A 71923-nucleotide genomic window follows, 5' to 3' on the forward strand; every position below is an offset into this window, starting at 1 on the left:
GGGGTTCTCAACCAGTGGTCCGGGGACCACCAGTGGTCCTTGTGGGGGGTTCCAGTTGTTCCCCAGCTAAATGATGGAGAGTTGGTAACAAAAAGGACCCTTTTATAGATCTTTAACTCTATTTAGCCCCTTTTCGACTGCAGTTTTAGCACCACACCACACCACACTACACCACACCACACCGCACCACATAAAAATATATACATTTTCCATTTAAAAAAAGTACCCCTATCGATAAGAAACAAATTGACCCTTTTAACTGTCATTATAATACAATATAAATTTGTATTACAACTATCCTAATTTTAATGCACTGTAATGGATTATAACTGTGATTATAATACATTATAAAGTATTAATGTATTACTATGATAATTAAAATACACTATAATAGATTATAATAGTGGTTATAACACAATAGAATCTATTATCATGTATTACAACTATATCCTGGTGGTCTAAATGAAAAGTCAGTGAGTGATCAGTCATTATGAAGTGTTTGACCCTGTTTGGCCTAGCTCAGACCTACTCTAGAGTGGATACTTTTTAGTACCTTGTTTAGTACCACTTTCACACCACTCTACCCAGGTCCTTGTAGTGGAAAACCTGGCACAAGTGGGCGGTGTGGTGTGGAGTGGTGTGGAGTTGGGCCAGTGGAAAATGGGCTATAAGCAGTGATACAAATGGAACCAAATGAACCCTAACAGGTTCATTTGGTTCCATTTGTGATTTTGTACACTGCCAGAGTTAAGGGGGGGACCTCGAAAAGTCTGAGAAACAAGTTTAGGGTCAGTTTCAGTCACATCAGAAACCATTGTGTTTAACGTGCGGGCCAATAGGGGCCGCCAGATCCCCATCCTTTTTTCCAGAGCCCCCTGGCCCCTCCCCCCCGCAGGCATCGACGTATGACGGCGCGTCCGGTGAAGAAACGCTTCATATCCACATCCAGGCCCGAGCGGTCCTACAGCAACAACACTCTGCACCGACCAAGGAACAACCTTCGGCAGATACAATCGCCGTCCATCCTCCGAAGAAACAGCAAATCGTGGAAATACATCACTGCCACTGACCTGAAGACGATTTAAACAGCATAATCGGTGAGTTAGGGACGCGCGCGGCGGGCTCTTTTAGCTGCCTTTTCGCCCTTATTCTCTCCTCTCGGCTGCCCAGTTTTATTGTTGCTTTGTTCTGGGGAGGGGGGGCAGCAGCCATTTTTAATCGTCTTGTCCTATATATTTTTTTTCCATCGGCTCCGTCTTCTTCCCCGAGCTAACATAACGCTATGATAAAACAACGGTTGTAAATGTGTGTTGTTTTTATTTGTACACGGGGCATGGTTATTGTAATATACTCGGCACCACGTTTTAAAAACGGGACAACAAATGTTAAACATTGACACTTTATTCGTGCTCTGCTTTTAAGGCCTGTTTTGTGGCTTTAGTTTTCGTAATTTGCCAGCCCAGGAACTTGGTAGTGTCGGTGTAGTTTTGCCAAGCAAGCTAAACCCGTTTTCCGTTGTGTTCATAGGGGGTTTAAACCTAAACAAAACCCAAGAGTAGATGTTACCTCGTCCATTTTTAAAGTCACCCAATGCGTTCTGGCCCTCCTAAATGCTGGTTTTATTTCTATAAACAGCCCGTAAGTGTTTACATAGCCATTTTTGCTAGTTCTTTTTTTTGTTTAGCTAGTTCGGCTCTGGCTTGCTAACATCAACGGACCTTGTTCTCGCCTTTAGTTATTGTATTATACTCGGGCACCACGTTTAAAATGGACAAACAAAATGTCAAATTCACATTTTATTCGTACTCTGCTTGAAAGCCCGTTTGAGGGGTTATTTTTCTGGGTTTTCCAGCTCAGGAACTTGTAGTGTTACTGTGGTTTAGCGAGCAGCTAAAGGCTTCGTTAGCAACCGTGTTCTGTGGTGTTCATATTAAGGGGTTTTATACCTAAATAAAACCAGAAGAATTGATGTTACATCATGATTTTAAAAAACCCATTGAGACCCTAGATCGATTCTAAAAAAATCAAAGTCTTCTAAAATCAGTTTTCTGAAAAGGCTGTTTCTACGATCATTGGTGCTCAAACATTTTCACGTCAAGGACCTCCAGAATATATAAGTATTTGGCCACGGAAAATGTAAAGTGGTTGAATGTATTTGTAAGTGTAGCCATTTTTTGCTAGTATAGCTAGTTCGGCTGGCTTGCTAACATCAAAGGACCTTGTTATCGCCTTAATTAAGCCATGACAACTTTGGTGAGGTTGACAACTCTGCTTAGGTTAATCAAATTGTCTCGCCTTAACGTGATTTATAAAGTAGTTGCTTCCTATTAGCATACAATACATAATTTGCCCCCCTTTCTTGTATTACATGTAGCATTTATCGTTGGAGGGGGCGGACAGTGGGTACGTAACAGCTAGCTGGGTCTAGACTGGCGAGATCAAAATGTTCTGATGCTGCTCCAGAAATAGTAAAATTAATGCACAGAGCAGTGGTTTTCACCCCTTTTCATATCAAGGCCATTATTTATTCGGCATTTGAGCCACGGACCACCATTTGATTAGATTTAGCATCTCAGACCCAAGACTGAATATTTCGTTGTGGTTGGATATGACTTGTCCACAATTCCATGCTGTACTGATGTGTTAGGAGAGATGACAGCAAACGTTGATCAAAATATCAATTATTCTACATTCTCTAATTGTGTAGATTTCTTGTAAGTTAAGTAATGCAGATGTTTAATGATAATCTTAACTCTTGAGAGTGTAAAATGATAGTTAGATAGTTAGATTGTTAGCTAACATTTCACACAAATGATCTGATACTTGACCAACTTATTTACTATGGTGGTGCATGGTTGAGCATGACCCTTATTCATTTGGGCCACACCTCCAAAGTGTGGTATTTTCATCTGTTATATTTTCCATGGCTATCACATACATCTGTAGCCTTGGACCAAGACTGCCATATAGATTCGGTGATCCTGATATTGGTTTATGTTAATCTTAGACATAATCACCCCCAATTGTATATGTTTAATGGTCCATAGATATACAACTTCTTCGCCTTAAAAACGTCCCAGTGGCCTTGTTTTTAGAGTGTCCACTTTGTGATTCATTGGGAGGTCAAACCAGGGTTAGACCAGGTCCAGACATGGTCAAGAAGATGGCCTTATACAAGCCGTCACCATCATAGGCTACCACAGAGTTCTGGCAGTTATGGAATTTTGGTCTGTGTTCGTGCTAGTGAATCTAATTTGAAATGGCACCACCTAATACTTGTTATACTTCAAATCTGGGATTAAGCCCACATGGACCGGATTTGATATGTAACATATTTGAGGTTCACAAATGTCAACATTCAACAGAGCTGTGGTTTGCCGGAATGTAATGGCAATGTTTTTCTTGTGTGACCACTGACCAGGTTCACTGTACGATATTCATGTGTTAAATCACTATGCGCATGAGGGAGAAATTGATGGCACAATTTGACCGGATGGTCCCTCATCGAAACCATTTCCCAGGGTCTGCACCTGCAGTTCTATGTCCACGCCAACTCTGCTGCGATATATGAATTATTCAGCTGCTGTTTTTCACTGTGGCAAATCACACAAACTATAACACCATGACGAGACCTTCAAGCTGTTAAGTGTATCAAACTAGACAGGCGCTGAGTGAGAGGCGGGTGTTTGTGTAGCCTGTGATATCCGAGTGAGGGGGGGAAAAAATCATTGTTTTCATAGAAGGCAGAGTTGGTATCGATATTGCAGCAAATGAGTATTGAAAAATTGTTTCAAATATTCTGTTTATGTATAGGGGGGTGATGGGTGACTAGATGTTTGTTGGAAGGTTTGTGGAGGCAAAGCAATCTCAATCTATTGGTCGGACAAATGCAAGAAGTAGTGAAAATGGCAGATCTATAAGCTCAAAACATGTCGCATATGTTTGACTGTGCACTGTAGATCGTCTATTTTCTCTAGTTGGGGTGTCGAGCTGAAACGTTTGGGAACCACTGGTCCAGATAGAGCTCCGCTGCTCTGGGTGGCTCAGGGCAGCATCAGATTCTTGTGGGTGAATATGTTCAAACTGAAAAGTTATTGGACCAAAACACTCCGGCATTTGGCTCCTTTTGTATTATTAAAATATTGCTGTTTGTGGCTGTGCATCACTAGACGCCACTGGCAGTCTGCCTGGGGTTTCATACTCCCACATGAATGGAAGGGCAGTCTTTTGCATAATAGCTCTAATTGATCTTAATTTGAAGTCTGTAGAAGAAATGATATCTTGACTGATGGTTCATTAGTCATTGCGCTCGGTGTTTTACACATGGTTGGCTGCATTATATTTTCCGTTAAATGACTTGGGAGTGATTGTTTTGAGTCCTCAAATGTTGTCTTTTTTGTCTCAGGTATTTTATATTACTTGCTGTAGCTGAATAAGCAAATATCTGTAATCTCGCTCGTAATATAGCAGAAACAGTATCTCGCTCGTAATATTGAAAGAACAGGTTTTTGGTTGAAATATCATGGGTGTGTTTTTGTGTTTGTTTGCTGTTGCATCATGCTTGATTTGGTTTTCTTCTCATTCGACAGAACCAGAAAGCACTTGGAAAGCGGCGCAAAAAGAAAATTCCATACTAGATGACATTACATCGCAATGTCCGATCGTTTGGGGCAAATAACCAAGTCCAAGGATGGGAAAAGCAAGTATTCCTCACTCAGCCTATTTGACAAGTACAAGGGAAAGTCAATAGAAACTCAGAAAACCACAGGTAAGATGCTGTCTATTGATAATCACTATTACTTGCTGTTGCCACACACGTGTTTTCTTTAATGAAATGCATTCCGTATTGACAAGCTGGTTGAAATTGCCAGATATTTAATAATACAGTAATACAGTCACACACACACAGTCACACGCTCTTGTTAATACCTTTCAAAAAGAGGAAAAATGACAGATCTACAAGCTCACGATGCAACACGTAAGCTTATAGATCGGCTAATGTACCGGTAGCTGCTTTTGCACAATGCTCTTGTATTCATTTACAAAAATATTAAATATGGATTGGAGATACACAAGGTTTCTGCCTGGCGGCAACGATGAAATCTACGCTTTGTTATTCTGCAACAACAAAATGATGTAATTAATAGAACATGTGGACAGGCTCTCATACTGTGTACCGCTCCATTTCTCCTTCCCATATCCCTTGTTCTGTCCATTTGACCCCAGTAGTTCCGCGACATGGCTTACAGAGTCTTGGCAAAGTGGCTGCAGCCCGCCGCATGCCCCCACCTGCTCACCTGCCGAGCCTGAAGTCTGAAAACAAAGGAAACGATCCCAACGTGTTTATTGTGCCCAAAGACGGAACAGGATGGGCACAGAAGCAGGAACAACCAGATCAAAAGAGGTGAGGAGTAGAGCCCAACCTATTCCATGTTTTTGGGCCCGGACCCCATATTGGTGATAATTGCCATTACCAACCGCCAAAAAAGGCAAATAATGTCCGATATGTCGGCCAGACTGATATGGCGATCTGATTTTTTTTATGACGTCAGATTGTCCTTGTTTAGAGACTCAACATCTTTATAGGTGGTTTATCCCATAGTAGGTAACATTAAGACACTCACCTAAAGAAGCTGGTATGGTTCCTAGTAAGTAAACATGTTTGGCAGTTACTAAGAACCACCGGTTTAGAAGGCATTTGTAGAATCGGCCCTGTGTTGAACCGTAACGTTTGCTCACAAACGATTAACCCAGGAACATTTATTCTGATGTCAATATGTATTGCCTCTTAAGTTGGAATACAAATCCTACAGCGCAGCTGCTCTTACTGGATGGATCATAATGTTTGGGTTCATTGGGTTTAGAGATGTCACCGCCATAACTTCCTCAAAGTGAAACTGAATGCGTTCCGTGACCACTGCACATCCGCTGTGATTCAGGCCTTTGACATTATTGGCTTTGTGAAAGAGAGCAGTGCCACTATCACAGCCATATCTGTCATATCACAGCATGATCATGAATTCAATATATCGTTCAGCCCTAATGTGCTGATGTTCTGACGGCGTTGTTTTCCCCCCCCCTTCTCTCCCCAGTACTATTGCATCAACAGCACAGCTGCCGGAGTTGCAGCCGCAGCTGGCTTTACAGAAATCTGTCTCCAATCTTCAGAAGCCCACAGCGGTAGCCAGCCAGGAGGTATGTGGGTGTGAAGGGCTTTATTGAACTTCACTGACATTGTAATTAATCAGGGATGGAATGAGCTTGGTTTTTGGTGCAGTTGAGAAACTACAGTACATCTATTCTTTCCACTGGCATAAATATGTAGGTAAATATAAATAATGACTGGCTTGAAACGGTTCTGTAATTTTGGGATACATGTTTGCAACTCAAATCCTACAGTGAAGCTGTTGGCTTTAAAGGATTCAAGCCTACACAAGTGTTCCTTTGTAAAACACTCTTGGTCATTTATTTGTGCACAACAGAGAGAAGGAATTAAAGCTCTTATGAGAACACATTTTTTGAGAACACATTTTTTGGTATAATTGCCAGTGAGTACTTAAACTCTATTCACAGAGCTTAGAGAAAACAATTTGCTCTGCAGCTAGATGTGAACAAGTTGGTTGCATAGGTTGATTAAAGCCTCACTATAGTACTTGGTGCGCACATTTTTTCCCTCTTCACCAAAATAGCAGCTAGATCTGTACACGATGTTAGCATGAGTTAAGCTACCTCTAGCCTGGGATCACTACCAATTTCTGGCTTTTGACCCGGCCAGGAGCGGAAACGGCCTACGTCATTTTGTAGTCTTAGACGGACTACACTTTTGCCGGAACTACCAAACCGAAAACGGGTTTAACCTAAAACAATTCCCTGTGCTCAAGGACATCATTTTAGGACCAATCCCTTTTAGGACCAATCCCTTGGCATAGTTTTGCTTATTTCTTTGAAAAGTTAGTTTGGTATATCTATCTTTTAGTCCAACGTTGGACTGAGAAAATAGGGATTGGGGAAACAAACAGGGGGGACCGAAACAAAGCGACGCCGCTTCTTCGGCTTTTTTCCAGTTTAGGCCATGCCTAGATAGACCTGGCTTTATGTGCTTACATTTGTGCTGCTGCTGGCTTTTTAGAAATCGTGTATAGGACTTTGTTGCTAGACATTAGTATCACGTCAGATCGTAGAGATGCTGATGTGGCCAGGCTAAATGGCAAGCTAGCTAGTCAAAGTGACATATGTGAACTATGAACGGGTTGCTCATATCACTAACACTGTTTGTTCCACATTGAGGGTGGTGTAGAGGTTAGTCAGCCAAATGGGGCTTAAAACCACAAGATTATGATTTAAATCACACTGTTGCTTTTTGTAACCGTGTCCTCTTTGATTTCCACAGAGCACAAACACAGGTGGACCAAAGCAATGGGCCCAGCTAAATGGAAGGGCACTCGAGCAAGGTGGTGAGTCATCTTAATTCATTCATAGTGTTCTGACGCACTGAAACAGAAATTACATTGATATTTAATCTGATTAAATAGTTTGTAGTCCCAAAACATGGGACACCTACACGCTCACAATGTGTAGCATCAGCTTGTAAATTTGTTATTTTCATGATCTTCTCGCCTATAAAGATATGGCCAAAATGTATTGATTATTAATTGATTATCTTTAAGCTATTATCAATTACTTTTATAATCGACTAAATCTATTCGTTTCATTAATTGTTAAACCCCTACTGTGCCTACACTCTTGTGGTCCCTGACCTTGATGATGCTTGCAACACTGCGTCTGTTTACTTGCGTCAGCCTGACATTTTGTTTTTTTTCCCTTCGATGCCTGTTGCCATGGCAACTGCAGGTTCAAGGGCCTCAAACCGACTTCAGCCCTTCTCTCACGAGGAATTTCCCACGCTGAAGGCAGCTGGGGAACAGGACAAGGCTGTCAAGGAAAAAAGCGCCTTCGATCCGTCGTATGGGCCCGGACCAAGCCTCCGCCCCCAGAGTAGGTTTTGACAAGACAATGGGGGGAAATATTGTTGATTTATCGTTTCATAGAAGGGCTGACCTACCTAGATGCTTGAATGCTTTGGTATCGTAGAATCGTGCTCATTTTAGCACAACTTTTACTGTTTTTCATCACTTGTGATGGAAGTCAAATGGGCTCTGATTACCTGATTCTGGCCATAGGTGACATCATGGGCTAGAGTCTAGCTGCTAGACTTTTTCACAGCCACTCTGTCACGCTGGGAAGTAAATGTCAGTCGATGGTCATAGACAACTGCCAGGGACGTGCTGGCCATTGGGAAAAGCGGGACAACTCCAGAACGGCCGGTTCATTCCCGGCCGGTCCAGGCCGGCCATTAGGAAAAAGTTAAACTGTTTGCACAAAAGTAAAAATTAAACTGTTTGCACGAAAGTAGTGAAAACAGCAGATCTACAAGCACACAACGCCTCGCGGTGCGAGGCGTTGTGTGCTTGTAGATCGGCTGTTTTCACTAGTTTAAATCATTTTTAAAATGATAAATACAAAACAAACGGTTTTGGACAAAAGGTTTCCACCCGACAACAACAAAATATAACTCATGTAATTGGCCCACTGGCTTGTCACTTGTCATGATCTGAAATGGCACAATCTTTGAGTAGCAGCAGTGCTATAGAGAGAGATCTCTCTCCATAGCGTGCAATGAGGGCCTCCAACTCTTTTTCCCAGGCTGAATCAGGGGCCCAGCAGCCAGCACGTCCCTGACAACTGCCGTCATAGACTGTCCACATGACGTCTGAGATCGATGGGAAGCGTTTATTGAACCCAGTCTTGTTCTATTTTTGCCCAACATCATTCATTATGCATCAGCAGTAATTGGCCCTTCTCTACAACTACAACAGCTTGTAGGTCTACTTTAAAGAATCGAGAAAGCTTTCGTCTATAATGACATGCCCAAAATAGGGAAGTGCTTGAACAAAATTTTAAGAATCGAGAAAGCTTTCGTCTATAATGACATGCCCAAAATAGTCTAGTGCTTGAACAAAAATTTTAAGTTACAAAAAAAAAGTGTAATTAGTTTTTATTCTAAGTCTAAATGTCCACTGTTGCTTCCCTCTCCCAGATGTGACCAGCTGGAGGGAGGGGGGTGGGAGGAACCTCCAACCTTCGTCCCTGCCACTCGGCCTGCCCTCCGACCCCGAGGGCAAGCTCAGTGCCATGGCTGAGACCGCCGCCACGCCTCCACCCTCATCTCACCCTGCCTCTGCCACCGGCGCCGCCGGCCCTGGCACCAGCACCAGCACCTCCTCCTCCAGCGCGGTCACAGCCCAGTCCCCGCTCCCAGAACCCAAGGAGATCAGCCTGCGACCGGCCCAGCCTGTCCGCAGGACCACCATACCCACTCCCCTGCAGAACCAGCTCCACCGCACCCCCACGGCCGTCTACCACGACATGCTGCCTGCATTTGTAAGTACTATAGTTTAGACCGGTAGTTCTCAAACTTTTGAAATGTCAAGGTCTCCCCTTAAAGGACAACTCCGCCCTAAATCACTTCTAGGCTCATTTTCCTACTTATATCTATACTATAATTTTGCGAATGTCTGAGTGAGTGTCTGTCTGTCTGTCTGTCACAGCGTTTCTCCTCAGTGGCTGGAGCAATTGATCTGAAATCGCATCACCATAAGCATATGAACACACCTGACATAACTGTGAAGCCCGTTTGTCACTTTCACAAATCGTATGCTGTATATTAGCATTTTTATGGTGTATCTACTATCTATTCTGCATCTAGCATGAGGCACATCTATTCTGCATCTAGCTTGAGGCAAAATGTTTAACTGTGTGTGTGTGTGTGTGTGTGTGTGTGTGTGTGGGGGGGGGGGGACAGTATCTCTGTAGCCATTAAACGAAACTGGTTTCTTACATTGATGCTCCTACATCATGCAAGCACCAGTTAAAGTTACTTTCCATCCCTCATATACTGTGTGCACAGTGCACATCCCATAACCCACACACTGCACATCATTTTGGAGCTCATATCTTTGAACGGGTAAGGGCTAGTTGATCCAAAATTACCGTCTATGGGGTTTATTAGGCAAAATGCTCCTGTTGTCCAGTTTCCCCAGCAGCTCTCATAGCATGGAGTGGAGACTATAAGCCTATTGCTTTTACACTATTTGTTGTGGTCAAAAGTGTTTTCATTTTTCATGAATGTGTTACTAGTTGTCATTACAAACACATCCATGTCATTGTTGTCCCACACAAGCCATCACACTCTGCTAAATAGATGTTATGGGTTTTGCCAAGTCCCGGAAAAGATGCCCTGTGATAGGCCAGTGCAGTCACTTTGATTGGCACTTATGCCAAATGCTCACCCCAAAACATTATTTATGAGATTGTGATGGCTTGTGTGGGACAACCAAGGCATGGATGTGTTTGTAATGACAACTAGTAACACATTCATGAAAAAAGAAAATCACTTTTGAACACAACAAATAGTGTAAAAGCGATAGGCTTATAAACTCAACTCTATGCTATGAGAGCTGCTGGGTTCTGCTGGGGAAACTGGACAACAGGGGCATTTGTGCCTAATAGACCCCATGGACAGTCTTTTGGGATCAATATAAGTAGGAAAATTAGCCTAGAAGTGATTTAGGGCGGAGTTGTCCTTTAACTGGTCCATTTGGTTCCATACTGTCAGAGTTGCATACTTGTAAGGGTCAATTTAGACCTCCCAAAAGGAACCCAGAGAGTCCCTGGACCCCACTTTGAGGACCACTGGTTTAAACTGTTCCTCACCCCCAGAGAAGCATTTTCAATTTATGTTGAAACACCTATTATTGGAAAATGGCTGATCTACAACCTCACCAACTAGTCGTATTGCGATGAGAGCTTGTAGATGTGCTATTTTCTGTGAATGCCCTCCCCCCTCTCCGGAATAGGAATGCTAGGCTTAAAGTAAATCATTGCTACGTTATGATCAACTGATGTTCATCAGGCGTTGGGTGACGGTCGGTTGACTGCAACGTTGAGTTAATATTACATTTCTACGTAAAGGCAGTTAGCAGGAGTACTCTTTTAATGATGGCATTGTGAAGGCTGTTGAGACTATTAATATAGATGTAATGAATAAATGAGTGTCTGCTCTGTCTTCCGTCAGATGTGCTCCAAAGACACCCGTGAGGCCCCAGGAACCAACGACCATGTCCCCCATGTCCCCACCACCGTGGTGGCCCCAGCCCGCTTTGACAACAGACCCAGCTTCAGGCAGAACGTAACCAACCCAGAGTCTGTCAAGTAAGTTCCGTTAACAGCCACTGGTGCCAAAATGTATTTGTTTTTTATAATTGACTAAAGCCGGTTAGTCTGCTTAACCATTGACCTATTCTGTACTTTGTCGTACAATGGTGTGATCTAAACTGATCTAAAATCTCAAGCAGATCTTCTTCCAGTTCATTCACCTGTTCCCCCTCACCTTTTTGTTTTTAGCGGTGAAGTAAGGAGAGAGAATCGCCTCGGCCGGGCCTCGCCGCGCCTCGGTTCTCAGTCTCAACCCATCCGCCGTCCGGCTGAGCGACCTTCACGGCCAGCCATCGTCAACCCGGAAGACCTGAAGGATCTGGATGAGCTTGATGTTGACACTGAGGACGGATGGGCCGGTAAGGACAATATGGAACATTTTGATTTGGCAGCAGCAATTTTTAAAAAGTTCTTAATTCTTTGACTTATCTTCTGAAATGGACAGTTAAGAGATTGACAAATTCGTAATGCTCTGGAAGCCTTTCTACAGTTAAATATGAAATTAAATGCAGATTCTGTTTATTGTGACTTCCATACAATACCGTTCTGCCAAATTTGTTTATTCAGAGATTAGGTAAGTTTACCAAGTGGATCTTATTCCACTCCATGTGTATGCACAGCCTTGAGTATGAGAAATGTGGTGGACGGGTGGATTATAACATGGGTATCTTTTTAGTCTCATTATTTGAATTGTTCAGCATTTTAAAATGATCTGTTTTCTTGTTCCAGGGATTCATGAAGAAGTTGACTACGGCGAGAAACTCAAATTCAGTGACGATGAAGACGAACACGGTGAAAAGAATAAGATGTGGTGAGATTGCTTATCTCTAAAGGGTTTGAAAAGACCGCCGCCCGGCCTTTGTGTGTGTGCTGATCAAAGGAATGTGGGAACACTTTGGAACAAAAGGTCCTCATGTTTAAATTGTTTGTGTGTGTTTGTTTGCAGGGCGGAGTGGGAGAGGGCGAGAGAGAACCAGCGTGAGCGCCAGCCCTCCCCAGGTGAGGGGCTGTATCCCCAGGAGACCCCCGAGGAGGAGCCCTACACCTATCATCCACACCACCGTGCTGGTGTTGATCCCATCCGGAAGCCAAGTGTCAGATATCCCCCCGCAGAGACCCAGGTAATTCAAATGGAGCTCAAATGATATAGGTTTGGGGTATGTTAGAGAATATGTGTCATCACTTTTGGCTGGTAAATTCACTGCTGCCTACACTTACAATTTACAAATTTGGCATTTATCCAGACTGCTCTTATTGAGAGCAACTTAATCCATGTATGGTTGAGTGCAGAAAGAACAGTGCAGTGCCTCACCCCAAGATGCTAGGTTCATCGTTTAGCTGGTATGTCACATGCTTTCTCAGTCTAGGAAACGCCAATCTATTCAACTGAAACATAACATACCTCTGTTCTGTTCTGTCCTCAGACCCAGCAGAAGAGCTCGGGGTCCGGCCCGGCCCACCAGGGCGAGCTCTCGGACGACCAGGACAATCACCAGCGCCAGGCACAGGCACAGGCACAGGCTCCCCCCAGGGCCAAGTTTGTGTCGGCCGAGCTGTCGGAGGCCGTGGAGCGGGCCCGCCGGCGCCGCGAGGAGGAGGAGCGCCGTGCCCGCGAGGAGAGGCTGGCGGCCTGCGCCGAGAAGCTCAAGAAGCTGGACGAGAAGTTTGGGAAGCCCGAGCGGCAGACGTCAAAGACGGACGAGTGCCCGAAGGACTCGGAGAACGAAGACCCCTCGCTGTCGCCCAACCGAGAGCCAAGCAAGCCCCAGCGGGAGAGCTGGCAGTACACTGCAAAAGGTGAGAAGCCTTAGAATAGATGACTGTTATATATAAATGTATATAATGGATGATCTACAAGCTCACTAGGTGTCACGATGGGCTCACAAACTTGTAGCTCAGCTTGCATGGCTTTCTAAATGCTCACGGCGTGTCTCATCGCAACACGTGATCTTGTAGAAAAATATATACAGATTCATCTAAAAATATATATATTTAAAAGAATATTACAATATTACCTTAGACCACTCAAAACAAGGATTCAGAAATGCAGAAACGATACAGAAATGTCAACCTTCTGAAGTCTGAGTTGTGAAGTCAGTGTGAATTTGTCAGTGTTTTGTGGTGCTATGGCATTTTCTACTTTTATACACAATTTTTTTTTTTTTTAAAAGATGGATCTTGTATGGTTGAATTGTTTAATATAAACCAAAACATCTTGAATTGTACATTGGCCTATTTATGTCATTAATAAATGAAGAATGCACAGCTGTTAACGGTCCAACGATGTCCCTCCTTCCAGATCCCAACGAGGGCACCCACTCGCCACTCCCAGACTACCGGGAGGAGCCCGTCTTCTCTGCCTATCGCAGCAGCGAGGAGGACGGACAGGAGCCCGGTTCACCGCTGGGCGACGGCAGCGGGCATCAGCCTTCTAAGCCCGCCACACCCCGCTTTCAGAAGCAGCCACAGCAGCAGCACCACCACCAGCAGCAGGTGAGGGCCTGGTGACACCCCTTCAAAACCCCTCCCCAATGTCCTAATGACAATCTAATGCCTACAAACCCCTGCACAACACCCATACCAATATCCTAATGACAATCTAATGCCTACAACCTCTGCACAAACACCCACCCCAATGTCCTAATGACAATCTAATGCCTACAACCTCTGCACAAACACCCACCTTAAATGTTTTAATTTTTTTTTATTGTTGAATTGGAGACGGTTAAACTATATAGGTGGATGCATGTACCTAGTTGTGTCTTATAGGGCTGCAACTATCTGTTACTTTCTTTATTATTCTATCGATTCACTTTTTTCAGATGAATTGAATAATCAAGAAGCACATTTTTAAGTTTTTTTTTAATATTTAAATTGTGAAAGACTTGAAAGGCATGTCATTTTTCTATAATGCTATGCTTCACTTCGATTAGTCCCTTAACGGTTGCAGCCCTATTTGACTTGGCGGTCCAATTATGCTACTGTATTCAAAGGAAATTGCATTTTTTTCCTTCTATCAATCACTCACCCCGTATAGCCGTGAATGCATGGAGAATTTTTGTTGCGAATCCTATATCGAAAGATTTTACCCTTGCATGCAAAGCTGAAGTGACATGCAAATGAAACTGTTTCTTCAGAAGCCAATGATGTTATCTAAAGTGATTGTGAAACAAATCTTTTTTTAAATCTTTTTATTATTTTATTTAAATCGATTTTTCTTTTTAATTGTTCGATAACTGTTGCAGACCTAATGTCTTCATATTTGTATGCATACATATATTAATGTCTTTGAATGTATGGATGAATGTTGTTTCCTTGTTTTTTGTTGTTTTTTCTGTTTATTTGCATCACTGCGTGTATGCCATCTTTTTTCTTTTTTTTACAATAATTGCAAGGAGATTAAATTAAACTGGACAATGTGGTTGTAATGACCTTTTTAAATTGCAAATAAAAGTGATAAAACAATTACAATGTAATTCCTTAGGGGTTAAGGGGCCATTCTGTAAGGGAAGATGACCAAGAGTTGAAGGGAGCAATGGGCTTCTGCTTGATGTTGGTTAGCAGAACTTGGCACATAAGCGCAAAGTCTGATTAATGGCTGATAGCAAAAAGATCACCAAATGGATAGGAGAGCTAAACACCATTTTAAAAACATTTTATGAGGTGGGGTGTTTGTTGTGGGCCCCTAAACTTTTAAAATGACAATACACTTGGGGTGTGTCTGTCTCAGGAGAGACGACACAGGCGTGGCCTGTATAGGGTTTAGTGGTTAAATGCATCTTGACATCAATTGGCCTCAATTTCTTTTAGCCAATGCAGTCCAATCTGAACTTTTATTCTCATCAGAACATCAGTCAGAACCTTAAAGGTCTTAAATTTACATTCTTGTACAAGCTCCCAACATTATTCGGTTTCAAGATGAGTTCTCAAGGTGAAAGTTGAGGAAAGAAGGATGGGGAAACACAAGTCTGACAAGAAGTCACAGTGCCGACAAGGTGCATGGTCAAAATATAAATGAAATGAGTTGGGAATGCTTCTTTGCAAGCAAGTAGGGACAACACATTTTCATGACTCTGGTGCGCTGACAGCACAAACATGACTGCCATGTTTTAGTGTAGATAGACGACCTACTGCAGAATGGCTCCCTTGGTGTGGGACTGCACATGCCAATCAGACCGATAAACTTTCAGTGAGATTACAATTGGTTTTATTGGGTAATTTAAGGTACAGCTGCAGCTATGGATTACATTCTTGGTGAATAGTCATACTTTGTTTTTTGTTTTTTTTAATCCAATCACCCTTTTTTTATTTTTATATAATGAATCAATCTAAAATGATTTCCTAATTTTAGCCCTATTTATGAAGCATGGGGTGTTTTTATGTGAGTGTTCAGGGTTTATACTGTGTATTCAATTGAATGTCACATCTGTAGCTATCACAAGCCCGGTAATGATTAATGATCAGACGCACAAATAATAAATCCCCCATAAGTTTAATAATGGACTCAACTGGGCGTGAAGCTAGCTGAAGTGACATGCACCTGCTTCTCCTCAACAATGATGGTTGTGTTTATAATAAGCTTAGAATTCATCTCACACATCATGGTTGAAGTTTTGTTTGCTCATGTTTTTCGCTGGCGTTACAATTGTGTAACGGCCATGACATTAAAAAGACCTTTAGATCTTTAGTTCCATAGCAGAATATAATTTCTGTCAAGTGGAAACCTCATGTCTGAAACAAATTCAAATGGTAGTAAAAAAAACTGCAAAAGTAGCAGATCTACAGGCTTGTGGATCTGCTACTTTTGATGCTTCTGTGTGACGCTGTAGTATGAAAGTCATCCATACAATACTTTACGACAAAACACAAAGCTAAAATATGGAGATGGGAGGTTTCCCGCCCCGACAGCAACTATAGCATCCATCTTGTCGCGTGGTGGAGGTAGCGTTTCCAACGGAGAACCCCAGGCGTGCCTCTCTCTCCCTGGCCACGTTGGCCAGCTCTGAACGGGGGATCCCGAGGCGTTCCCAGAACGGCTTGGAGAGATATATCATCTGGTCTTCCTAGCCGGCAGTGCCTGTGCCATGTCTCCCTGGGGAGGCAGGCAGGAACCACCTCAACCTTTCTACACAAGCAGTCTCTCCCGTCGTCCCCAGAGGAGATGCCAGCCACCGTCTGCGCAAAACCCAGTGATGCGGCTTGTATCCGTGGTGTTATTCTTGCAGTCGCAACGCACATTTCATGACCATATGTGAAACTAGGAATAGAAGGTTGACCGGTAGCCTGAGTCTCCTGGCTCGCCTCTCTTTTTGTCACAACGGTGCGGTGCAGCGAACACGCCGCTCCTCTGATTCCGAGAACATTGTGAATGAAGTGTCAGTCTGTTGACATTGCAGTGCTAGAACACAATGTTCACTATTTGTAATATGAACTTGTTTGACTATGTTTATTGACCAGTATATATTTTAGTTGAACATACTCTTTTTTGCAGAATGTTCATCCTTTTCTCCCCTTTTTTTCCTTTTTTGCAGAATGTTTGCCTATGTTTTATTTTTACAATATGTATTGCAATGATTCCCTGATAGCAATTCATGTTGAAGCTGACCGTTTACATCTTTGCAATGGTTTCCTTTATCTTTTTCTTTTTGTATACACCCAGTGTTATACATACAATAAAAAATGCAGTAGGCATTAGGCAACACACTTTTACAACCAAAAATAACTACTAATACTAGATGGTTCACCTATTTGTGGCATGCCCAGAATATGGTCGCTGGGAGTTCATGTGGTTAATAACGAGGTTTCTACCCATTCTGTTCCCCTTCTTCAGGAACAAGCGTACAAGATGCAGCACTGGCAGCAGCAGCCGGGTCACCCCTCCGCCCCCACCGGCTCCAGCCACCCCCAGCGGGGCTACTACCCCCCACACGTGCTGGGGTTTGACCCCCGCTGGATGATGATGCCCCCCTTCATGGATCCGCGCATGGCCCAGGGCCGGTCTCCTGTGGACTACTATCCCAACGCTGTGCACTCGTCAGGTGAGCACTGGCCTAACCCATTAAAGACTGATTGAGGACTGATTTTGACAAAGGCCTTCTAAACCCAGGACTTCTCAAACTTGACAAAGTCGTATTCCTTCCCATTCCCAAGATGCACCGTGATCTTTCATGAGCACATGTGACTTATGGGGGCTAGTATTGGATATACGGTAATGAAGAAATCGCCAGCTTATTTTCTAAAAAAACATATTTAACCACTTGGAATCAATCGCTAAAATGGCTAAAACAATAGGAACCCCTTTTGTAAAGAAGAAAAAAAATCCTTTATGTGCTCTGTAGTTTAATTTGATTTGATCATCAGTTTTGTACATTTTGCTCAAAGTGTAAAGAAATAAACGTGTGTTTTGTGCACAGGAATGATGAAGCCCGTGCTGCACCAGGAGCACCTCAGCAGCCCTGGCTCTGATGAAGGCTGCCACCCTGGCCTCCACCAGGAGAGAAGGGCCCCCTCCACTGAGCCTTACCCCGTGTGGAGCCAGGATGGCTACCCCCTCCGCAGCTTCACCCCACCCTACCAGAGACAGCATGAGAGCCCGGACACCAGCGGCCAGCCAGACGACAGGTAGTTCACAAACTAAACATGCCGTGAAAGAATCTGTGAACCACTTAAAAGAGCTGGAGACTGGGAGACCCCTGTTGGTGAACGAACTGTTTATAGCAATGTTTGCTATCAGAATATAGAGCTTAAACCTTTTAACAAAAAAGTACATTTTTTTTATTTTGTACAAAAATCACACCTAGTGTGAAGTGAGCAGTGCCTTGAGCCAAGATGTAGGCCACACTTCAGAGCCCGGACGAAGCCAGATGTGGGAGCTTAGCTGTTTCCTGGAGCACCACTCAAAAACTGAATAATAATGATAGTCACTTACAGCGCCCAGTTTAATCTCTGTTTTCACCTGTTTTCTTTCCCCAGAGGTGACCTGGGCTGCTCCCAGCGGGAGTCTTATGAAGAGAGGGCCACTGAGTGCCTGGACCACCCCTCGGAGGAGCAGGGCTACCAGCAGAACCGCGGCCCTGACAGGGACCACCACCACCACGAACAAGGCCTGCTCACCACCGTTCAGAGCCACCCCCAGCAGCAGCACGCCGAAGGCGACTACCACAAGCAGGACCCCAGAGACAAGCACCTGAAAGACGGGCCCGAGCCTCGCAACGAGGCCTTCGATGGCTCCACAGACAATTGGAGAAGGGACGGAAGCCAGAAAAAAGACGGGGGACTCGGTGGAGTCCAAGGCCAGTGGTCCGAGCCCGTCTCTAGTTCCAGCAGCAGTGTCAGCCAGCCGTCTGAGACTGGCGGGCGCACGCTGATCCGCAGGACTGGGCCCATTAAAAAGCCAGTGCTCAAAGCGCTCAAAGTGGAGGACAAGGAGAACGAGAAACCCAAGCCTGAGCCAGAGGAGAAGCCGGTTCCTTACCGCCTGGAGAAGGAAGTCCTCACCAACGTGTACGACTTGAAGAAAGACAACCAACCGATCGGCAACAGGCGGTCGGCCTCGCCTGCCGTTGTCGAGAAGCAGCCTGAAGAGAAGCCCGTTCAGCCACTGCCGCCGCCGGCTCCAGCCAAACCAGAGAGGCCCGTCAGCACGCAGAGCGAGGACTCCCACAAAGACAGCGGCTGGGACAGCAGCAAGAGCCAGTCGTCCAGGGACAGCCAGGGAGACAGCCGGGAGACCCAGGCGCCCCGTCGCAACAACTGGATCTTCATCGACGAGGAGCAGGCCTTCGCCGGGGCCCGGGGAGCGGGCAGAGGAGGGCGTTCCAGGGGCGGCTTCCGAGAGTTCAGCTCCAGGGGAGGAGGTCGGGGTGGCAGAGGCGGAGACAACTTCCGCGGGGGTTATAACAACAACAACAACAGCAGCAGCGGGGGCCAGAGGGTGGGGAGAGGAGGCAGAGGGCCGATCAGGGAATTTGTCAAGGTGGAGGACCTCCAGAGGGGGAAGCCACGGAGGCGGAACGTCAGCGAAACCATGAGCGAGACCTCGGAGTACGAGGAGCTGCCGAAGAGGCGCCGCCAGAAAGGCTCAGAAAACGGAGAGGGCTACGCCGAGGCTGGAGAGGTCCGCAAGGCGGACAGGGACTCTTGGAGGTCCAACAAAGTCTACACAGATGACCAGGCAGCCATTGATGCCAGAGACCAGGCCAAGACCCACAGTAGGGGCTTTGGAGGACGCACGTTGCCTCCCAGACTGAACACCACGAACACCACCGGGGGCTACAGTCGAGGCTTCGGGGGCCCGAGGGACATCTCCACCTGGAGGGGCAGAGGGACCCAGTTCAGCAGTAGTGGAAGCGGTCCATTGCAAGAGAACGGTTACGGCCCCGGAGCGGAGACCGCTTACTCCCGCAGAGCGCCCCCCGCCGAGCAAGAGCCCTTGAAGTACACCCCCAAGTTCAACAGCCCCTTCATGGAGAATGGCACGGAGGAGCGCGGGGGAGGAGAGTACTACCTGGAGAGCGATAACAACCCCGACAGGCAGGCCCTGAGGAGGCGGCGGCCGCCCCGCCAAGACAAGCCCCCCCGCTTCCGCCGCCTGCGGCAGGAGGCCGAGCCCGGCTCGGGCCACTGGACCAGCGACGAGTACATCAACGGAGGCGACTTCACCAACCCCTGGCCGGGGCGCTCCAAAGCCGCCGGAGAGGAGGGCTGGCCGAGCGGTCAGTACGCGGGCGGGCGCTCCTCCGGCCAACACGGCCAGGCCGAGGACTGGGACACCGGCTCGGAAAACAGCGACTTGGGAGACTGGAGGGAGAAGCGAGGCGGCCAGCAGCAGCAGCAGCAGGGACACGGGGACATTCCCTCGGACTCTGGGGGACACGGCGGCGAGCCGAACTCCGGGGAGAAGAGGGAGCTTTCCAAAAGGAGCTTTTCCAGCCAGCGGCCCCTGGTGGAGCGGCAGAACAGGAAGGGAGAGCCCCCCCTGCTGGAGGGGAGCAGGATGACGCGGGCAGATAATAACCCGCGCGACAGCTGGCAGAATGGTGGAGCTCCTTGCAGAAGGTTGGTTGAATGGAGTTCCCTTTCTTTTCATTTTTTACCCGTAGGCTGTTTTTAACCTGCCGTTTGTATGAGTCATTAGACGGAAGCATGATCAAACTTGAACGGTGCAATTCTGGGAAATTGCAAGTGGTTGCACCGATGTGACGAATCCTCTGGGCAATGAATTCTGTCTATAATGTACGTATGTTGTGATGTCAAGCAAAGCATGACCAATCCTGTCTGATTGGACATTATGTTGTCCAAGACATCCGGCCCTACAACCCGGCTAACATCAGTCAAAAGGTTAACAAAATACAGGTTCACTTTACTGGCAAATAATTCTCAGATCAAGAACCATAGTGTTGCCTATAGCAACTACACTAATAATGTATTGTCTGTCTCAGTTCTGCTGTTTATATTGGCTAGTTTAGAAATCAGCATGTCATTCATCATTAATCCTCCTTGCACTAGGATACTAGGATACTAGGATACTAGGATGTTGGATAACATCAGTCAAAAGGTTAACAAAATACAGGTTCACTTTACTGGCAAATAATTCTCAGATCAAGAACCATAGTGTTGCCTATAGCAACCACACTAATAATGTATTGTCTGTCTCAGTTCTGCTGTTTATATTGGCTAGTTTAGAAATCAGCATGTCATTCATCATTAATCCTCCTTGCACTAGGATACTAGGATACTAGGATACTAGGATGTTGGATAACATCAGTCAAAAGGTTAACAAAATACAGGTTCACTTTACTGGCAAATCATTCTCAGATCAAGAACCATAGTGTTGCCTATAGCAACCACACTAATAATGTATTGTCTGTCTCAGTTCTGCTGTTTATATTGGCTAGTTTAGAAATCAGCATGTCATTCATCATTAATCCTCCTTGCACTAGTTGGCAAACACGCCTTTCCTCTTGATATGGACTTGAGACATTTATTTCTAGAATGTAACTGTCCAATCTATATCAACAGTTAAATAGTTGCAGACTCAGTGAGAGTCTAATGTCTGCATTATACTGGGATATGTGCCATCATGTGGTGCACAAAACGTTGCGGTGCGTTGTGAGCTTGTAGATCTGCTATTTTATTTCAATACACAATAGTAAAGGAGGCCTTAGTCGTTAACCTAGGTTTTCAGAACACATGCCTCTGTGATTTCCGTATGTGACCAGAACCAAGGCTTGTCTACCGTTCACAACGTTTTTTTACAGGACAATTACGGATGGGAAAGTAATCTTACCGTTATTATCTCCCCAAAAGGTGGTCCAGGTGTTTTTTTCCCCCATAACAGACAATCTTGTCCATTCTCCCTACCCGACCACGGCTCCAAACAGGAGCGATTGGTTATATTGTTAATGCGCTTATTTCTCCGCTCGGAAATCTATTTTATTAGTAAATGCCTGTCGTACATAATGCCTCTTGTCACTAAACAGTCTATTCCCACCGGGCGCCGCCGTTATCGCAAGACGTCTGGGTGCTATTGACCCCACTGCGCACCGGAAGTGTTGTGATCCGAGATTTCAAATGTGAGTTCTCCAATACAGTGAAAACTGTGGCTCCCAGACTCAAAGCATTGTTTTGGTCTCTTGTCTCCAAACAGGTCCCCAGACGAGTCGAGTTGTGTGTACAGCGTCGAGCAGTCTGAGGAGCGAGAGCCCATGGAACCCTCTGGAAAGAAGCTGGACAAGGACCTGAAGCCAGTCTCTGTCAAGTCTGACATGGCTGAGCCACTGTCCCAGTACGACCTCAACAGCTACCCAAGTAAGCCAGCAAACCTGTTCAATAACTTGGTACCCCTTAACCCATTTAGACCTGAGGCCGAAAAAAACACCTAGCAGTTTTCTGAAAAACGTCTATTTATTTATTTATTTATTGTCTCTGTCGAGGGGGAAACCAAACATTTTCCTTTTCAGGTTTCTAATTCAAAAGCATCAAAAGTACCAGATCTAGAAGCACAAAATGCGTCCCTTTCTTTCAAGTTTGTAGATCTGCTACTTTTGATGCTTTTGTGTGATGCTGTAGTCTGATCAAGTTGGGTCGTTAATTTACAAAAAGTGGACATGAGGTTTCTGCCCGACTGCAACGATATTTAGTTTACATAAGCAAAATCTAAAATGACACGGATGCTTTCCCGTATTGAATGGGGTAATGCCACTTGTTTTACATCCCCAGTTGAATCACTATTATTTAGGGGTGTTTTGATTCATCGGCTAGTTCCAAAGTTAAACTCATGCATGTCGAATATAAACCTTTTGCTAACTGACTTTCTGCTTGTGTTTTGTGCAGTCGAGGGGGACGCGGGGGGTGGAGTTCCCAGTCCGGACGGCTTCGCAGACTCTCTGTCCAAGAAGCAGAGACGACCACAGGACGAGGAGAGGAGGAGGAAGGAACAGGGAGCCAGCGTAAGAAAAAACCTTTGGATATTTAACTCCTCGATTAACCTTTTTAACCACTTGAATCCATGTTCTGAGGCTATCGTTCTGTGAAAATAGACCACCTACAAGTACAAGGTCACAACGTGTTGTGCTGCGAAACCGTTATGAACTTGTAGACGTGTCAGGAGGCCTAGCACAGAGGCCTTTGGAATACAGTCAACTCAAATTATACCGACGTGTAACCTTTTCAGTCCATATACCAGTTCCAAAAACTGGTATATTATTTTTCACAATAACCATTCCATATTAATGTGTTTACTACTCCAAACAACATTTATTTTGGCGCCTGACATCCGTGTTTCTGAAAACATTTTTGTGTTTCAAAATAACCCTGGCGGTGTTTCCAATAAGACTGCTACAGTTGAAATTCCACAGTGGGACTTTTAAGTAGTTAAATGTATTGATTGAGTACTTTATTAGTCAGAAATGTAAACAGCACATGGTACAGTCAGACTGTAGGGGCCTGTATCTAGTAAGATATGGTTTGGAATTAAATTGTACCATAATACCATTCTATGCTACACTGCCTGTCTTTGGGCATTGCACATAGGATTAAGAAACTCATTATTGCGCTGAATGAGTTGTTATATATTGCCTGGAAATTGGGTTAAATATTCTGGAAAAGTTTTGGAAAATTATTGGTAAAATGTGTGGGAAGACTGGGGACCCTGTGTGTACATGCTGTTTATGTTGTCGTTGCCTGTATATTATTAGGTGCCAGTGAAGAGCAGGACCATTGCCTCCAAGATGCCACCGCGGTTTGCCAAGAAACAGGGCAGCATGAGTATGGAGCAACCAGAGGATCCTCTGTCCTCCAACAACCTTGGCACTGAGATCTGGGAGACCAACAGTTCAGGTAGGCCCGGCTATTTGAGATAATCGCAATTATTTGTCCATAATTGTCCTAACCATTTCCACGTTGAAGCGATATTTTCTCTGAATACAGGAAATGTCCGTCAAATAGCGGAAATACACTGCTATTTATTATAATAATAAGCTATATTATGTTATTTCCACTATTTAAAAAAAAAGTAAATATTTCTGTCATTTATTTGTATATTACAATTATTTGTCATAACTGCCCTGTGACATTTTGGTTTATGAACCCTAAAAAAACACAGAAATGCAATATTTATAGGCACCGTTCAATGCCAAAAACACAATTAAATTGTTGATCGCAATTATTTGTGTGACAATTAATCGTCAAGTAAAAAGTCGTGATGGTGACAGCCCTGAGCACAGAAAACACTTTGTTCTTTAGTATTCCCCAGGAGTAACTTTTAACTCAAATTGTGGGGTATTTGCTGGCAAAGACGGAGTGTCTAGAACTAGATTTATATGGTGCTCCTTGTGTGAGCACGAATAGACCTCAGTCTAATAAAAACAACAACAACAACAAAAGATTTGTGGTCTGTAGTGTGAGGTTCTTGATTTGAGAATCGAGATGAGCATTAATGTGTACTTTCAGTGCCCTCTGCTGGACAAACTGACAGACAGGCCTCATTGCAGTTACATGTTAACTGTATTAAACTTGTTCCATTTTCCTCCTCAGCTCTGTCAGTTCAGTCTTCAGGAGGAGACTCGTGGACTAAACAAGTGTCATACACTGGCAGTGAGCCCAACTCTGAGGTACAGTCATGCATATCTGCATACTTATGCATTATTTTTGTATTAGGTTTTTACACTTTTTGTTGTGGCCTCAAATCTGACCAATCTGGCATTTATGTAACATTAAAACTATAAATTACAATCTCCAGTAGAGCCATACCAACTGTATGCATAATGTGTAGATTAGTTAGGGGGGGATTATTGCATGTAGATGTATTCACAACTTTGCCTCTTAACACATTTAACTGCCACATAAAAATGTGTCTGTGACCCACACGTGGGTCCCGACCCAGTGTTTGTGAACCACTGATCCTTCTAAGGTTTTTTGAAAAACCTATGTTTCTATGTCAGCAATCTGTCAAAGTAAAGGTCCTTTTCACTTAGCTGGAGCTCAGTTAGTCTGTTCTTGAGAGACTACTATGTCAGTGGTTCTCAAACTTTTTCATGTGAAGGACCCCCAAAATGATATGTATTTGGCCACTGACCCCCATCTCAAAATATTGTATCAGGGACCCCCCCAGGAGCAAATATTTGAGTTACAAATGTTCGCTTTAAAAAAAGATATAATCAAAGACCTGCACAAATCGTCATGATTTTTCAAAAATAGCAGATCTACAAGCTCGCAGCCGCGCTGTGAGCTTGTATATCTGCTGTTTTTCGATCCTTCTAAGGTTTTTTGAAAAACCTATGTTTCTATGTCAGCAATCTGTCAAAGTAAAGGTCCTTTTCACTTAGCTGGAGCTCAGTTAGTCTGTTCTTGAGAGACTACTATGTCAGTGGTTCTCAAACTTTTTCATGTGAAGGACCCCCAAAATGATATGTATTTGGCCACTGACCCCCATCTCAAAATATTGTATCAGGGACCCCCCCAGGAGCAAATATTTGAGTTACAAATGTTCGCTTTAAAAAAAGATATAATCAAAGACCTGCACAAATCGTCATGATCTTTCAAAAATAGCAGATCTACAAGCTCGCAGCCGCGCTGTGAGCTTGTATATCTGCTGTTTTTCAATAGTTAAAGCATTCAACAATCCCAGGCCTAGATGGGTTTTAATCATAGATTATGACAATAGATTAACATCTTTACATGACCTATCAGGACTCTGACGCCGGTCCCGAGCAGCAGCCCAAGGAGCAGCACATCAAGCCGGGCCCCATCGGCAACGAGCGCTCCCTGAAGCACCGCAAGGGCCCGGAGGGCGAGGGGAGCGGCGGCGGAAACATGAACGCGGCCAACGTCAACGGCGTGGTGGACCTGCACGTGGACACGGGCCTGGGCGCCGGCGTGCCCCCCATCGAGTTCGGCGTCAGCGCCAAGGACTCGGACTTCAGCCTGCAGCCGCCGGGCTCCGCCCCCGTCCCTGTGGTGTCCAACCCGGTCACCAAGCAGCTGCAGGACGCGCTCGCTACCAATGTAAGTTGTCGTCAGAGAGAGAGGGAGAATGTTGGGAATTCACATCAAAGTCCATTATTTATTCAGCATTTGAGCCACGGACCACCGTTTGATGAGCTGTAGCCTCTCCGAGCCAACATTTGGAATATTTAGTTATCGTTGGATAAATATTTTGTCCACAATTCCATGCTGTACTGATGTGTTGGGCAATAATTTAAGTCTTGGCGTAAAATGAAACCAAACATTTGGTTTCGTTTTACAAGATAATTTAGCTGGGGACCACCTGGAGCCCCCTCAAGGAACACTGGTAGGTCCCCAGACCACTGGTTGAAAACCACTGCCCTACTTGATCATGCTCTGCTACAGCGGCGCTCAAAAGTAGCAGGTCTGCATGCTCGTTTTGAGCTTGTCGATCTGCTGCTTTTAAATTTGAATCATAAAAAAGTATAGAGTTTTTGGACATGTGAGGTTTCCTCTGACAGAGACAAAGTAGTGTAGAAATGGAGTTCACCGCTTGAACCCCTAGCATCTCTGTTTCTGTCATTCATTGGGATTCATTTGTCGAAATTGTATTTAGTTTTTTAGCCATATTTTTGCCATCTGAAATATTTAGTCTAGTTTTAGTCGACTAAATATCATAAGATTTTAGTCCAAATGTTTTTTGGCAGGCTTTGATGACATCGTAAAGCTTGATTTTATGCGAGCTTGTAGCTTGTGGACTTTCAGAGCACATCCGAGCACAACCAAACATAAAGTGACTTGCCTTTTAGCTCAAAATTTTATTCTAGTTTATATTATATATTTTAGTCATCATACCTTCGTTTCTATTTCGTTTTTATTTTGATTTCATCATAGGTCATAATCAATGCTAGTATTTAGTTGAGGGAACAAACAGTGAACTCAAGGTGTGTGTACGTTATGTATTAACAGCCCACTCTCAACCAGAGCATCCCCATGCTGCGATCCAACCACCTGCAGCCCGGCATCAACCTCAACCCCATCTCCTTCCCCAGCGCCGACCTCACCCTCAAGGTACACATTCATTATTACCATTCATTATTACTGTTTTAAAAGTTAACACGCTCCCACTTCTGTGGGATACTTAACTCACATAGCAATGGTTCTCAAACATACGTTCTTCTTTTGGTCAAGGACACCCAAATATGTGTGTTGATAAAGAATTTGCTAAATTATCAAAAGACAAAATCTATGTATATCAATTTATGTATTTTTTATATTTTCAAAAATGGCAGAGCTGCCAGCTGTAGATTTATACTTAGCTGAATGCCGAAAATAGCAGATCCACAAGCTCACAACGTGTCATGAGCTTGTGGATCAACTATTTTCGGAACATGACACCTGTGTGCAACCAAGCATAAAACGACTTACCTTTTAGTTCTACCGGATCTCTTCTCCACTAGTCCCTCCCTGACATTTTAGCCTAGTTTTCATTTGTTGACGGAATTGTCAATATAGTTTGTCTTAGTTTTAGTCTGCACAGCTTAGTTTTTATTTAGTTTTCGTCAGTGAAAAAAGGTAGTCGACGAACGTTTTCAGTCATAGTTCCAGTTGATTAAATAAAACACTGTGTGTCCTCTCTCTCTCTGTGCAGATGGAGTCGGCGCGTAAGGCCTGGGAGAACTCCCAGTCTCTCCCGGAGCAGGGCTCCCCCGGTGGTGCGGGGGGGAACAGCAGCCAGCCTCCGTGCAGCGTGGGCTCCACCAGTGGCGTCAGCTACAGCTCCTTCGGAGGCGTCTCCATGCCCCCCATGCCTGTGGCCTCCGTGGCCCCCTCCATGTCCATGCAGGGTAATAATACACCTCCTACATGGTTTATTTGACCTCGCACTGTCTGACTGATATCAGGGATAGCAGTGGCTCAGGGGTAGAGTGGCCGGTAGAGCGTTTGGATGGAGAACCGCAAGGTTCCCAGTTTGATCCCAGCCAGGCTCCCCAGAGTTAGTGCCAAAGTGTCAAGACTCCGACCCCCTGAACTGCTCCCGATGTGCCTTGCATGGTTTCCTCTGCCATCGGTGCGTGAATGAGTGTATGAATGTGTGTGTGAATGTAATGCACAATTTATGTATTTAATAAAATCCACAATACTTCCATTATCTTTTATTGATATTATAAACAAATGGAAGCAAGTCGTTATAGTAAAAGATATATAACACATCTTATAACTTATAACATAAAGGCTCCTCAGTACTTCTGCTAACAAACCAAAATCTGTCTGCTGCTCTGTGTATAACAAAAACAAACTACCATCAAACTAAAACATTAAGCATTATGATTATCGATTTTTGACATTTGTGAATTCATTCATAATCGTCCATGTTCGCATCCCGTGAATAATCTATGAATGGATGATATGTTCCACCCCCAGTGGCTTCCCACTAAACCTTGCTGTTTGTCCTTGCAGGGAACCATATTCCTCCTCTGTACCTGGACGGCCATGTGTTTCCCAGCCAGCCTCGCCTGGTCCCACCAACCATGAGCCAGCAGCAGAGCTACCAGCAGGTACCAAGCCTCTAAAGATACACTACATATTCTAGCTGCTTTTGATGATGTTTGAAATCTTTTTTTTATATTATTTTTGATATTTTTTGGCATTGTTCGTTCTTCCTTTTCTCTTTGTATCACCACGTAAGCCCTATACTTCTTTTTAAGATGACCAGTCAAATTTGCCAAATTTACAAGTTCACAGTGAGTTTGTCGATTTCCCATTGTTCAATGCCAAAAGCAATTCTTTTGTATGACAGTAATCGTCAGCTAAAATATCATGATTGTGACAGCGCACGTGTAACTGTGCCTTAACACAGAGTGGTTCCCAAACTTTTCAGGTCGAGACACAAAAGAGAGATTTGCCCGGGACCTAAACTAGTGAGAATAGCAGATCTACAAGCCCACAACGTGTCGCTTCGCCCCATTTTGCGAGCTTGTAGATCGGCTATTTTCACTACTCCTTAATTATTGTACATATTTTTAAACTGCCTTAACATGTCCATGTTCCATGTGTGTGTCCTCCAGGCGGCAGCCGCCCAGCAGATCCCCATCTCCTTGCACACGTCCCTGCAGGCCCAGGCTCAGCTGGGCCTGAGAGGAGGCCTCCCCGTCTCCCAGTCCCAGGACATGTTCAACTCCATGCCCCCCTTCAGGTAACACACCACAGTCAGTCATATCTGGAAACACTCCCAGAAAACTGCATCTCTGCTACAACAAATATTATTGTTTTCTTTTTATAGTTTTCTTAAATTAACATCCTACTTGATCATACTACAGCTTCACACAAAAGCATTGGAAGTAGCAGATCCACAAGTTCGAATCGCAGCGCGAAGCTTGTACATCTGCTACCTTTGCTATTTTTGTATTTGAATTCTGAAAAGTAATGGTTTTGAACATAATGAGGTTTCCACCTTATTTTTATTTATTTTTTCCCCCAGAAAGCTTAGGTAGGATTTAGAAGGTGTTTTTAGAATGGGCCTCGGGTCTAAATTGGTTAAATCACAGCTCAAAACTGATACCAAATGCATGACTTCTAGTAAATTGTAGCGTTATGCCTATAATTCCTATGTTTTCCCCCCACAGGTCCCAGGTTTACATGCATCCCAATCTGTCCCAGCCCAGCCCCATGGTGCTTTCAGGAGGAGCGCAGCTCAAAGGGCCCTACTCTGCCTTCCCGGGCATGCAGCCCTCTGACATGGTCAAGTCCCAGTCGGGCTCCCACTACCAGCCCATGAACGGCAGCCAGCCGCTGGTCTACGACGGCCAGATGAACCAGGGCCCCGGCATGAGCTCCTCCCAGCTCATGGACTCCCAGCTCATACAGGTACATAGACTTTAGATCTAGCAGCGGATTTTTGGCTGTCGGCCAGAAACCTCTTCTCTCCATTTTTAAACTTTTTTCTCCTTCTGTAAATGAATGCCCTACTTGATAATACTAACTACGGTGTCACACAAAAGTATCAAAAATATCTGATCTACAAACTCTAAATGAAGCGATTTGCAGACAGGCACGATTATTCACACGGAAAAAACGGAAGATTTCATTTTTTTAAAGAATACAATGATTCTGTATGACCACATGCACACCGGCTCTGAATTTGCTGTGCGACCAGTGGCTGCGGCAGTGCGTTCTTTTCCCGATCGAACCCAGTTCGATTTGTGCGTCTTTTCGCATGCGATAAAAACTCATTGGTAAGCGGAAAAAAACACAACGTTCCTGTGTGCAAAGCCCTTGAGCCAGCTCATCTGTAAATTGTAAAACCAAATTACATCAATACCTTGACTAGTACAGCTGCAATGTTTATTTGCCATTATGCAGTTTTATTTTTAACATATCTGCAGGGGAACTGGACTTTTGATGTCAATTTCTATAAGCAGGGGAAGGGGGTATTCAGAAATCAGTATAAGGGATACTGCAGCCCCGTATGCAGCCAGAACCACTGTCTTATATCATTGTCTCACCACCTGAACGCTCTTCCCTCCAGGTGACCATGCCGCTGCCGGGCTCCCAGCTGCGCTACGGCTCTGCGCAGCAGCACCTCATCCTGCCCCAGTCCATCCAGCTGCAGCAGGGCCAGAACCTGTCGGTGGGAGCGCCGCCGCGCCGCATGCTGCCGCCCGGCTCCCAGCAACAGGTCATGAGCGGCAGCCGAGAGGTGAGATCCACGCACGGGTCACAACAGCAACAACACGGCAACGGCAGCAACATTATGGGTTTGCAGCAGCAGCACCATAGCGAGCAAATGTCCCACCGTCAGCCGGAGCCTCTGTATGTCCAACAGAACCGTTCCTTGTTCAATATTTATAAGACCCACAGGCACACTTAAAGAGCCGCACTATGTAACTTTGGTCCCATCCTAATTTACAGTACACTTTTAAGACATAATAAGACATAATAAAGCCATATTAAGAAATAATGTGTTGGTAATTAGAACTAATATGTTTTATTAGACAGAAACAAAGACAGAATAGCAGTAAGAGCGAATACATCCTCTGGCACCGGCACGGGTACCACCGCACGACCGTCAGTTCGACTGTCAGTCGTGCTGCATCACCGGCGATAGGCGGCCACCGGCCCTACTGCTGGGACTGCCGGTCGAACTGCTGGTCCTATCGCCGGCGGTGCAGTGCGACTACCGGTCAAACTGCCGGTCGTGCGGCGGTGCCTGCCGGGGCAGTTCCCCGGCAGGTGCAGGTGCCAGAGAATGTATTCGCTCTTTCTGCTATTCTGTCATTGTTTCTGTCTAATAAAACATATTAGTTCTAATTACCAACACATTATTTCTTAATATGGCTTTATTATGTCTTATTCTGTCTTAAAGTGTACTGTAAAATAGAATGGGACCGTAACTTTTACCCTCTTCTTCTACCGCCGGACTTTTACCATTGAGCCGGCCTGCTTGCTCGGGGGGGGGGGGATAAATTGAAGGTCTTGACCGTCGGGTCAAAGATCGTGTCAGATCCTGTGTCTAGGTGAGACACAACCTTTGACGCTTGATCGAAACGTCTCGATAGAAAGAGCAGGGAGACAAAATACAAGCAACCCTCCCCCGGTTTGTATAAGTTATATTGTATTAACGTACTCTACCGTACAGATTAGACAAAATTACGTTTTATTCGTTAAGAAAAATAAGTTACATAGTGCCGCTTGAACCACTTTTTTGGGTGGTGAAAATGGCTCCTCATCCAATCAGAAGAGAGAAAACCTGACTTTTATAGTGTTCCCGTTCCAGTGTTTTTTCAGCTCAGTTTTGTTTTGTTTAACCCATTCAGGCCTAGAATTATTGAATGCTTTAACCAGTGAAAATAAGCAGATATACAAGCTCGCAGCGCGGCACTTCTTGAAAATTAGAATTTGACCCGATTCTATAAGTGTCTTTTGAATCCTTCTAAGGTTTTTTTTGAAAAACCTATGTTTCTATGTCAGCAATCTGGCCAGCCATCGTCAAAGAAAAGGTCCTTTACACTAAACTGGAGCTCAGTTAGTCTGTTCTTGAGAGACTGCTATGTCAGTGGTTCTCAAACTTTTTCATGTGAAGGACCCCCAAACTGATATGTATTTGGCCACGGACCCCCATCTCAAAATATCTAGTTCCAGGGACCACCCAGAAGCAAAATTTGAGTTACAAACGTTCGCTTTAAAAATACATATATTCAAAGACTCGGTGCCGCACTGTGAGCTTGTATATCTGCTATTTTTTTAATAGTTAAAGCATCCAATAATTTTAGGCCTAAATGGGTTAATCATGTTTTTTTTTTTTTTACCTCCCTTTCAGTAGGTATTCTTACATACAGTACGTACACCTATATGTGTACAGATACAGGTGTGTATGTGTGTATGTATGTAAGAATACATATTGAAAGGGAGGTAAAAAAAAATCCTATCCTTGCCGATCGAGCTCTGCTTTGTTCTGTTCATCCATTGTTTCTTCTTCTGTATAATTGATCCATTGCCGGAAATTGTTCCTCCAACTGTTTGTTCTGATGTATAATATATGAAGATACGTTGAAATATTGTTTTCTTTTGTTTTGCTCTTTAGTCACTTTTATTTTCTTCTTTTTTTTTTCTTCTTCTCTGGTGTATTAAATATTTCAAATATTAATAGCTGGGCACAGTGAGCTTCGGCTTTAAGCCCATGCCTTTTTCGGCCAATCATTATTTTTGCTGCTTCCATTGTATGCACAACTGTTATGTTAAAATTGTGACCGAAATGAATAAACTAACTAAAATCACTTCCAATTTCACTTGTTTATCCTGTATATCTTACATGAGTTCTCTCTCCTGACTTTAATAAAATTGGTATCCCGTATCCTGCATTTTCTGTGAGAGCTGGAGAGAGGGGGAGAAGACCCCTGTTACTGAACAAACACTTTATAGCAGCGATTACTGTTTGGAACATAGAGCTGCTTAACACTTATTTTAGTATAAACAATAAAAAGATCTGTTACAATATCTTTAAGTAATTCTAGAGCACGTTACTTTTCAATCTTCAGAAATGCTGTGTGTACGCCGGAGTACTTCTCCGGGGTCCTCGAGAGGCGTTTACGGGAGGTCCTCTGCAAAATCACTTTTGCAACACAGCAGTTTTTTTTGCACAAATGTAATATCGTATGGCGGTGCCAGAAATAGCAGATCTACATGCTCACAACGCCTCGCAACGCGAGGCGTTGTGATCATGTAGATCTGCTATTTCTGGACAATATCCTTTCTGATGAGGGGGTCCGCGGACCACGACAGAAGCACGTGTGTAACTGTAACTTGGCATGAAGTAGAGTAGAGGTCACTGTGTAACGCTGTTCCCTCCTCACTCCCAGGGCTCACAGATGGAAATGAAAGGCTTCCAGTTCTCAGACAAGCCCAATCATTCCCCAGGCTTACAGGGCTCTTACAGGTAGGAGAACAAGTCTACTCTCAATTCATTTCAAAGTCCTACTTTTCAACCTAGTGGTTGCCCAAAATGTGACAAAATTGTAGATCTACGAGCATGCAACGTGAAACGCTGTGAGCTTGGCGCGCTGTCCCTATTTTCGTATATACTGAGAAGTGAGACCACCTCCCCCCTTTTCTTACCACCCACCCCCACTTAATGTAGTTTTATTTTGTAAATGCAACGAATGTTATTATGTTATTGTCGCTATGTTGAAATTTGAGTGCCTAGGACTTCGACATAAAAAAGACTGTAAAAGGCCTTATTCGGGATGTTCTTGTTGGGAAGGATGTTCTAACTGTACCTGTGCCGTGGCGCATCGTAAATGTGTACTGTACTTTTAATGTTGTTCATTGTGACTAATAAAATATTCAATCAATCAAAGAGCTTTATAGAGCTTTTTAGGTATGCATTTTTTTTACTAAATTATTACTAAATTATGGCATTCATTTTGCCTCGGAGATAAACCGATAAAGTCTAACCAGGATTAGCCACATGAACCCTAACATCCCTTGGGGGAACGTCGAATATAGCAGATGTACACCTACATGCTCAGCTTGTAGATCTGCCAATTTTGATAAATTCATCCATCTTGCCTTATCCCTTAATGCCTAAACATATTGGCCATATTTTACTGACATTTCAACTTGACGTGAGCTTTTTGAACGGCTATTTGAACAGTTTTAAAAAGTTTTGGGGGCAGTGGTTTCATGGGATGGTTCCATGGGGTCTTCTTTTTTTAATTTTTTTTATGCAGCATTCTATTCCTGTTTTTGACAAATATTCAACATTTTCCAAACATTTCATTTTTGTCTAACATCTCTTCTGGGGGTCTCTGGCACAAAACATTTCGGGGGGTCCATGACACAAAAACTTGTAGAACTACTGGTGTAGAGATGGGGTTAGGGGGGACAGCCGACCCAAGTCCAGAGCCAACCCTGTTCAACTAATAGTTTCTAGTTGCCAAGTGTTGTGGATTTAAGCCATGTTTTTCCCTGTTTGCAGGCCAGGCTCTGCCAGCCCCAGTGGGAAGCCCTCTGGTCCAGGAGTCCCTGGGGGACTGCCTACACATTACACTCAGCAGGTACTAGACTCTACTAGTCACTGTACCCTAAAACTCATTAGTCACTGTACCCTAAAACTCATCACACTGCTCTACTAGTCTCTGTACCCTAAAACACTTTACACTGGTCTACTAGTCACTGTACCCTAAAACACTTTACACTGGTCTACTAGTCACTGTACCCTAAAACACAACATTCAGCAGGTAGCTGGTCTACTAATGTAGTCATGGTGTATTATTTATGTTTGATAATTAGCACTGTCAGTCATTAATTGTGTATTTCAGTGATAGACTTTGTATATTTTAAGTGATTTGTTATACATTCCTTGAGTACTTTTTTATTTAACAAATCCTCCAATGTTCAATGCTCCCCCCAAAAGATTTAGTCAACTTCCATTGACTAGAACTTAATCTCAGTTATTTGTATGACAATGAATGGTCAACTATAAAATGTTGTGTTTATGATGATAGCCCTGCAGTACATCAGATATTATCGTCACTGTCGGGCAGAAACCTTGTATCTCTAAGATTAAAATTTGAATGTTTCTTTTTCATAAAGTAAAGCCCTGCTTCATCATACAAGACAAGTCGCACAAAACTAGTGAAAACAGCCGATCTACAAGCACACAACGCCTCGCACCGCGAGGCGTTGTGTGCTTGTAGATCGGCTGTTTTCACTAGCTAGCTCATATTTAAAACGATAAACTCAAACAACGTACAAGGTTTCCACCCGACAACGGCGCTGTGCAAAGTGCAAATAAAAGACCGTTATTGAAGCATCCTTTATACATCCAGATATGGATGTATAATAGTGTCCCTCTGCTGCCCCCTGCAGGTGCCACCTCCCCAGGGCAGCATGGTGATGCACATGCGTCCCCCCACCACTGGCCCCTTCCCCACCCCCATCCAGAGGCCTGTCATGCAGGTCAACAAGACAGTCATCATCCGCTCCCCCCCCTACCCCCCCGGCCCCGGGGGGCCCCACTCCACCCCTCCCTCTGCCCCCGAGCAGGCCCCCGGCAAGGGCCCAGAGGATGGCATGAAGGTGAGCCACCCACTGTAAATTTAGGTAATTTTCATTTTCTTAAATCCATTTTTCCACCCCTTTTTCCCCCATTTGAGCCAATGAAATGAAAATGTTGAATGCATATTAAATGTTGCTTAGTTGTGGTTTGGGGGGGGGGGGGGGGGTAATTAGCCAGTAGCTATGCCCCTCCCAAAAAGCTTTTGTCCAATGCTAGCTTAGAAAAACTTCCTGCTTGCCAAGGTTTGCCTTGGCAACAGCCTTGGCAAGCTGCCGGTTGCTAAGCTAGCATTGGACAAGGAGGGGCATAGCTACTGGCTAATTGTCTAGAACTATAATACTGTCAGGCGGAAACCTCGTATCTCCCAAAGCTGTTGCATTGTTTTATTTTGAATGTTTCAAAAGTAGCAAAATAAAAATGGTGTACAAGCTCACAATGCGTTGCATCGCTACCGGTTGTGAGCTTGTAGATATGCCATTTCTGAAAACAAAATAACAATAAATAAATAAAATATGGAGATACAAGGTTTTTGCCCGACATAGACAATAGACAATATAGGCTACTGTTACATTGTAGGTTTTATAATAGCTTGGTTTGAGGCCTTGCTCAGATAACGATAATTCTGCATACGGCCACAGCATAAATTATGTATTGAACACTTTTAACTGTATGTAAAGTAATAAAGGGCCCAAATCTTATCATTTTAATATTGATATGATATGTTGTATGTTTGTCGAGCTGTTTTTAGAGTAAAAAGTTAAAAACATTTTATCATAAAGATATAATATCGATGTATCACCCAGCCTTATTCAGTGTTATTTATGGAGATGTATAGCAACATTGTGTCTATGTGTGTACGTAATTCAGTGTTGGCGACATTAGTAACTCTAGTCCCCTCTTCTCGGCACAGAATAAAAACCTGCGGGACGTGCGCAAGGCGGTGGGCGAGGGAGCGGCGCCGCCCGGGGGCATGACCAGCAAACTCCAGGAGCCCCCCAACATGCCCCCCTCCTCCTCGGGACAAGCCAAACCAGCACGCACTGGAGCCATCAAACCTCAGGCTGTCAGAGTGGAGGAGGGCCAGGCGTAGCAGCAACACAGACCTTTTTAAAAGCCTCCTCTCGCCACCACCACCACCACCACCACCAGAACCACCACCACCAGAACGCCCCCGACCCCCCCACCTCCTCCGCCTGACCGACCGGTGTCTAAAAGGCTCCTTTCCCCACTTACAAGAAACTCAAGTGAAACCGTGCCGTTGAAAAGCATCGTTTCAGAAGTTCTGGATTAGTTTTCCCAACGTGCAACGGCTCGGTCTTCAGATGAAGGTTCCTCGGAAAAACCTAATTTGGGGCCCCGTGCTCAAGGAGGTGGTACTTAACCCTGAATTATCCTGGGAAACCCAGAACTTATCATTTTACGAAATGTTCCTAAAAATGGCAAATATAGGCAGATCTATACGTTTTTTTGATCTGTGATTTTATTTAACTTTATTATTATTATTATGACGTACCTCCGCATCAGGGGTTGGTTCTGATGATAACGGAAACGTAGACACAAAAGAAAAACAAAAACACGTTGTAGAACTTAAAGAGTTCTGGTAGGTTCTGGGTTACCTTTCGTAGTTGGAAAGAGTTAATTAAGCCTCCTGCAAGCCACCTCATCAACAGGCCGCCCCCTTCTCAAAGGCAAAGGGCCACACATACATGCACAGAGGCATGCCGTACTGTCTCCTCTGAACTGTCTGAACTGGACACCTTATTCTCTCACAACACGTATAGAGAAATATATAAATATATATATAAATATATACATAGACACAATAGACACTTCTTCTAAAGCAAGATCTCTTCAAGGTCCCACTTTTATTTATTAATGTTTAAATGTCCTTTTTTTTAAGAGAACAATGCTAAGGGGGAGAAAATATATATTCCTGGTTTTTGTGTTTCTCGCTCTCCGAAAGTGAGGAAAAGGAAAACCGGCAAACACAACAGATGGTTCATTTTTTCAGACTTTTTATTTTTATTTTATTTTTTCTGCCAAACTGTATGTCTGCCCCGTTTATGGGACTAGCGTCCTTTAAAACCAGGCACACGTTGATCCGTTACCGTGAGAAAGAGATGTCTGCGATGCGTTTTCAACCAGGGAAAACGCTAGAAGGTCATTTTTCATACAAGTTTTTTGCTGGTAGTTGTGGAGCTGAAACTTTTTCTAAGTTATTGTCACATATTTACTCAATTACTAAAGGACTGCTTTTATTCAATCATAAAATAAATAAATACAAAATAAAAATATTTTAACTCGAATTTTGAGGATGTTGTGTTAACATGGAAAGAGTGAAGTGAGTTGTTCTGGCGGTATACTTCACGGCTTGTGATCTGTGACAAAAAAAAAAAAACGCTTAGATTGGCATAGAGTTCATTTTTTATGGTGATGTTCCTTGCTTTCTTTTTTGTTTTTACGTTTTTAGCTCGCTCTCTTTATGTAAACTGAAGCAAAAGGTCGGACATTGTTTTTGGGCAGAATTGTCATTTCTTCCTCGCCGGGGTGTGCGTGTGTGTGTGTGCGTGCATGTGATGATGAGCCTACAGGACTCCCGCCTGGGAACTTGGTGACATTTAAAAAAAAAAAACACCTTCAGTACCTGAAGTCAGTGGAACATCCTGGATGCTGCCACAGTGTGTGGATTTTGATCAACAAAGTTGGCAAAATGTTGGAGTTTTGGGAAAGGGTGCTGCGTTCATTAATTACTGTAAATCAGTGGTTCTCAAAAGTGGGGGTCTTCGAGGGACCCCCACTTTGTAACTCAAAGAGTGTAGAAATGCATTTGTACACTCTTGAGTTACTGTGGGTGTCTGTGGCCTAATAATGCACACCAAACGGGGTGGGTCCTTGAAATCATAGGTTTGGAGAACCCCTGCTGTAAGATTACACCTCTAAACGTATTATGAGACGTTTACTGTATGTTGCTTCACTCTGGTTGTAAAAGAATTGAGATGTTTGTTAGGTGGCTAATATGTGATAAGTGATTTTTATATCCCCTTGGCTTAGTGTGTGTTTGTTTTTTTCTTTCCTTCACGTTTTCTCCCACAGGGCTCCTGAAAAAGACCATTTTCTCTGCAATTCCGTTTGAAATCCAGCTTTATGTGAAACGTGGGGGCGGGAAAATGTGAAGAAACAAACCACCGATCGGATTATTATTCCGCTTCTGGTCATCCCGAGGTGGCACTAGCAATAAATGCAGCCTAAAACTATAATCACAATCAGGGTCCAAATGATTACTTTTGCGTTAGACGTCGTCGATCATCACAAAGAGAGAGAGGCTTTTGGCTTTTGCTTGTTGAATAAATGTATGAACTTTTTAGCTTAAGCTTTTTCTTTCCTGTGAGCACTTGCAGTTCCAATGGACTACGAAGGACTTGTGTTTGTTCCGTTTGAGAAAAAAAAGAAAATGTGAAGCTGTCGAAACCATCATCGATTTCTTTGTAATGGACACTCGTTTTGAGACTTCACTATGCCAATGTCATAACTGGTTATAAATGTTACTTGCTTACTAAAAAAAACGCTCCATGACACTACAACGTGTTCCGATGTATCTTTACGACAGTGTTTCACTGGTATATATGTATATGCATACTTAACTGTACAGTCAAACTTTGTCAGTGGGGGGGGGGGGGGGGGGAGGCTACGATCATGCTTCATTTTCGATATTGTATCAACTAATTAAAAAATAAATAACTATGTTTAAAAGGTCACCATGATGTTTTTTGGAGTGGACTGCTTACGATTGTTGGTAGGATTATTATGGGCTTCGGGTGTTTTTGTTTTGCCTCTTGAATCCCATGAGGATCCGGATAACAACTCCTCATACTCCTTCCTGCACAGAAGTGTTGCCCTCTTTTCTTTCTTTTTTTGTACTTTTACGATGCATAATTTAATTTTGTCGGAAGGACCAGTGCTTTCTAGAGCTGATCCAGCAGTCTGTTTATCCTACCTGATCTTTCTCCTTTCAAATGTGTGGTCATTATTCGCCCTTTCCTTGTTTAAAAAAAGAAAGAAAAAAAGAGCTTATTGAGAGAATAAATAAAGCAGTTGTGATTTCTCAAAAATCTAACCTTTTGTACTTATTCTCTGTATTATGGCCTTGTTTAACTACATCAACCCTATCATTCCTAATGCTGGGGTGAACAACATTCAGTGGAAATAGACAAACAAACAGCACGTTATGTTGCAAAAACAGGACTGGTCAAACAAGTATAGGTGTTTGAAGTGGTTAATAAAGGCATCCTGTAAGAACTTGGTAACAGTGAATCACTGTTAGCTTTTACAAAAAGCAGGCATTGCTGTCAAAATATTCTTGGACCGAATACAATAGTGTGTTGCCTGTAGCAACTACACCAATAAAATTGTAGCCCATTTATTCAACATCTCCCAGGCCAGAACAACTGGGGAATGCTACCACATTCTTGCCATATTGCCCACCTATGGAATAGTTATATCAGCATGCCCATATATAGACCTAGGTGTGAGGGCTGCGCAGCCCCCGATTGTCCCCATCAAGCTGATGGGGACAATCAGACCCCATCAGCTTGTCTGATTGCCATTTATACTTACTTATACTTACCATTTATACTTACCACCCCAAAGTGATGATGATAAACACATGAAAATGAAAAGGACATGGTGTGGCTTCCATGTGGATCTCTGCCGTCATGGTGATGATTGTATATTGATGACATTACATTTGCCCAAATATGGAGGGGCACACCATATTTGGGCACACTTGCCCAAATATGGAGGGGCACACCGATTGTGTTGTGTTGTCAGAACAAAGCTCCTCTGCTCAGCATATATGAGGTGTGAAGAGACTCCAGAATCCAGACTTCCAATTCTTCCACTTAGGCCACAAGTCTGTGTGTTGAGTTGACTTACTGTATAGTGTGTGAGAAATAGGGATACAGAACTTTGGGAGACAAAGAATAGGGTGATAGATGGGTGATAGAGAGAAGACTCATTGTCCGGCTTCAGCAGAACCTACTACAGCTCTGTCCTCATCACAGTCCATGTATAGCAGCAGCTTTGACCACGAACCGCCACTCCAGGAAGGAGTGTTCTCCAGGTCTTCCCAGACTAACCTCTCCTGTTCCGAATGTGCCTTCGAGTCTCATCCGAACCACGGCCGCGACCTCAAACGCAAAACGCAGGGGAATGGACAAATCTGCTCGGAGGCCAGTCAGCGAATAGTCAGCCCTGTAACCAGCCGGAAACAAGGAGACACTGGCCCTCTGAAATCTCAAAGTCGTCAACAGTTTACAGAGATTTTAACTCAACCAACAGGAGATGTAAAGAAACATCAGACGATTCACACAGGAACGAGAAAACACATCTGTAAACAGTGTGACAAGGGTTTCAATAGATCAAGACATCTGACAGAACACCAGCGTATCCACACGGGAGAAAAACCTTTCCACTGTGAACTATGTGGCAATAGTTTCAGTGCGTTAAGTTCCCTGAAGATGCACCAGCGGATCCACACCGGAGAAAAACCTTTCCACTGTAAACTATGTGACAAGAGTTTTGTTCGGTTAAGTCATCTGAGGGGACACCAGCGTATCCACACTGGAGAAAAACCTTTCTACTGTCAACAGTGTGGCAAGAGTTTTAGTGATTCATATGACCTTAAGATACACCAGCGTATCCACACCGGAGAAAAACCTTTCCTCTGTAAACTATGTGACAAGAGTTTCAGGCGGTTAAGTCATCTGAAGACACACCAGCGTATCCACACTGGAGAAAAACCTTTCCACTGTAAACTATGCGGCAAGGATTTCAGTGAGTTAGGCCAACTGAAGATGCACCAGCGGATCCACACCAGAGAAAAACCTTTCCACTGTAAACTATGCGGCAAGAGTTTCCGTCATTCAGGTGTCCTGAAGACACACCAGCGTATCCACACAGGAGAAAAACCTTTCAACTGTCAACAGTGTGACAAGAGTTTCCGTCATTCAGGTGGCCTGAAGACACACCAGCGTATCCACACGGGAGAAAAACCTTACCACTGTAAACTATGCGGCAGGAGTTTCAGTGTGTTAGGTAACCTGCAGAGGCACCAGTGTATCCACGCAAGGGAAAAAACATTTCAACTGTAAACAGCGTGACAAGAGTTTCACTGACTCTGGTAGTTTTCCAGTGTGAATCTGCATATCCACACTGGAGACAAAATTACCTTTCCACTGTAAACAGGGTTTCAGTCAGGGGGGGCCAGTTGTCCGGATTTAAAATGAAGCAAACACAGAACTAAAACTGTTCTGATACCAAAAGTACCAGAACAGCTCCATAGGTTTCCATTCATTTTTTTTACTTTTGATTTTCTTACCTTAATTAACATTGTCCTAAATACCTACTTTATGGTTCCTGTCGCTAGTTTAAAGCCTTGTTTCAATCACCATGATATGCGTTTTGTGAAAATATGGCCCAATTTACGTTATAATTGATGTTAAAGGGTATGCTGTAGGAGGGACTTGTGATCATAGGCTTGTGATGATTCTTCTTTGTGTACTTTATTTTCGGCAGGCTCAACACATTTACCCAAGTATCCCTGCGGTTGCATGCATGTGACTGTTGGCAGCCAATAGCATTCCTTAGGTACCATAAAAACATTGATGGCGGATCCCATACAAGGGCAAAAAAAGCTTCATTTTCACAGCATAGAAACCCATGGGTTCCCACATACCGTCCATATTTTTTTTACAGGCTATGTTTTCAGTACTTTAAATAGTCTTTAACTGCCAGTGTTAAAACATTGTCTAGTCTCCCCTTGCCAGTGATTTTGAAATGAGATAAAATGGTTATTTTGGATTCATGATGCCATTCCATTTCAGAATGATCGGTTTCCCATCTGAACCTTTTCTGATTGAAATATGGCAGTGGTTCCCAAACCTTCCAAGTCAAGACCCAAAAGAGACATTAGAGTAGACGTTTGCCCGGGACCCAAACTAGTGAAAATAGCAGATCTACAAGCTTCGTGCAGTGTTGCAAGCTTGCTGATTGGCTATTTTCACTACTTAATCATTATTATTTTTCAGCTGTGCTCCTGGAACACAGGAGCTATAGCCTAGCTCCAATATCTGACTTTGTCCGGTCAAAAAACTATGGGAAAATGTCCGGGCTTAAGTAAACTGAAGCTACAAAGTCCAGCCTACATCCTGCCACAAACAGCTCAAAGTTTGTTGTCCGGTCGAAAACTGGGGGAAGAACATGTTCAAAAATGAAACTAACTAATAAATACCGCTCACTTCACACTAGGTGCGTGTGATTCTTTCTTAGGCTATATATATATATATATATTAGGGCTGGGATGCGATTAAAAAATTTAATCTAATTAATTACAGGCTCTGTGATTAATTAATCGCATTTTAATCGCACATCGATATTTGACCTGAGAAGCATTTTTTTTCAAGTAAAACACATTTTGTTGTACGAGTGAATCAACGAGTGAGTTTTTTAAATCTAAATTTCGCATCCACTGGGCCAAGCAAAGCACTCTGATCGGCTACTTCGCCCTTTGCGTTTGTTGTCTCTTCTTGGTTGGTGCATCGCTATGATCGGTATGCCCGAAACTGAAGGTTCTGTGAGGCAAAAACTAAGTGCGATTAAAATGTGTTAATTTTTTTAGTCGCGTAAATTTTCTGTCATTAATTAATCACAATTAATCAGTTAAAGTCCCGGCCTTAATATATATATATATATATATATATATATATATATATATATATATATATATATATATGTATATGATAATTAAACTATGATAATTGTAATACACTATTATAGATTATAATAGTGGTTATAACACAATAGAATCTATTATCATGTATTACAACTATATCCTGGTGGTCTAAATGAAAAGTCAGTGAGTGATCACTCATTATAAAGTGTTTGGCATAGCTCAGACCTACTCTAGATTGGATAATTTTTACTACCATGTTTAGTACCACTTTCACACCACTCTACCCAGGTCCTTGTAGTGGAAAACCTGGCACAAGTGGGCGGTGTGGTGTGGAGTGGTGTGGTGTGGTGTGGTGTTGGGCCAGTGGAAAAGGGGCTATATAGGCCTATATAATGGGTCACGAATATCTTTATATAGCCTATATATATATTCTTATATATTCTTATTCTTATATATATTATTTTTTTATTTTAATAGGTTTCCTACAATTTGTAGACAGACTTTTTTATGTAAAAAATGTCAATATAAATAATAAAAGCCCTCCAAACATATTTCATAAGGAGATAGGAATTTCAGAAATGTTAAAAGAAATATTTTAAAAAATTGTCCAAAACGCCAGTTGCTGGCCTATAATTTAAAGAAATCTTTATTTTCACCCATTTTTGAAAGCTGAGCGTCGGACTTTTAGTGACTGACGTCAAAGGTGTCAGATTCCATACATTCTTTTCCAGACAAAGGGCTTGTTTAGACTTCTCCAAGCAGAGAGAGAGAGAGAGAGAGAGAGAGAGAGAGAGAGACAAGTGGGTGAGAGAGAGAGAGAGAGAGAGAGAGAGAGTCTTCAAACATCGTGTTTAAAGTGTGTAGGGAGAGAAAAGAAAGGCATCAGTTGTCGACCATCTTTCACGGGTTTTCCTTTTGTTAAGACAGTCAGTCACAGTCAGGTAATATGCTCTTACTAACATTGTTGTTGATGTTGTTGTCCAGTTGTGCAGCATGATTTGATGAACGTTATAGAAAATATATTTTACTGTTTTGTGACCAGAACGGTTAAAACAACCTATTTCTTTTAAACCATTTACCACGATCTATAGCTTAAGCTCACAATGCGTATCTAGAAGCTGAAGATTTCTGAATTCATGAGTACCGGTAAATAGGCTATGTATGTCAAATTAGTACAAATGGTTGCAGCTGCCGTTCGACAGTTTGACTAACTTTGTAGCATCATGACGAAAGTCAAATATGGCAGCCTTTTGGAAATACATGTTAGGCTATGCCTATAAAGCTATTATTTCAATGGACCCATTTTTATAGGTCTATATGAATGAATAGGCCTAATGATGTTTGACATGTACAGTATTAACATTTCTGTGTTTTTTTTTGCTAAATGTGTTTGCTGTTTGCCATGTTAGGCTATATGAGATACTTAGAGTGTGGTTCCTGTGGAAATAAGCCTCGGCTTTCTAGGATCTCCTTTTAGTTGACCTTGTACCAGTGATTTGTACTGTCATGAAACTGTACTTTTTTCTATTGCAAACTCCTAATAAATTCTTCAATCAATCAATCAATCAATGCCTTGTTGTGAAGTGCACAGAGACGCTTTGGGGTGATGTTGCACTATAAATATAAATAAACTGAAATTGATATAGCTAGGCCTATATCAATTTGAAAATGTATTTTGTAAGTGGGGTCCAGGGGAATTCATAATATCATTAAAGTTCACTTTAACCCTAGATGTTTTATACTTTGGATTTTTTTTTACAGCCTTTTAGGGGGGATTTCTCTGGGCCAAAAATAGGCTACACAATTTTGCGGTCCTTGACTGACATGAATATGTTTGAGAACCATTGATCCGTATAATGTCAATGTCAACACATACCCAACCTATGAACCTGTCTTTGAACGTGAGCTAGTTGTGAGCTAGTTTTGAGCGACGCTCCTGGAAGGAGCTATAAGCTCCAACATCTGGCTTTGTCCTGGACACGAAGCATGCGTGGCCTACATCTGACCTACATCTTGGCACAAATCGCTCAATGTTTGTTGTACGCCCAGGGTCCCATTGGCCAAGCTTCGTGTGGCGCTTAATGAAATGAACTCACAAGTAGCACCGCTCACTTACTTCACTCTACGTGTGACTTTGTTCCGTATGTTGCAGGATGTCTTCTAGGAGCAGCGCCAGGCCAGATGAAGGTCTGATGATGATGCAGGAGCTGGACGACAGGCTGAAGGAGCAAATAGACAAACTGGAACACGTCCGTCTCACTGCCGCTGAACTCAAAGACAACCTGTCTGGGGTAAAAGCCTACTTTTACACTGTGGCGTCAGTTCAGCAAAGCAAACATGACACCAGTCATGTTGCCATACCTTAGCAAGAAGTACATGTTTTTCTCAGCTGCCATACCTTGCCATACCCAATAAACACCTCTGCTTTTACATGTCGTCATATACGACGGGGTCGTCTGAAAAGGTAACCAGTAAATGTACAGTACATCCCTTTAATATACATTAACCCAGGGCAGAACGCTGGCCATTTGGGTGCCCTAACTTAGCTAGTGGTTCTCTCCATATATGCATTTATTTTTGGGGGGATTTTCAACCGTTATTGATAAATCTAATAGACTGATAGGAAATGGGGAGACAGATGGTGGGGGGACACGCAGCAAAGGTCATCGGGATCGGGACCCGCAACACGCTGTCAGGCTGGATTAACAGCCTAGGTGCCCAGACAGGTACGCCAACCGTCCTGTCTGGGCACCGCCAACAGAGGATATGTCTGTCCCTAAACCTTATGGTTTAGGCCACTAGGGCCAGACATATCCTCTGTATTTCCCGTAGGATTTTGGTGTGGAAGGGGAAGGTTGACAGTTTGTGGTTCTCCATCTGAACTGTATAGTAGGGTAGACATGATGCACACAGCACTGGTACAGTCTCAACTTGGTGTTGGTTTTGTGCTGGGTTGACTTCCAGACATTGTTAAAGGTGGTGTACTGTAGGTGATATTTGTTTTAATTAAGTGTTAAATATCTTCTCTTATAGTACTCTCTGCTATTAGACTAGAGTGTTTGTTCAGTAGAGAACGGGGGTATCCCAATCTCTCCAGCTCTTTAAACAGAAGGACATTCAAGTCAGGATCCCAATTTCATCCAACCAGGGGTGAGAACTCATACAGGATACAGGATAAACAATTGAAAGTGATGAAACAAGCCAAACAAATGAGCAGATTTGAATTTGATACAATTGGCAACCTTTTCTGTAGACCCTCTTTTAATACTTTTGATGTTTGTGTCTTTGTTTCCACTCGTAGCTCAACCCTTCAGTGATTTAGTCATGGTCATCAGGGTCATCTGTGTGTACAGCTTGTACACACGTGTCAGATACAGCTTGTGTTATTTACCCTGAAGAAGGCAACATCCCTGTCCCAATTCTCCCAAACGTTTTTTTATCTGTGTTCTCTTTTCCTGAATAAAATTGGCATTCAGTTTACCACGACTCTGATGTTTTTAGTGAAATTGGCAACCCACCTGAAAATATATAAAGAAGAGCAGGGGAGACCCCTGTTACTGTTACTGAACATTCATGGACAGTACATGGCTTGAGAGCCAGAACCATGCCCTGGACCCTATCAATCCAGCTATTAAAGAGAAGCAATTAACACAAATCACTAGAACAGGGAGGAGAGCCCAGGCACGTTTCTAATAAATGATCCTTCCATGATACGCACACACTGATGCACCTTACTTCAGTAAATATTTAGAGCAAATATGTATATCTTATCTTAATGCTCTAATGGTCCCTATTGTGTTTTTGTTTATTATTGCTATGATGATCAGCTTGGCTAATCTTTGTTGCGGTATTATTTATTTTATGTTATTTCTTTTTTCTTTGTAGACCAGCGGTGATCTAAGCCAGTCGATTGCTGACCACCTAGACTGGTTGAACCATTTGTCAGAGCGTGTGGAGACGCTCCAGATGAACACCACCGTCTTTGTTCAGGTGAGACCAAGGATTATTTCAAAACTATGATTGAAATAAGGCTTAAGTGATTTCATTCATAATGAATATTCTTGTTAAGTTTGTGTCCTGGGGGTGACCACACCAAAATCTATCTATTTGTGTTTCGAGCTGAAAGAGTTTGGGGACCATCTGCTATAAGCCAGTTGTTCCCAAGCTTCTTAGCTCAAGACCAAAAAGAGTCATTAGACATTTGCCCGGGACCCATCCAGTGAAAATAGCAGATCTACAAGGGCACAACTTTTTAATTCATGGTATTTCTTAATTTGTTTGTCTTTTGTTTTAAAAATGTATAACATTATTTAAAATATATATATTTATAAAAGAAATTATCTTTTGAAATAATTGTATATTTTTAAGTGTAGGAAAAGAAAATGGGATTTTTTTCTCGAGTCGTGGCGCATAAGAATTGGTCTGTGACCCACAAATGGGTACCGACCCACTGTTTGGGAATCAGTGCTCTAAGCCATGCATGCGTGTGCATTTGGTTCCCAGATGAACCCTAAACGTCGCACGTGGGGAGGGAGGCAGGGCTCCAGACAGGACCACCGCTGGACCCGCTCCCACCTGGCTGAAGATGTCCAGTCTGAGTTCGGCTGGTCTCCCATCCGCACGCGGCGCGACAGCGATGCCGCGTCCGAGATGTCTTGCAATTGGTGACTCTCCAGCCACCTGCGATCCGACGTGTCAACTAAAAGCTGTACTATGCAACGTTTGTGTTTAAGTGAATACAATGTTAGTTTGTCCAATCTGTTTGGTAGAGCATGTTAATACAATGTAACTTATACAATTGGGGTGGTTGTTTTTTGGTCTCCCTGCACTTCTATTGAGTCATTTAGACCCTGTGTATTTGTTTGACACGACTGGTTGACAAGTGGTACTTCCTCAAGGTCAGAATTCAATTTCTCCCCTGAGCAAGCAGACAGGCTCTCTTCCAGTGTTCCCCAGTGGTTTCTGGACCTCAAATGGGGCACACACACACACACACACATACAGACACACATCATGTACATCAGTGGTTCCCAAACCTTTCAGGTCGAGACCCAAAAGATGTTTGCCCTGGAAAAGAGCAGATCTACAAGAACACAACGCGTCACTTCGTGCCGTGTTGCGAGCTTGTAAATCGGCTATTTTCACTACTCCTTAATTATATATTTTTTAATTTATGGAATTTCTTAGATTTGTTTGTTTGTTTTAAAATGCATAGTTATGTTAAAATGATATAAAAGAAAATCTTTTGAAATATCTTGTATTAAATGTAGGAAAAAATTTGATGTTTTCTTTTACTCAAGCCGTGACCCATAAAAATGTGTCCATGACTCACAAATGGGTCCCGACGAAGTGTTTGAGGAACAGTTATGTACATGGTTTAAAAACGCTAAGCTGCTGACTCTGTCGCCTGAAGAAGAATCATAGAATCCTGAAATAAGGCTTCTATCCCTTGTCTGTGAAATAATTATTACAAAAATTATAAAAAAGTAACACATCCAATCGATAACAGAACAGACAAACTACAGACACGTTTCAATTTTGTATAGAAGAGGGTACTCTAGGTAGTTTAATTAATGTACAAACAGACAGTATTGATTCCAGGGTAATTAAGGTGTCATAGCAAAACAGCAGGCACGAAACACAGAGGTAAGTGGAAATAGATACAAAAGAAGTTGTAAGGCAACAATAATTAAGAAAATACATAAAAATACATAAGGAAGAAGAGGACTTAGAGGAGGCTTCTTGGGAAAATGCTTTTTGGAAGTTATCGTGCTCTGGTAAAATGTGCTAATGCAATAGTGGGTGTGAGGGGATGAGCAGATTAAAGAGCCTTGTGAATGATCTGTTACTTGAGTGCCCAAGATTTATTTTTTCCTCATTGAATTTGCATGCAAGCATGTTTGACTGACAAGCTTCTATAAGAAAGAGCAGCTAGGACACAATGCTCCATTTGAACATAAAATAATTGCACTGCAAATACGCAAAAATGTTGGGTTTAATTAGAAATTAATTAGAAAACAAATGGCAACAGTTGGAAGCTTACATGTAACTGATCACCTTTAACAAAAGAGAAACACAGAGCCTTGTTTTTGTTTCGTTACAGACCAGCAGTTATATCTCCCCACACTGAAACAAAAATATAATTTAACAGGGCGACGCCAGACAAACCATCACCATAGGTACCATACTTATTAACCATCCACAGTATTCTCCTACTCTATCATATGTCTCTTTTAAACGTGCTTGTTATGGAACAAATTGACATAATTCAGAGCCAGATTGGAGACAACAGTTGGAGACAAGTAAGGACGCTAACTCAATGGTTCTTAAAATTGGGTCCGGGGACACCCAGGGGTCCTTGAGGATCCCCAGATAAAGGATTGCTAGTCAGGAACCAAATGGACCTTTACATTTCTGTAACTTATTTCTACACTCACAGAGTTATAAGGGTCCGTGGCCCAATTAGTCTAGTAGCCAGAATGTGAACCCGGACATTTTGAGTCCCCTAAAGTTTTATGTTAGAAATGTTGAGTATGGGTCCCCAGCATGTAAAAACCACCGGATGCTAACTTGTATATGTTGAGCAATTTTCATAATCAGCCGCTAGAGTTGGTGTCCCATTAACTTTACATTACAGGAAAAATAAGCAAAAAATTAATCTGCTTTAAGTAGCATATGAGGGGTCTAACTAGGGGTATTTCATGATTCTGAATCCATTGCAAGCATCCGTTTTGCATGAAAAACATTCCTTGGGCTAAAACGGACCCCAGAAACATGTGAAAAGTGATGACTCTGCACTTTTCATCACTAAACCAAGGCCGATTTTTCGCCAAGGAATGTTTTTCGTGCAAAACGGATGCTTGCGATGGATTCAGAATCATAAAATACCCCTAGTTAGACCCCTCATATGCTACTTAAAGCAGATTAATTTTTTGCTTATTTTTCCTGTAATGTAAAGTTAATGGGACACCAACTCTAGCGGCTGATTATGAAAATTGCTCAACATATACAAGTTAGCATCCGGTGGTTTTTACATGCTGGGGACCCATACTCAACATTTCTAACATAAAACTTTAGGGGACTCAAAATGTCCGGGTCTACAATGGGGCTCTATGGGCTGGCTACTAGACTAAATGGCATACCGAAATGGGAGTCCTTGAAATGATAAAGAGTTTTGAGAACCGCTACAGTGCAAACCACATTATGTTGAGGTTATCTGTGTCGAGGATGAACTACTGCTGCCAGAGCTCTTTGTCTTCTGCCCCCTGGTGGCGCTGGGCTGGCGCTGCACCTTCTGGCTGGAGGAGCCCTCTCTGTTCAAGCTCTTGTCACTGTGACCTGCTCCCGATTTACTGCGCACTGCGAGCACAAAACACCAGAGAAAAGACTGTTTCTGTATGACCCTACATCACAGGGGCGTCACAAGGGGTAGGAAAGTGGGACTGAGTTACCAGGGCCCAAGGTGGAGGGGCCCTAGTAACTTTAGCTATTGAAAAATAGCAGATATACAAGCTCACAGCGCGGCACCAAGTGCCGCTCTGCGAGCTTGTAGATCTGCAATTTTTGAAAAGTCGTGAAAATTTGCGCAAATCTTTGAATATATGTATTTGAGTGAACATTTGTAACTCAAATTTTGCTTCTGGGGGGGTCCCTGGAACTAAATATTTTGAGATGCGGGTCTGCGGCCAAATACATATCATCGTCGGGGTCCTTCACATGAAAACGTTTGAGCACCACTGACATAGAAACATAAGTTTCTTGCGCACATTTTCACGATTTTTCCAAAAATAGCAGATCTACAAGCTTGCAGCGCGGCACTCGGTGCCGCGCTGTGAGCTTGATATATCTGCTATTTTTCAATAGTTAACATTCATGGGGGGCCCACAGTGAATCCTTGTACCCAGGGCCCAGAATTTGGTGTGACGCCCCTGCCTACATCACAGCTTCCAAATGACTTCCAACAAAAACAGAGAAAACATGCGTCAGAAAGATGAGATACAGCGGGTCATGATGATTAGGTTCTTTCAATATTGCTTATTGCATGGACTGCATTCAAAAGTACACATTTCAACAGCCACATTAATTGTAAAGGGGCACAAAAGTGTTTTTAGTTTATTTTTCAAGATCAAATAAACACTGAAGTCAGTCACAATTCTATGTTAACCTACGAGATTTGTGTGATCTGTGTTGATTGTACCACAGATGGTACAATTTGCATATCTTTATCGTGCAAGCCTTGTACTGTACGTGGAGATTAAGTCAAGCACTGACAGTTGCAATCCAGCTCGGCGTTGCAATGTGTCAATTCGGCACCATCAGCCAAATTAAAATCTACAACTATATGAAAACCATATGCTGCCCTAAGTTACAGACAACTTGATGAAATAGTGTCTAAAGATATATGTTATCATATCATAATTGTCATTCACTTTCTAGCCCCTTTAAAACAACAATTGACAAACACAAGGTTGACTACATCTATTTGAATGAGATGATGGCAATGATACACTTTTACAACACCCTTGAACCGGTTCAGTTGCACTCATCCACACACATGCACACTAGAGGTTTCACCTAAAACTATCAACACTGTCAGCAGTAGTCAAACTAGTAGGCTATTATATTAACTACTAGTCGACACTGTTGGCAGTAGTCAAATAATCATGGACAATTGTTCTTTCTAGATGTTAAAATATATACAGTTGCTGCTTGTGATAGGGAACAACAATATAAGACAATTCTTTCATGTGCATTGGTAGTTTGCTGCTGCTGCAACAAATTGCATTTCCTGGTTGTAGGTTGTCTTGTTTGATATCCTGAAATCATCATTTAAAAAGGAAATGGGGGTCTGGGTTATTTCTTTATTTATATTATGTACAAGATGTACAAGATAACAAGACCACCTTGTATTAGATTGGGGTCCTCCACAGTCAGTGTGACATTAGTCTCGCGTGGCCAGACTGTTGACTCCCGTCATGATGAGTACCCGGTTAAAGCGAAAGTGAAGCCTCCTCCTCACTTCCGTTTTGTTTTTAACATCGCGCACAGTTATCCTAATATAAATAAAAATCATCTAAGCATTTTTAGCTTGCTGCTTAGCAGAAATTACATTTTAAAAGATATTTTCATGAACGAAAATGCCAGTTTCCATTACTCGCCCTTCAGGAGCTGTAGTTCCAGACTCTATATAGCATTCGGAGATTGTGGAATAGTTGTCTGGCTATGCGAGATGAGTTTGTCATGCCATAGTAAAACTTGTCATACAACAGTTAAAAGACAATTAGTCAACTAGCCAAACTATCAAACTATTATGAAAAACATGGCAACTAGTCAAAATCAATAGTCGTGAAACCCCTCTTGCACACATGCATAATACATGCACAATAACACACACATTCAAACACCCAGTTCCTCGTTTTCACGGAATGAACAAAACACGTGTCATTCAGGTAAACCCCCTAATTTGATGCAACAGGCACTGTATGGGTACACAACGCGACTTGCACCCGAGGAGAAAGGCAGGCCAAGCATACGAATGGAGTTACAGTTACACAACACAGCGCAGCAGCAACGGGGACCTTGAGAGTGAGCGTCTTGCGGGCCGTAGACCGCAATCTTAGCGTTGACCCTGGTGGGCCGGGTAGCGGTACCAGAGGACGAAGGGGGAGGAGCAGGAGGCTTAGCGCTCTTGCCAGAGACCGCACTATCATCTTCTTCAGGAAACAAGAAACAAGAGGCTTTTTTTGTGTGGATTTATAATATACAACAACGTTAAAACCACAAGAAAGGAAACTGACAGCACGTGTAGTGAGTTAGTGGAAATGTGCTGCTGCTGGTACACTAGTGTAGAAGCAAAAACATTTTATATTCTCTCTCTCTCTGTCTCTCTCCTCATATCAGTTAAGAACTGCATTATCCCTATGGCAAAATCTCGATATTCCGACGGCCTGAAAGTCCGACGGCACGGAGATCGGAATCCGATGTCCCAGAGAGTTGGCATGATTAAAATAATTAATTAATTAGCCTAAAAGCCAGCAAATAAATAGCCAAATCTGAGCACATATCAATATATGAGGCCAAATCTCATTAAAAAAAGTATAAAAAACTATTTGAGATGTTTATAGATTAGAATCTTTACACACCTGTTTCCAAATAATTAATTATATAATTCAAGTTCACTGCGCATATTATGTAGGTCATTTCAATTAAGCTCTCGCACTCACTGTCAGCGCAAGTCGATCGAGCAGCTCCCTTAGTTTAAACTATAGGCTATAAAATGACATATGGAATGGATTTTCAGCCAAGAAGTTGTGAATGAAAACGTAGGCCTGTGCTTCACTGCTTTCTAATTATTGTCCTCACTTCGAGTAAACGCTGGATTATTATTTCTTCAAATTGACTGGATCCAACCTTGGTCACACAATAAGAGGTAACATCCAGGTCTTTATCCATCATGCTTTCACATCAAACAAAGTAATCACTCAAACCTATGGCTATGTGTGAGTGTGACCAAGTTTAACGTCTTAAACATCACATGCTGCAAGCGTCGGCATCCTCAGTCAGCCGCCTCTCCTCTTTCTCTCCCCCTGTATGTGTGTGTGTCTCCGCTCTCATAGGCTACTAAATTGAACAGCCTTTCGGACTTTAAGTCTCTCGGACGTTAAGGCCATCGGAAAATCACCACGCGCCCTATCCCTATGGGGGATGCATTCATAGAAAATAGCAAAACCACAAGCTAAGGACGTGACATAATGTGGCGCGTTCTGAGCCTGTAGAGCTGCTATTTTTGGCAAAGTCATTTGGTATAGAGGGAAATACTATTGGACCCAGTATAGGGCCATGGGGGACAGCAGTCAACACTCAACACAGTATACTTTATAGGGCTGGTTAAAGGGTGTGTAAGTCATATGTTTTTGTTAAGAGTCAAAGCTCTATATTACGATTCATTTCTATAGAGTGTTCGTTCAGTAATAAGGGTCTCCCTAGTCCCTAGTCTCTGAACTCTTCCCACTATCTTCAAAGGCTAATGAGTGTCTGTAATATGCCCTGTGCATGGCTGTAGTTCTATTTTCCAGTAAGTGACATGAACATTTCCCGTCCCAGGTAAGTTTCCCATAGCTTCATTGGCTCTCAGTACCATACTCTTTGAACTGGAAACACACATGACACCTTGTGATGTGCGTTTCCAGTTCAAATCTGTTTCCGGTTGAATCACAGCAACTCCTTATACTCTGAGCTCAACAAAAAGGTAACTCCTTTCTTTTCTGCAGCTAGGTTACTAACAAAGTCTGGTAAGAGACATGACCAAATGTCCCCGATCTTAGCTTCCCTTCACTGGCTGGCGGTGAGTTTCAAGGTTGACTTTAATATTTTACTGATGACTAAAGCCTTGCAAGGCCTAGGTCTCCCGGCTACATCAAATCTGTTTCCGGTTGAATTCTTGTGGAAACACCTTGCAGGCAGCGTGTGCTGTGCTTGTGGTAGTAGGTAACTGACCTCTGTGTTCTGCGGGTGCTGTGGTCAGACTGGTGGTGTGGGAGCTGGTGGATGAGTCTCCCAATGAAGTGTCGGCTATCCTCTGCCCTGCACACATGGACTTCAGCGTCTGGAACACCGCCTGAGGCGCCACGTTCATCTTCAACAGATCCACGATGATCCTGGATGGACAAAATGGCAGCAGTGTTAAATTTGTCGACTAAAACTATGATACCGTGTGTCTATGATTTCACTGACGAAAACAAAATAAAAACTAAGCTATCGTGACTAATACTAAGACTAAACAACAATTTGACAATTTGTCAACAAATACAAACTAGAAAGACGCAATTCGGGGAAATAGCAACTGTGGTTGCCTGACATGAGTTACGTGGAATCCGCTGGGAAATGAATTCCGTCATACCATTTATATTTGCCAGACCCTCGAAGAGGGTAGGGCCTACAGAAGCCTTTGTCATCATATTTGTCAGCCTGAGATGTCACGTGAAGCTTGTTCCGTCATCTATATGAGGGTTGGACAGGCTGGAAAGACAAACTGTCACGTGAGCCTTATGTCCCATAATTGCGAGATGTCACGTGAAGCTTGTTCTATATGAAGGCTGGAAAGACAAAATGTCACGTGAAGCTCGGCCAATCCTGGAAAGACAAAATGTCACCCGGGGTCTGGCACAACCAGGTTGACCTGGTCTAGTTTATTTAAATCCTGAAAAGTAACAGTTTTGGACATAACGTAATGAGGTTTCCACCCAATACTCCTTCAAAGCATATATATATATATATATATATATATATATATATATATATATATATATATATATATACACACACACACACACACACACACACACACACACACACACACTACACACAGCTTGGTATTGGCCAAGCTTTGCAGGACGTTTCTTTTAATTCCAAAATGGAAGTCCCCATGGGATTTTTGTGTTATCCTTTCAGCCTAGTATACTTACATTTCTGAGTATTCAATCAATCAATCAAATCCTCCAGAACCTCTGTATCTTGTTTATCAAACATGTTTCTCCTTTTATTTTTACATGTTTTTGACACATGAAAAACAAACTTGTCACTGCCAAGAAAAGCAAAGTCTTTGCCACCATACTGTAGCCCACTTAAGTGGTGCTGAAAATGCAATGTGGTAACCTTTGGTATCTTTATTTTACGTTGACAGAAGGTGCAGGGTCGAACAGTTACTGCTTTTAAAAGCATGGCTCTTGTTTCAGAGAGTAAAGGCTATGTTTATTAATGGGCTTGCTTTAGCGAGCACACACTAGTTAGTCCCCTATTTATATTTATTCTTCTTTATTCCTTCACTATATTTTGCCTCCTACTACTCACATTTTTTTACTTTTCTCTTTACAAGTTTTTATACCTTTTTATTGATTTTTGAGGGGAAACAATCTGGGATTCCCGTGGATTCATCTGGGAAATGAATTCTGTTGAATTATGTTACTGCTTGGGCTTGACCTGAATCAAAATCTGTCTGCTTTTCTAGTTACGTGTTTTATTTTCTGGAGCAGTTGGGATTTGGAGGCGTGTGTTGTGAGGTGGGTTGTGTGTGGGAGGGCATAGGGTTTGATTCTTAAAAAAAAAGGAAACCAAAGTGAAGCGGTGAACTTTTATTATGTGTTCTAGAGATTAAGAATTCTGAATTTTGAATTCTGAATGATTTTATCTGGAGGGCCAAATTGTCATGTGAAGCTTGACCAATCCTCAAAGTATGGTTTCATTGGACATCTTTAATCATCCAATCATCAGACCGGGACGGACACTACACACATATTCTGGACGTACGGGACAGATAAAACCTGTTCATTCTGGACTGAAATGACCATATATGGACATGGAGACACACAAACCCACTCCTTGGAAGCGGCTTTCACCGCTTAAAAAATAACACCTAGTGCGAAGTGAGCAGTGCTATCTATGAGAAGCTTGGCCAATGTGACCCTGGGCGTACAACAAACCTTGAGACATATGTGGCAAGATGTAGGCCAGTTGTAGACCAGATGTAGGCCACGCTTCAGAGCCCTGACATTTCTTTGGGCCCGGACAAAGGCAGATGTTGGAGCTTAGCTCCTTCCAGGAGCGTTGCTAAAAAAACAGATGGGGGGGGCATTATTAAAAACTCAGAGTCAGTAATCGTCCCCCCGGCTCACCACCTCCTTGCAGGTGGGCCTGAGCAGGATGGTGTGCTCAAACTGAGCTGTGTAGCTGCCCTTGATGTCACAGAGGGGTGGGTAGGCCTCCACGATATGCAGGTCACACAGGTCCTTCAGCGCCATCTGGTACTTGCTCTCGCCCGTGCGGTCGAGCCAGCGGCGGCAGAAGGCCAGCGTGCCAAAGTTCTTGTTGATCACATTCAGCAGGTGCTTGGCTCGGGGTTGCCTGATGGGGACGTACCCTCTGTCAAAGTTCTTCATGTAGTGAGAACAATCCATGTCGTTGTTGACAAAGCCTTTTCCTGTGCTACCAAACGTCTCGATGGCATAGGCCTCTCCCTCCTCCATTCTCGTCGCTGGTCCTCCCTTAACAATGGGCACGGACTTTCCGGCGTGTATTCTGTACTGAGCGATTGCGTGACCACTCAGATTCTCGATCGACTTCACCTGATACGTTTTCCCGTCGAGCTCGACCTCGTACGACTCCATCACTTCCTGAATTGCCTCTCCGATGTCGCAAAGGCGCACATCGATTCCGGCGTTTCTGATTCCGGTGTTGGTGGCGTCTCTCACGGCCTCCAGCAACCTGTCGTACTTTGGGTTAAACGCGACGGTGAAGGCACAGTCGACGATCCGCCCGTTGACGTGCGTGCCGAAGTCGATCTTGCAGACGTCGTCATACTGCAGGACGGTGGAGTCTCCGGCGTTGGGGGTATAGTGGGCGGCGACGTTGTTCAGGGAGCAGCCCGTGGGGAAGGCCAGGCCCGCGTTTAGCCCGTTCTCCTTGATCAGCTTGCGAGAGCAGCTCTCCAGCCGCTCGCAGATGTTGATCATGGTCAGACCGGGTTTGATGAAGCCGCGGACGTGCTGGCGGACCTGCCTGTGGACCTCGGCAGCCTGTCTGAAGTCGTTCCACATCTCCTCGTTGGCCCTGTCCCGCGCGCGCCTCTCCTCGTTGGTGGTGCGCCACACTGCACTACAACCGTCCTGCACCACAGGGTATTCGCACTCCTGTCCGACAGGGAATTCTCCGCTTGGGTACAACTCACAGACTGGCACCGACGGGGGGTCAGTCTGAGTCTTGGGTCCTTTCTTCTTCTTTTTCTTCTTTTTCCCCGTGGAGTTTTCGCCACCGTCTCCGTCATCCTCTCCATCAGCCTCCTCTTCCGCCCTGTTATCCAGAGCCTGTTTCTCCAGCTGCTTGGTTATGCTGGCCACTCCATTTAGATCTGCCTCATTAGCTACTGGTGTTGCAGACTTACTCTTCCTGTTTTTCTTCTTCTTGGCCGTCTTCTGGTTGGGGTCAGTGCCCTTCATGCCATCAGTGTTCACATACAGGGATGCGTCCTCGTTCGGCTTCTGGTCTGGTACCTGGTGCTCCTCTGGCACATTCATCATGATTGCAGGCGCTAGTGGGGAAAAGTGTAGTTCATAAATGTTCAATGCAAGTAAGCTTTGAGAAATGTCTCTCGAATAGAATAATGCTGTACCCCTTTGTAATATAAGTTAGGTTCCGGCTGTCACAGTACTTACTGTTACTGTTACCGTTAAAGCCAGGTTATGACATCATATTGATGATGTCAAGGATCTTCTTATATGGGCATAAAGGGCCATACATAGATACTGTAGATACTGTACTACTTACTGTAAATAGATAGATATCACAAACAGTTGGAACTCTGTCGAGGTGCCAACTTGCGACTTGTTATTATTTATATCAAGTCGCACTTGTTGGTAGTGACTTCACCGAGAACACTGCTCCCTCATTGGCTACGGATACGAATACAGACAGTACTTGTGCGCTCTGCTGTAGTAACTCGCTTGGATTACAGCAATGAATGCAAACTGCTTTTATTTCAATTTCACAAAATTCAGTGGTTCCGTTTGTTTAGTGTATGATATCATATCAGAACCCTGGTCAGACGAATATATACGGTGAAGTAGATGGCTTTAAAACACTGACTTCGTCCAAGGACGATAAAGAGAAAAAGGAAAATAGTGTGAGACTCAATAACGATAGAGACAGGCAGAGAGAAAAAGGGTACAGGCTGGTAAATTTGCTAATACTGAGAAAAACGGTCTGCTGACCAAAAAGTAGACACATTAACAACATTTAATTTTTGCCAGACCCTCGAAGAGGGTAGGGCCTACAGAAGCCTTTGTCATCATATTTGTCAGCCTGAGATGTCACGTGAAGCTTGTTCCGTCATCTATATGAGGGTTGGACAGGCTGGAAAGACAAACTGTCACGTGAGCCTTATGTCCCATAATTGCGAGATGTCACGTGAAGCTTGTTCTATATGAAGGCTGGAAAGACAAAATGTCACGTGAAGCTCGGCCAATCCTGGAAAGACAAAATGTCACCCGGGGTCTGGCACAACCAGGTTGACCTGGTCTAGTTTATATTGTGAAGCATGACCAAAAGCTTCACTTTTCTGTTGTGCAGCTTCCCAACCCGGATAACATTACTCAGAAAGTTTACAAAACAGGTTCACTTTGCTGGGAAGAAAATCTCGGACCAAATACAATAGTGTGTTGCCTATGGCAACCACACTAACTAAGCTATGATGACCAAGTCTAAATGTTGACAATTTCGTCAACTAAAAACTAGACAGAAATGTTAGGGAGGGACAAGTGGAGAAGAGATCCAATAGAACGAAATGACAAGTAATGTTATGTTTGGTTGCGCGGGGGTGTTGCGCTCTGAAAATAGCAGATCTGCACTGCGATGCGTTGTGAGCTTGTAGATAGGCTATTTTCAGCATGCAAGTGTTTTCAGCATCCAAGTGTAAATTCAGACTTTACACCACTGTATATTATATAATTATTATATGAACCTACTTGAAGATCTCTTGATCTATGGTGATCCCAGCAGCCTGGGTGAGCTCGAACAGCTCGCTCTCCTCAGGATTGAGAATCTTCTTCTTTTTCATGGCATATTTCTGGACATTACTGGTCACCAGCACATCAGGGGCGCTGGGCGCAGACTGCCCAGACTGTTGAGACGTAATGGACACCTGGAGAGAACATACAGTTACAATTAATCACAACCAGGGCACGGCCCTGGCCATCTGAGGGTCCCTAAACGGGTCAGATTGAAGACTTTTTTAATGCCACTTTAAATTAAATGAAGTCATCAATAACAAAAAAGTACCCAATTACACCTATTATTCAGATTAGGGTAGACTTTGTCAACATATGCAATAGAGCTGTTCATCATCAGCCATACCCCATAAGGGTTAAAGACAATACAAATATGGCATACATTTGAAATACAAAATAAAATATTATCACTGTATGGATAGATTTTGTATCCATGTAGATCCCCTTATCAATCCTTCCTTATCGATCCCACTAGTGATCCTTTTCTATCATTTGTAGTTGTACAGACATCTACTCTCCACACGTTATGACAACATATGAATCTACAAAAATAATCGATTCGTTCAGATGACATACAATGGGTTAACTAAATTGCTTTGCTTCCTTTCTCAATAAAGACTAAACAGTATAGCTCAATCTTACACTTTAATAGCTGCTAATAATAATAATTAATCATACATACGGTCTCGTTTGAACAGAAATACGTTCCGATTGTCCGATTATTTTATTTAACAACAAACGAGCCTGACATCAACACGGTCCCACATCAAATACGTCATCATTCTGAGTCGCCTTCAGAATGGCGTCATCCACCCATCCCGCGGAGGAACACGCCCCCTTTCCAAATATTGTGCCAATTCGGCACCATCAGCAAAATTTAAATCTACAACTATATGAAAACCATATGCTGCCCTAAGTTACAGACTTGATGAAATATATATACATACAATAAGTCTAAAGATATGTTGTCATATCATATTTGTAATTCACTTTCTAGCCCCTTTAAAACAACAATTGACAAACACAAGGTTGACTACATCTATTTGAATGAGATCGGACCCCAGAAACATGTGAAAAGTGATGACTCTGCACTTTTCATCACTAAACCAAGGCCGATTTTTCGCCAAGGAATGTTTTTCATGCAAAACGGATGCTTGCGATGGATTCAGAATCATAAAATACCCCTAGTTAGACCCCTCATATGCTACTTAAAGCAGATTAATTTTTTGCTTATTTTTCCTGTAATGTAAAGTTAATGGGACACCAACTCTAGCGGCTGATTATGAAAATTGCTCAACATATACAAGTTAGCATCCGGTGGTTTTTACATGCTGGGGACCCATACTCAACATTTCTAACATAAAACTTTAGGGGACTCAAAATGTCCGGGTCTACAATGGGGCTCTATGGGCTGGCTACTAGACTATTATGGTTTAGGGACAGACATATCCTCTGTATTTCCCGTAGGATTTTGGTGTGGAAGGGGAAGGTTGACAGTTTGTGGTTCTCCATCATTCTGAACTGTATAGCAGGGTAGACATGATGCACACAGCACTGGTACAGTCTCAGCTTGGTGTTGCTTTTGTGCTGGGTTGACTTCCAGACATTGTTAAAGGTGGTGTAGGTGATATTTGTTTTAATTAAGTGTTAACTAGCTCTTCTCTTATAGTACTCTCTGCTATTAGACTACTAGAGTGTTTGTTCAGTAGAGAACGGGGGTATCCCCATCTCTCTAGCTCTTTAAACAGAAGAACATTCAAGTCATGATCCCAATTTCATCCAACCAGGGGTGAGAAGAACTCATACAGGATACAGGATAAACAATTGAAAGTGATGAAACAAGCCAAACAAATGAGCAGTCTGTAGACCCTCTTTTAATACTTTTGATGTTTGTGTCTTTGTTTCCACTCGTAGCTCAACCCTTCAGTGATTTAGTCATGGTCATCAGGGTCATCTGTGTGTACAGCTTGTACACACGTGTCAGATACAGCTTGTGTTATTTACCCTGAAGAAGGCAACATCCCTGTCCCAATTCTCCCAAACGTTTTTTTTTATCTGTGTTCTCTTTTCCTGAATAAAATTGGCATTCAGTTTACCACGACTCTGATGTTTTTAGTGAAATTGGCAACCCACCTGAAAATATATAAAGAAGAGCAGGGGAGACCCCTGTTACTGTTACTGAACAAACATTTATGGACAGTACATGGCTTGAGAGCCAGAACCATGCCCTGGACCCTATCAATCCAGCTATTAAAGAGAAGCAATTAACACAAATCACTAGAACAGGGAGGAGAGCCCAGGCACGTTTCTAATAAATGATCCTTCCATGATACGCACACACTGATGCACCTTACTTCAGTAAATATTTAGAGCAAATATGTATATCTTATCTTAATGCTCTAATGGTCCCTATTGTGTTTTTGTTTATTATTGCTATGATGATCAGCTTGGCTAATCTTTGTTGCGGTATTATTTATTTTATGTTATTTCTTTTTTCTTTGTAGACCAGCGGTGATCTAAGCCAGTCGATTGCTGACCACCTAGACTGGTTGAACCATTTGTCAGAGCGTGTGGAGACGCTCCAGATGAACACCACCGTCTTTGTTCAGGTGAGACCAAGGATTATTTCAAAACTATGATTGAAATAAGGCGTATTAGTGATTTCATTCATAATGTATATTCTTGTTAAGTTTGTGTTCTGGGGGTGACAACACCAAAATCTATCTATTTGTGTTTCTAGCTGAAAGAGTTTGGGGACCGTCTGCTATAAGCCAGTTGTTCCCAAACTTCTTAGCTCAAGACCAAAAAGAGTCATTAGACATTTGCCCGGGACCCATCCAGTGAAAATAGCAGATCTACAAGGGCACAACTTTTTAATTCATGGTATTTCTTAATTTGTTTGTCTTTTGTTTTAAAAATGTATAACATTATTTAAAATATATATATTTATAAAAGAAATTATCTTTTGAAATAATTGTATATTTTTAAATGTAGGAAAAGAAAATGGGATTTTTTTCTCGAGTCGTGGCGCATAAGAATTGGTCTGTGACCCACAAATGGGTACCGACCCACTGTTTGGGAATCAGTGCTCTAAGCCATGCATGCGTGTGCATTTGGTTCCCAGATGAACCCTAAACGTCGCACGTGGGGAGGGAGGCAGGGCTCCAGACAGGACCACCGCTGGACCCGCTCCCACCTGGCTGAAGATGTCCAGTCTGAGTTCGGCTGGTCTCCCATCCGCACGCGGCGCGACAGCGATGCCGCGTCCGAGATGTCTTGCAATTGGTGACTCTCCAGCCACCTGCGATCCGACGTGTCAACTAAAAGCTGTACTATGCAACGTTTGTGTTTAAGTGAATACAATGTTAGTTTGTCCAATCTGTTTGGTAGAGCATGTTAATACAATGTAACTTATACAATTGGGGTGGTTGTATTTTGGTCTCTTTGCTCTTCTATTGAGACGTTTAGATCCTGCGTGTGGTTTGACACGACTGGTTGACAAGGTGTACTTCCTCAAGGTCAGGATTCAGTTTCTCTCCTGAGCAAGCAGATAGGCTCTATTCCAGTGGTCCCCAGTGGTTTGTGGACCTCAAATGGGGCACACACACACATCATGTACATCAGTGGTTCCCAAACCTTTCAGGTCGAGACCCAAAAGATGTTTGCCCTGGAAAAGAGCAGATCTACAAGAACACAACGCGTCACTTCGTGCCGTGTTGCGAGCTTGTAAATCGGCTATTTTCACTACTCCTTAATTATATATTTTTTAATTTGTGGAATTTCTTAGATTTGTTTGTTTGTTACCCTAACCCTAACCCAAAATGCATAGTTATGTTAAAATGATATAAAAGAAATTCTTTTGAAATATCTTGTATTAAATGTAGGAAAAGAAAATTTGATTTTTTCTTTAGTTTTACTCAAGCCGTGACCCATAAAAATGTGTCCATGACTCACAAATGGGTCCCGACGAAGTGTTTGAGGAACAGTTATGTACATGGTTTAAAAACGCTAAGCTGCTGACTCTGTCGCCTGAAGAAGAATCATAGAATCCTGAAATAAGGCTTCTATCCCTTGTCTGTGAAATAATTATTACAAAAATTATAAAAAAGTAACACATCCAATCGATAACAGAACAGACAAACTACAGACACGTTTCAATTTTGTATAGAAGAGGGTACTCTAGGTAGTTTAATTAATGTACAAACAGACAGTATTGATTCCAGGGTAATTAAGGTGTCATAGCAAAACAGCAGGCACGAAACACAGAGGTAAGTGGAAATAGATACAAAAGAAGTTGTAAGGCAACAATAATTAAGAAAATACATAAAAATACATAAGGAAGAAGAGGACTTAGAGGAGGCTTCTTGGGAAAATGCTTTTTGGAAGTTATCGTGCTCTGGTAAAATGTGCTAATGCAATAGTGGGTATGAGGGGATGAGCAGATTAAAGAGCCTTGTGAATGATCTGTTACTTGAGTGCCCAAGATTTATTTTTTCCTCATTGAATTTGCATGCAAGCATGTTTGACTGACAAGCTTCTATAAGAAAGAGCAGCTAGGACACAATGCTCCATTTGAACATAAAATAATTGCACTGCAAATACGCAAAAATGTTGGGTTTAATTAGAAATTAATTAGAAAACAAATGGCAACAGTTGGAAGCTTACATGTAACTGATCACTTATAACAAAAGAGAAACACAGAGCCTTGTTTTTGTTTCGTTACAGACCAGCAGTTATATCTCCCCACACTGAAACAAAAATATAATTTAACAGGGCGACGCCAGACAAACCATCACCATAGGTACCATACTTATTAACTATCCACAGTATTCTCCTACTCTATCATATGTCTCTTTTAAACGTGCTTGTTATGGAACAAATTGACATAATTCAGAGCCAGATTGGAGACAACAGTTGGAGACAAGTAAGGACGCTAACTCAATGGTTCTTAAAATTGGGTCCGGGGACACCCAGGGGTCCTTGAGGATCCCCAGATAAAGGATTGCTAGTCAGGAACCAAATGGACCTTTACATTTCTGTAACTTATTTCTACACTCACAGAGTTATAAGGGTCCGTGGCCCAATTAGTCTAGTAGCCAGAATGTGAACCCGGACATTTTGAGTCCCCTAAAGTTTTATGTTAGAAATGTTGAGTATGGGTCCCCAGCATGTAAAAACCACCGGATGCTAACTTGTATATGTTGAGCAATTTTCATAATCAGCCGCTAGAGTTGGTGTCCCATTAACTTTACATTACAGGAAAAATAAGCAAAAAATTAATCTGCTTTAAGTAGCATATGAGGGGTCTAACTAGGGGTATTTCATGATTCTGAATCCATTGCAAGCATCCGTTTTGCATGAAAAACATTCCTTGGGCTAAAACGGACCCCAGAAACATGTGAAAAGTGATGACTCTGCACTTTTCATCACTAAACCAAGGCCGATTTTTCGCCAAGGAATGTTTTTCGTGCAAAACGGATGCTTGCGATGGATTCAGAATCATAAAATACCCCTAGTTAGACCCCTCATATGCTACTTAAAGCAGATTAATTTTTTGCTTATTTTTCCTGTAATGTAAAGTTAATGGGACACCAACTCTAGCGGCTGATTATGAAAATTGCTCAACATATACAAGTTAGCATCCGGTGGTTTTTACATGCTGGGGACCCATACTCAACATTTCTAACATAAAACTTTAGGGGACTCAAAATGTCCGGGTCTACAATGGGGCTCTATGGGCTGGCTACTAGACTAAATGGCATACCGAAATGGGAGTCCTTGAAATGATAAAGAGTTTGAGAACCCCTACAGTGCAAACCACATTATGTTGAGGTTATCTGTGTCGAGGATGAACTGCTGCTGCCAGAGCTCTTTGTCTTCTGCCCCCTGGTGGCACTGGGCTGGCGCTGCACCTTCTGGCTGGAGGAGCCCTCTCTGTTCAAGCTCTTGTCACTGTGACCAGCTCCCGCTTTACTGCGCACTGCGAGCACAAAACACCAGAGAAAAGACTGTTTCTGTAGGACCTACATCACAGCTTCCAAATTACCACAAACAAAAACGGAGAAAACATGCGTCAGAAAGATGAGATACAGCGGGTCATGATGATTAGGTTCTTTCAATATTGCTTATTGCATGGACTGCATTCAAAAGTACACATTTCAACAGCCACATTTATCGTAAAGGGGCACAAAAGTGTTTTTATTTTATTTTATAGAGATCAAATAAACACTGAAGTCAGTCACAATTCTATGTTAACCTACGAGATTTGTGTGATCTGTGTTGATTGTACCACAGATGGTACAATTTGCATCTCTTTATTATGCAAGCCTTGTACTGTACATGGAGATTAATGAGTCAAGCACTGACAGTTGCAATCCAGCTCGGCGTTGCAATGCGTCAATTCGGCACCATCAGCCAAATTAAAATCTACAACTATATGAAAACCATATATGCTGCCCTAAGTTACAGACAACTTGATGAAATATATATAATAAGTGTCTAAAGATGTTGTCATATCATATTTGTAATTCACTTTCTAGCCCCTTTAAAACAGCAATTGACAAACACAAGGTTGACTACATCTATTTGGATGAGATGATGGCAATGATAGACTTTTACAACACCCTTGAACCGGTTCAGTTGCACTCATCCACACACATGCACACTAGAGGTTTCACCTAAAACTATCAACGCTGTCAGCAACACTGTTGGCAGTAGTCAACTAATCATGGACAATTGTTCTTTCTAGATGTTAAAAGATATACAGTTGTTGCTTGTGAAGTTGTGATAGGGAACAACAATATAAGACAATGACTTCATAGTTTTGTGCATTGGTAGTTTGCTGCTGCTGCGACATTGCATTTCCTGGTTGTAGGCAAGGCACTTTGGGTACTAATGTTGTCTTGTTTGAAATCCTGAAATCATCATTTAAAAAGGAAATGGGGGTCTGGGTTATTTCTTTAATTATATTATGTACAAGATAACAAGACCATCTCATATTAGATTGTGGTCCTCCACAGTCAGTGTGACATGCCACAGTAAAATGCTTAAACATCCTGTTTTACAAAATACAACTTGTCATACAACAGTTAAAAGACAATTAGTCAACTAGCCAAACTATCAAACTATTATGAAAAACATGGCAATTAGTCAAAATCAATAGTCGTGAAACCCCTCTTGCACACATGCATAATACATGCACAATAACACACACATTCAAACACCTAGTTCCTCGTTTTCACGGAATGAACAAAACACGTGTCATTCAGGTAAACCCCTAATTTGATGCAACAGGCACTGTATGGGTACACAACGCGACTTGCACCCGAGGAGAAAGGCAGGCCAAGCATACGAATGGAGTTACAGTTACACAACACAGCGCAGCAGCAACGGGGACCTTGAGAGTGAGCGTCTTGCGGGCCGTAGACCGCAATCTTAGCGTTGACCCTGGTGGGCCGGGTAGTGGTACCAGAGGACGAAGGGGGAGGAGCAGGAGGCTTAGCGCTCTTGCCAGAGACCACACTATCATCTTCTTCAGGAAACAAGAAACAAGAGGCTTTTTTTGTGTGGATTTATAATATACAACAAAATTAGAACCACAAGAAAGGAAACTGACAGCACGTGTAGTGAGTTAGTGGAAATGTGCTGCTGCTGGTAGACTAGTAGAAAACAAAAAGGCAAAACATTGTTATATTCTCTCTCTCTCTCTCTCTCTCTCTCCCTCTCCTCATCAGTTAAGAACTGCATTATCCCTATGGGGAAGGCGAGCATTCAGAGAAAATAGCAGATCCACAAGCTAAGGACGCGACGTAATGTGGCGCGTTCTGAGCCTGTAGAGCTGACATTTTCGGCAAAGACATTTGGTATAGAGGGAAATACTAGTATAGGGCCCTGGGGGACACCAGTCAACACTCAACACAGAATACTGTATAGGGCTGGTTATAGGGTGTGTGTAATAAGTCATATGTTTTTGTTAAGAGTCAAAGCTCTATATTACGATTGATTTCTTGTTATTTCTATAGTGTTCGTTCAGTAACAAGGGTCTCCCTAGTCTCTGAACTCTTCCCACTAAATGCTAATGAGTGTCTCTAATATGCTTTGTGCATGGCTGTAGTTCTATTTTACAGTAAGTGACATGAACATTTCCTGTTCCGTGTGAGTTTGCCATAGCTTCAGTGCGTTTCCAGTTCAAATCTGTTTCCGGTTGAATCACAGCAACTCCTTATACCATGGGCTCAACAAAAAGTTAACTCCCTTCTTCTTCTCCCTTCTGCAGCTAGGTTACTAACAAAGTCTGGTAAGGGACATGACCAAATGTCCCCGATCTTAGCTTCCCTTCACTGGCTGCCGGTGAGTTTCAGGGTTGATTTTAATATTTTACTGATGACTTTTAAAGCCTTGCGAGGCATAGGGCAACCCAGCTACATCAAATCTGTTTCCGGTTGAATCCTTGTGGAAACACTTTGCAGGCAGCGTGTGCTGCGCTTGTGGTAGTAGGTAACTGACCTCTGTGTTCTGCGGGTGCTGTGGTCAGACTGGTGGTGTGGGAGGTGGTGATTGAGTCTCCCAACGAAGTGTCGGCTATCCTCTGCCCCGCACACATGGACTTCAGTGTCTGGAACACTGCCTGAGGCGCCACGTTCATCTTCAACAGATCCACAATGATCCTGGATGGACAAAATAGCAGCAGTGTTACATTTGTCGACTAAAACTATGATTCCGTGTGTCTATGATTTCACTGACGAAAACAAAATAAAAACTAAGCTATCGTGACTAATACTAAGACTAAACAACAATTTGACGATTTGTCAACAAATACAAACTAGAAAGACGCAATTCTGGGAAATTGGAACTGTGGTTGCCTGACGCGAGTCACGAGGAATCCGCTGGGAAATGAATTCCGTCATACCATTTATATTTTATATTGTGATGTCAAGTGAAACATGACCAAAAGCTTCACTTTTCTGTTGTGCAGCTTCCCAACCCGGATAACATTACTCAGAAAGTTTACAAAACACAGGTTCACTTTACTGGGAAGAGAATCTCTGACCAAATACAATAGTGTGTTGCCTATGGCAACCTCACTCTAAGCTATGATGACCAAGTCTAAATGTTGACAATTTTGTCAACTAATAAAAACTAGACACAAATGTTAGGGAGGGACAAGTGGAGAAGAGATCCAGAAGAACTAAATGACAAGTAATGTTATGTTTGGTTGCGCTGGGGTGTTGCACTCTGAAAAAAGCAGATCTGCACAGCGATGCGTTGTGAGCTTGTAGATAGGCTATTTTCAGCATGCAAGTGTTTTCAGCATCCAAGTGTAAATTCAGACTTTACACCACTGTATATTATATAAATATTATATGAGCCTACTTGAAGATCTCTTGGTCTATGGTGATCCCAGCAGCCTGGGTGAGCTCGAACAGCTCGCTCTCCTCAGGATTGAGAATCTTCTTCTTTTTCATGGCATATTTCTGGACATTACTGGTCACCAGCACATCAGGGGCGCTGGGCGCAGATTGCCCAGACTGTTGAGACGTCATGGACACCTGGAGAGAACATACAGTTACAATTAATCACAACCAGGGCACGGCCCTGGCCATCTGGGGGTCCCTAAACGGGTCATGCCACTTTAAATTAAATGAAGTCATCAATAACAAAAAAGTACCCAATTACACCTATTATTCAGATTAGGGTAGACTTTGTCAACATATGCAATAGAGTTCAACATAAGGGTTAAATATGGCATACATTTGAAATACAAAATAAAATATTATCACTGTATGGATAGATTTTGTATCCATGTAGATCAATCTTATCAATCCTTCCTTATCGATCCCACTAGTGATACTTTTCTATAATTTGTAGTTGTACAGACATCTACCTCTCCACACGTTATTGACAACATATGAATCTACAAAAATAATCGATTCGTTCAGATGACATACTACTACAATTAAATTGCTTTGCTTCCTTTCTCAATAAAGACTAAACAGTAGTTCAATCTTACACTTTAATACCTGCTAATAATAATAATAAATCATACATACGGTCTCGTTAGAACAGAAATACGTTCCGATTGTCCGATTATTTTATTCATGCCCAACAAACGAGCCTGACATCAACACGGTCCCACATCAAATACGTCATTATTCTGAGTCGCCTTCAGAACGGCGTCATCCACCCATCCGCGGAGGAACACGCCCCCTTTCCAAATATTACCTTTTTATCATGGATATTATTTATTGCACGCCACGTTTTGCATTAAAATTTGGTTAACGACGCATACATTTTATTTTGTCATTTTCTTCGTCTGCACCACAACACAACAGAGAGTGAATCTACCGTTAAACAATCACTGTAGATTTTAGGCTTAAATGGCATGATATGTTGACTTTTACGCCCCCTTGTGGCTGCATGTTCCAGAACGTCAGCGAGTTGTCTGGAGTCACACTCTTTGATGGTTGTTCTGGTAGGGCATTACACCTTTTGGTGGCATAGCAATAGAACAAAGTTGACCCCATCTTTGTGCCCAATCTGGGATGAGTGAGATGAGATCAGTGTGTGTTTTAAGTAGTTTGACAGGTACATGGTCATGGGTGTATTAGTGGTGTAGTGTCTTGTAGACCAGGCCAATTGCAAGTTGCTTCACTCAGTCTGTCCTCCATTTTTCAAATATATTTAGATTTTCCTTTTACAATTTTTCATCAAGGTGCCCAGATGTCCCTAGTGCCCACCTGACCTGTTACCCTGTCCTCTACCCCGAGCCATCCCAAATTAACCTAGCATAATGAGCAACGAACGATTAGGTGAGTTCTGGGTGTGAGGCTTTTGATTGATTGATTGATTGATTGATTGGTTGGTTGGTTGGTTGGTTGGTTGGTTGGTTGAATGAATACTTTATTAACAGTTTGCAAAAAAAGGACAGTTTCAGTGCATTCAATCCATCGAAACATTAAATATACAATAATATGCAAAAACATCCTAACGAGTAGTAGCCTAATCAAAAAGAAAAATATGTAAGTAAACAGTTGGGGTGTGGGAGGGGGTGTGGTGGTAATTTATGGTGATAAGCTTAAGACTTTTTACAGGAGCCAGTTTTGTAGGAGGAAATGTATGGTGCTATGTAATTTGTTGGTGCTATAATCAGAATAAAATGTTGTCACACCGTATTACATAAGTAAGGAAGTGGGTGAAATTCTTGATTGTGCAATGTGCATCAATGCAGTTACAAGATAGAGAAGTAGAGCATAAGAGCATAGAGGTAGAAAAAGGTGCATAAATAAAGTGGCTAATGTGCATAATAAGAGTCATGAATGTGTGTAAAGGAGTCTTTTTAAAACACAGATCAGATCAGTCAGTGTAAAGTGAGCAGTGCTATTTATTAATAGATACCCAGGGGGCAAAGGAAGGTGTGCTGCATTTGCCCCGACATACAAAGTTGTCCACCAGAAATATTATCTATGACCCAGTAGGATCACAACCTATATGGACAACCCGGTCAATTTGTACAACAAAGTCCAATATGGCCGCCTCAATATTAGCCCCTATTAGTTTTAATGGGGGGTGAATAGGGCAAAATTTTAAACTGACGGATATTTCCACGAAACTTCACAGGTTGATCAATGGTATACATATGAACATTTTTTGTATTGCAAGTTTCCATGAAATCCAATATGGCCGCCACAATATGGCCGCCATAATGTAAGGACCCAGAAAATAGGTTTTGCCTCTAACTTCTGAACCAGTTGAGCTAGAAACGCAAACTTGGTGTCTATTTCATGGTGTCTGACCATGGGAGACTCAATGGAATAGCTAATTCTATTATTGGGTGTGTCTGGACCTTTATTGTGCATATTTGCAAGATGGTGGACTCCCAAAATAGAGCTTTAACATAATTTCTATCATGATTGTTGACTGCTTTTGCAAATACAAGCAATATGAATCCATTTGCTAAGATTTATGGCACAGAAGGGACTTATACCTGTATTATTCTTGAGTTTGCATGTTGTCAAAATGGCTGTAAACGAGATATTATATTTCCTGTCCGATTCTACTGTATGTAGTTGTAGCAATGACTTCAGATAAAATCAGAGACCAAAACAATGTATCTTAGTGTAAAAAAAAACATCACAAGGATGCAGCTGGGACGTATCATCAGTGATGTAGCCTGGGGTCGACGGGTGTTTCGGGTCTCGCAACATCATACACCCTCGCCCAGGTGACCCAGCCGGGGTTGATCAAGTCCCGACTTACGTCCCAGTAGCTATCCACGATCAGTCCTATTAGGGAAAGACAGGGTCACTCAATGTGCAGCACCGGAACTACTCTGCCAGGATTGGGGAGCCATTCTGGCGCGTG

General features: G+C 42.8%; 4 protein-coding genes across 9 annotated transcripts; 1 reads left to right on the forward strand and 3 right to left on the reverse strand.

The window, feature by feature from the left end:
* The first annotated feature begins 961 nt into the window (after positions 1–961).
* Positions 962–38730, forward strand: prrc2b (proline-rich coiled-coil 2B). 6 transcript variants are annotated; one of them, XM_080742479.1, is made up of 31 exons: positions 962–1097; positions 4590–4768; positions 5227–5404; positions 6093–6195; positions 7391–7454; positions 7852–7995; positions 9098–9441; positions 11135–11271; positions 11464–11633; positions 12004–12085; positions 12221–12395; positions 12699–13071; positions 13574–13767; positions 17105–17312; positions 17688–17895; positions 18247–20331; positions 21923–22083; positions 22609–22724; positions 23472–23613; positions 24310–24386; positions 25465–25779; positions 26689–26790; positions 27371–27566; positions 28180–28277; positions 28788–28915; positions 29346–29586; positions 30248–30418; positions 33078–33154; positions 34196–34274; positions 35089–35298; positions 36189–38730. In XM_080742479.1, exons 2-31 carry the CDS (start codon positions 4654–4656, stop codon positions 36366–36368), a joined length of 6873 nt encoding a protein of 2290 aa, XP_080598605.1. In that variant the 5' UTR covers positions 962–1097; positions 4590–4653; the 3' UTR covers positions 36369–38730. The 6 variants fall into 6 exon arrangements, with proteins under 6 accessions (XP_080598605.1, XP_080598607.1, XP_080598606.1 ...); XM_080742481.1 differs by having other exon boundaries at positions 26704–26790; XM_080742480.1 differs by having other exon boundaries at positions 5230–5404.
* Positions 38731–50065: 11335 nt separating this feature from the next.
* On the reverse strand, positions 50066–61075 carry LOC308299544 (mitotic-spindle organizing protein 2-like; the record flags this gene model as incomplete). The annotated part of the gene is made up of 5 exons (XM_080743341.1): positions 50066–50366; positions 52586–52720; positions 54504–54664; positions 59522–59697; positions 60983–61075. 5 exons carry the CDS (start codon positions 61073–61075, stop codon positions 50209–50211), a joined length of 723 nt encoding a protein of 240 aa, XP_080599467.1. The 3' UTR covers positions 50066–50208.
* Positions 56654–58078, reverse strand: LOC308299049 (methionine aminopeptidase 2-like; the record flags this gene model as incomplete). The annotated part of the gene is made up of 1 exon (XM_080742775.1): positions 56654–58078. The coding sequence occupies one exon, from the start codon at positions 58076–58078 to the stop codon at positions 56654–56656; it is 1425 nt and encodes a 474-aa protein (XP_080598901.1).
* A 3981-nt stretch (positions 61076–65056) lies between the features above and the next one.
* On the reverse strand, positions 65057–69697 carry mzt2b (mitotic spindle organizing protein 2B). Its single transcript, XM_080742632.1, has 4 exons — positions 69613–69697; positions 68936–69111; positions 68069–68229; positions 65057–65543 (listed from the first exon to the last, which is right to left on the reverse strand). Exons 2-4 carry the CDS (start codon positions 69103–69105, stop codon positions 65386–65388), a joined length of 489 nt encoding a protein of 162 aa, XP_080598758.1. The 5' UTR covers positions 69106–69111; positions 69613–69697; the 3' UTR covers positions 65057–65385.
* Between the last annotated feature and the right edge of the window lie 2226 nt (positions 69698–71923).

Source organism: Nannobrachium achirus, assembly GCF_963921795.1.
Source record: "Nannobrachium achirus genome assembly, chromosome: 15".
Classification (NCBI taxonomy): Eukaryota; Metazoa; Chordata; class Actinopteri; order Myctophiformes; family Myctophidae; genus Nannobrachium; species Nannobrachium achirus.

Coding starts and splice junctions, on each gene's coding strand:
- mzt2b (XM_080742632.1), bottom strand. CDS start 69,105: ATGACGTCTCAACAGTCTGGGCAATCTGCGCCCAGCGCCCCTGATGTG. Junction 68,230..68,935: donor ATAGACCAAGAGATCTTCAA/GTAGGCTCATAT, acceptor TTGTCCATCCAG/GATCATTGTGGATCTGTTGA. Junction 65,544..68,068: donor AGCACCCGCAGAACACAGAG/GTCAGTTACCTA, acceptor TTGTGCTCGCAG/TGCGCAGTAAAGCGGGAGCT.
- prrc2b (XM_080742479.1), top strand. CDS start 4,654: ATGTCCGATCGTTTGGGGCAAATAACCAAGTCCAAGGATGGGAAAAGC. Junction 25,780..26,688: donor AGGACGCGCTCGCTACCAAT/GTAAGTTGTCGT, acceptor ATGTATTAACAG/CCCACTCTCAACCAGAGCAT. Junction 30,419..33,077: donor TCATGAGCGGCAGCCGAGAG/GTGAGATCCACG, acceptor CCTCACTCCCAG/GGCTCACAGATGGAAATGAA.